This window comes from Cornus florida, unplaced genomic scaffold (assembly GCF_030987335.1).
Source record: "Cornus florida cultivar Cherokee Brave unplaced genomic scaffold, ASM3098733v1 CherokeeBrave_3.0.0_Hap2_Chr01, whole genome shotgun sequence".
In the NCBI taxonomy this organism is placed as follows: domain Eukaryota; kingdom Viridiplantae; phylum Streptophyta; class Magnoliopsida; order Cornales; family Cornaceae; genus Cornus; species Cornus florida.
This window is the reverse complement of record NW_026775571.1, coordinates 92483823-92548134: the sequence shown is the minus strand read 5'-3', so window position 1 is coordinate 92548134 and position 64312 is coordinate 92483823. Positions and strand designations below refer to the sequence as shown.

General features: G+C 34.8%; 2 protein-coding genes across 3 annotated transcripts; both read right to left on the bottom strand.

Moving 5' to 3' along the window:
• Positions 1 to 21663: 21663 nt before the first annotated feature.
• On the bottom strand, positions 21664 to 23663 carry LOC132306535 (transcription factor MYB102-like). Its single transcript, XM_059803952.1, has 3 exons — positions 23140 to 23663; positions 22872 to 23001; positions 21664 to 22617 (listed from the first exon to the last, which is right to left on the bottom strand). Exons 1-3 carry the CDS (start codon positions 23270 to 23272, stop codon positions 21813 to 21815), a joined length of 1068 nt encoding a protein of 355 aa, XP_059659935.1. The 5' UTR covers positions 23273 to 23663; the 3' UTR covers positions 21664 to 21812.
• A 1184-nt stretch (positions 23664 to 24847) lies between these two features.
• Positions 24848 to 48511, bottom strand: LOC132306520 (putative PAP-specific phosphatase, mitochondrial). Of its 2 annotated transcripts, XM_059803935.1 has the most exons (10): positions 48264 to 48511; positions 48056 to 48152; positions 47675 to 47777; positions 37970 to 38181; positions 37254 to 37313; positions 35583 to 35619; positions 34518 to 34902; positions 33489 to 33567; positions 33357 to 33407; positions 24848 to 31332 (listed from the first exon to the last, which is right to left on the bottom strand). In XM_059803935.1, exons 1-10 carry the CDS (start codon positions 48356 to 48358, stop codon positions 31183 to 31185), a joined length of 1269 nt encoding a protein of 422 aa, XP_059659918.1. In that variant the 5' UTR covers positions 48359 to 48511; the 3' UTR covers positions 24848 to 31182. The 2 variants fall into 2 exon arrangements, with proteins under 2 accessions (XP_059659918.1, XP_059659924.1); XM_059803941.1 differs by lacking the exon at positions 35583 to 35619 and having other exon boundaries at positions 34518 to 34906; positions 48264 to 48508.
• Positions 48512 to 64312: the final 15801 nt, after the last annotated feature.

Here is a 64312-nt window from a genome sequence, read left to right as displayed (position 1 = left end):
TCATGCCCATCCACCTAGCTAGGGGTCCAGGCCGGGCCGGATACCAGCTGGCCAATGTTTGCTTGCCCCTGGACCTTCACATTTGTATAGATGTTCAAATTGACAATATAATTTCTTTCCCTCAAATTTCCAAGGGAATGGTCTCATTGAAAGACCCTCACAAGGAATTCATGTGGGACAGAAGATTACATGTATTCGATGGTAAATTATGGGTACTCTAAGAAATCCAACAGTACCCTAATGTCCAAAAAAAAGAAGAAAAAGAAGTTAAATAAAATAAAATAAATAATTCCCTTAAATTGTTGTGTATTGTGATTTAAAGAAACCATTTTGCAACTTGAGAAACAGTGTGACTACATGATACATATTTTGAACTTTATGGTCGATCATCAGGTGTTAGAAAGGTCATGAGCCAAAAATGAACAAGAAAAACGTCATAAATCATAGTAAATGTTATTACTTTTTATTTAGGCTCTGTTTGTTTGGGCGTAAAATATTTTTCAGAAAATATTTTTTTTATTTTTTGATGTTTGGTTGTCGTAAAACATTTATGAAAAAAAAAAATTAAAATTTAAGAAAAATAACTTATACATCAATTTTCGGCAAGTTATTTTACATGTCCCGTCCGATGGATTCGACCTCAACCTTGACGTAGACCTTTACCAAATACTAACAAAGTAAAAATAAAAGAATATTTTACCTAAAAAAGAAAAATATTTTCCAAAAAGAATATTTTACATCGAAACAAATGGAACCTTAATTTTAAACTTTTTAAAATGATATATGATGGAATTTGAACCTTGATTTTCATTATTAATTACTCCATATATGTTATTGTCAACCAATATTACATGGTTGAAAAACCAATCTTTCCGATTGTCAACCCTACACTATGATTTTTATTTTTATTTTTTTATTTTTTTATTTTTTTGGGTAAAGCAAACAAAATCTCTTTTGTTTAGGTCCGGACTCGAACCCCACCCCTCCCCTACACTGTGGTTGACACTATTGAAGATTAATCTTTGTTATATATAAAATTTTAACAGTAGAGCTTCATTACTGAATCACCCATGGAAGATCTCAAGCCAATGGGCATAACCATATAGATAATTTTGATGGGATGACATTGAAGGAGTCAATGATTGAGAGCTGATTATTATTTTCTTTAATTCCTTTTCAATGGATTATAGCTGTAATTTGAGGCTGACCAGTAGTATAATCTTCCAAGTGGAGATCATTTTCCAAACAATAATGGCAGACTTTGTAAACTGAACCCTACCTTGTTTCAACCCACTGACGAAAATCTCACTTGTGGCATGAATTGACAGCCATATATACCGTGATGAAGTTGATGTTAAATGCTTATTCGCTGTCATGTTTATAACAAGTCGTTTATACGTATAACTATTGGTGCTGATACATGTATCTGGCTAATTTCGAAGTACAGCTGATACACCTGCTTCTATAGCCCGAGCAATGAAGTCAATTATCTAAGGATGATACTTTAGATCTCTGCCTTGATTGTAGCCCCGATCCTAAGACTCCTGAGTCTGCTATTGTAATGACCCGAACCTGTGGGTTCGAATCGTTAATCATGTCCTTACCTGAACTCAAGGTCACTTAAGTCAACACTTCAAGTTTAGTGTCAAAAACATCATCCTTAGGTCATATTTATGCTTCACAATGCTCTATGCAACTTCTCAAGTTTCTAGAGATATCAAAAAAAAAAAAAAAAAAAAAAAAAAAAAAAAAAAAAAAAAAAAGAGACAGTTCGGTCTACTGAAGTAAGCTTCGGTTGGCCGAAGTGAATCCCCCTTGTACTGGTTGACCGAAACACAAATGGGAGAAGACTTTAGTAAAATTGGAATTTAAGTGTTGAGTCGAAACTTCAAGTCTTAGTAAATTCATTTTGTTTTGGATCGAATTGATAAATGGCTATGATGATGTAAAGAAATCAGCTTTTATCAGGATTTTGAAACTTTGATGTTTTTTTTTTTTTTTTTTTTAATGGTAAAGCAAATACATACTCTTTTGTTCACGCCCGATCCCGACTTGAACCTCTCTCATCTTTTTTAAAAATAGGGAGACTATACCAATAGACTAAAGGCCCTTTAATTTTAAGCCTTAATGTTAATTCAGTACCCGATAAACTTTCTTGAAGATATTGTTTTTCTACGGAAAAAAGTCAAAAACAAATTTCAAAAATTGTCGTTGACATGTATGTTCATTGATGGGAAAAATGGCAAATACAACGCAAAGAGTGTGAGAAAAACCATGTCCTGCACACGCCTCTCACTTTCCGACTACAGTGGCAGCATTTAATAAATTTTTTGGAATCAAAACATTAAATGGTTATTCACATATGAGCTAGAGAAATTGTTCAAAACTATATAAAATATATTTAATAATAATTTACTAAAAATACACACACCTCAATAATTTAATCATTGATAGGTACCCAATAGTGAATCCTTCCCTTTTCACTTTTTTTATCGGTACCGAAAAAGTGAAATTCTCCAAAATGAGGAAATCCGAGTCAATGCGAGTAACAAAAGGGCAAATGAAAACTTCGATTAGTCTTATGATAACAAACTAGTATTAGAGAATTTGGATGCTTTCTGTGTAGACGCATGTTTAAACTTATGAACGCTGAGTGTGTAATGTAAAATCGCGTGACTTAAGTGCTGACAGGTACCCTTTTTTGCTTCCGCTTTTGGATAATCCAAATTCCAAGGGCTATCTCATAATTAATTAACTTCAATTTTTGTTCAGCAAGTGAAGTCCAATCATTTTCTAACCAAACCCTAATTATTAACACATTATTATACATTCATGCATGGGTCTTGCCTACTTTTACCTCGCCAGAACTAACAATGACGACAACAACAATCCCTTGTCAAAAAAGAAAAAAAAATAATAAATAAAAATAAAAAAGAATAATGTTTTCCAACCAAGCCGTAAATTAGTAACACTAATAATTAGGGTTACATTCATGAGTCTTACCCACTTCTTCCATTTCCACACAGTCTCAACAATGACGACAAATGATCAATAACAAACACATTTCTTGAAATGAAAGCATTAGCAAAAAGAGACCAATCATTTCATTTCTCGAAATTAAAGCATTACCAAAAAGAGGCCAATCATTTCATTTCTTGAAATCAAAGGGATTAGCAAAATTGAAATGTGAAGAGGTCCCGTTTTCCATTTTAGTTTCTTTTCTACACGACTTCTTTCTATCCAAACAAACAAACAAAACTTTTGGCAAGAAAATTGAAGTCCATAACAATGGAAAAAACACAGTGCCAAAGACGTAATCCCACTTTTGGAGATTTACTTATTCAAACACTTTGAATTGCTTTTTCTTTGGTCGGTTTGAGAGGGAGAAAGACAGAGAGACTCTTTTGGTCTGTTGATAGTCAAAAAAAAACAAGCCCTCATAAAGTTTTCGAAACCTTTTGACACGTTCTGATCGATCTCCTTTTGCTTTGACTTTTCTATAGAGTGTGTAAACACACACATATGTGTGTATAATGTGTGTGTGTGTGTGTATATATATATAGCGAGAGAGACAGAGGGATGTGTGTATATATATATATATATATATATATATATAAAGTACGTATATTTTGACGTATAAATGACGAAGGGCTTACATGCATGCATGGGTGTTTGTGCAATTGGGCTTTGACCTAAACAGTCGGTAACAGGTAGAAATAGTACCTTCGGATCGTACGAGTAGAAAGTCAAGTTGGCGATCAATATAAGACGTGTTTGATTTTAATTTTTGGAGAGTTGACTAAATGTGTCCATACTTCATGCAGTAGTTTGACTATTTTAGATCACATTTTGATTTTGATGAATTATTGTGGTGAAGGATAAGGATCTATAAGGATGTTGGTGATTTTGAGTATTAAAAGTTAATAATTTTTTTTATATTATATTATATTTTACATAATATAAGAATAAAATTATTAAAAGTATATACAATGAAATTTTTAGGCACACTCTCAAGCACTAACAGCGTCTAATAGGATGACAAAAAAAAAAAAAAAAAAAAAAAAAAAAAAAAAAAAAAAATCTAATCTAATCTACTAAATATAATTCAAATTGTTGAACCAATATTCTGCATGATCCAGAGCGACACCGTTTTTTGCAGAGAGAAGTAATAAACCTTGATGACATCGGTGTGGTGTCTGCCAAGAGCTCTTCGACGTTTAAATTAGTCACTGGAGCTCTGAAATAATAAGAAGAATTTTATATATTAATTATCTTATTGGAGATGGTAACTGTCGTTGCATATAATAATCGTTAGAGAAATTTTTGATGATTCCAGAGAGATTTTTGGGAGGAGAATTCCCGGTCGACACTTATCTCATTTCTAATTTGACTTTGAGTTGCTCGGTATCTACATTCAAACTGTCTATTATTTTTATCCTTATCACAAATAATTAAAAAGTAAATGAAAAAAAAAAAAAAAAAAAAAAACGATATCGTATGAATCTCACTTGAACATGTAAAATAGATGTATTTCATTCCATTTACACTAGGTATGTAATACACTCACCAAAAGCATGGAATATATATATTTGAATTAGATATTGAGAGTTTATTTGGTTGCTCCGGTCCGATGTCAGCTAACGTAAAGCAAGCTACGTTAGCTTCTTTTTACTAATAAATTTGATTTTTTGTTGAAACAACGATCTATGTTTATCCTCGCAAATTAACTTAATTTAGATAGTGCGCCAGTTAAAAATTTTCAAAAAAGTAAATTAAAAAAATGTATTAGAATTTGTTTAATTGACCTTTATTAAAAAATTTGGTTAAAAAATACTTTTAAAGAATAATTTTCAAACCACACCGACACTTAGGCCCCGTTTGGGAAGTGTAATGTGATGTAGTGTACTGCTCTAGCCTAGAACAGAACAAGTGTTTTATAGTGTGATGTTCTGAAATGAGAACAAAACATATTTGGTGTTCCAAGTTTGCTCTACCGAATCATGGAACAAAAACATGGTAGAACATGTTTGGTAATATATCTTGTTCTAAGAAATATGAGAACAAAACATGTTTGGTGTTCCAAAGTGTAACCAAAATTAATTTGATAAATAAAATAATTAAATATGTTTAATTAAAAATGTTTTTAAATAATATTTTCTTCAATACATTTTTTCTAACTTTATTAAGTATAAAGTTACAAAAAATGATTGTATTATGCCGGACACATTCTTACTCCTTTTATATTAATTTATTATAAAAACCATAGAAATAAATTAAAAATTCCAAATATGGAACTGAAATAAAGTTTCAAAAGATCATAGTTTTATGAATTTTAATATATTACATACATGAGTATCAAAAATTAACTCAGCATTCGCCAGCAGTCACAATAAAAGTTCATGAAATAAAATTAAAATTTCAATACAACATCATTTCTCAACAGCGACAATAATAAACAACAACAACATGAGCAAAAAAGTGAAAAATATAGTTATAGTAAGACAACAACAACATCTATAGATAATGTAGTTTTGCCGATTTTGTTGAGCTCGTATAACAGCAACTACATCCTCCAACTCTTCCTGCGACCAAATAATATTTCCCTGCCATTTTACAAACTATAAGGCACGTTTGGGAACCATGATATTTAAAATAAGTATTGCAAAATAATTAGATAAATGACATTTACCTTCTGGAGGCATTGGGAAATGCAAATCCTCATTACTAATTGTCTCGTTCAGTATCTTAGAATCATTAGCAGACCCCTCCCATCCAGCTACGACGTACGTGAACATCATATCAAAATCACAAACAGACATTACATTTTGTGTGGTATCCCCCTTCCTACCACGAAATGGTATTTGCTGGTCCACAGGCACGTTCTGTAACACCCCCACATTTCCCACGCATAAGTTGATCAGGCTTATACACGAAAAACGAGGGATATCAAAAACAATTGGCAATATACAAGCATGGAATACAAAATGATGGAAATAAAAGAATTTAGACAGGAAAGAAACATTAAATAATACAACATCCATCCATCCTTTATTTGATACAGTACTTCATTACAACTTGGAAATCCTATGTCAGGGATCCCTAAATATAACCCTGAGAGTTCAACGTCAAAAGTAAATAAAAACTGAAACTGAAATACTACATAAAACTTCTACCCTGCACTGGATCGTAGGAGTAGATGAGTTCGGATGATGGTCCCACACTGCTAACCTCAGCCTTGAAATGGATACTGACCGTATCCTGAAATAACAACAATGGTGGGTCAACCCCACGAGCAAGTCCTCTCTTCTATGACCCAAATCAGAGAATCAAATAAATTAATCATTATGAATCGGATGAGTACTATATCTGTATACATCCTATGGGAACTATCCAATGTATAACATGACCTCAACCAGAATAGACGGTGATCACTTAGACTCACACTAGGTGGTCAAGTGTCGCCTTTCCCTACCCGGGAAATCAGCTATTATACATGGTGCACGGTACAGACAACACAGACTATAACGAACTACACAGTGATAACACCTCGCAAAGTACTGATGAATATACTGAGCATATCAATTAGGCAACACATGCCAACAATATTAATAAATGTACCGACAATGTCAATTTAGGCAACACATGCCAATAATATTAATAAATATACCGAGTATGTCAATTAGGCAACACATGCCAATAATATTAAACCACATACCCCGACAGCCACACATCTGTCTATCGCAACGAATGCATAAGGTATAAATGAGTCTAAACTTATTAGTCAGCTCACATGGTTCTATATGGCAACACATCCATATAATATAAATGCGACATAATAAACAGTCCATTTATTCCCTGAAATGCACACAGCATAATAATCATGGTTTATATACGATTAACAGTATAAATATTCCATAATATATAATGGGTTATTTATATGAAGAAAACCAAGCACTAATTAATTTAACATTAATGGTTATTACAGTTTAATAAAATAATACCATTAATAGTCGTTAAATCAATTACATATGTTTACTAGCGATTCGCACTTTAACTGATACAATTAATATTTAGAAATATTAATCGGACATTTATAATAATTAACGAGAAATAAAATAATAATATAATGTCCCGTTAATTCCAAAAATGCCAACCCGAGGCCCCAAAATGTATAGTGAAGGTCCTGGTAATGACAAAACAGTCCCTAGGGGTATTCTGGACTTTTCCAGCAGCCGCAGAGGCCCTTCACGCGCCCCCACGCGCCTCCCAGAGCTCCCCACACGCGCCGCCAAGCTTTCCCACTCTCCCACGCGCGTCTGGCGTCAGCCACGCGCGCACACGCGCTCCCACGCGCGTTTGGAGAGTCCCACGCGCGCGCACGCGCTGCCACGCGCGCGTTGATGGCTTCCTGCTGACGTGGCGTTCTCCGGTTGGTTGGCTGCATCATCCTTCCTACATGCGCGCCACACCGGATCATCTCACCCTATCTTCCCTCCATCCAACGCCCACAGATCCGGGTGTACCGCGGTATCATGGACCGCGATGCACCGGATCAATCAGACTCCACTAATGGCCAGGATGCGCGCGTACACCCTCCTATGGTGCGCCGCGTTGCACCGGATCACTCCGGTTGTCTCCCCCACTGCCGGCGACCGGAAAACTCGCCGGAAGGTCGCCGGAAATTGCAGAAAATGCCCGGAAAAATCTAGAAAATTCTAGAAAAATCCCTAAAGTCTTATTTAATTATTTTTAGCCATTATTAATTTCATAGGACATTAAATAAATATATACCATCCTATATAATTAAAATTCCATTAATTTGAATAAAATAAAATTAATAATTTATTAACCTCTAAACCTTGGCTCTATGCATAAAACTAAACCAAACAATTAATTTATTAATTCAAAGGGGAAAAGTAGATAATAACTTGCCTTTTTGGATTTAAAATAAATCCGCCGGTCTGCGCGTAGTCGGGTAAAATTGCCTACACCGGTCCAAGCTTCTTTCTCTTTCTCTTTTCCTTTCACTCTTATAAAATAGCTCTCTAGAATTTATACTTTGCTTCTAACTCCCTTTTTTTTTTTTTCTAAGGCAAGCTAGTTAATTTATAGACAAAATATATAATATAAATATTACAAATATCTAATTTATAATAACTTCTCACCCATTTCTCATATTCCTACCTATATGGCTTTAATTCCAACCATAACCATTGATGCAATCCTATCCTAATCTCTAATTTCATCATGACTTTGGTTTAATACTATTATTATTATTATAAATATTATTATTATTATTACTAATATTATTATTAATAAACTTTTATAATAATTATTATTATTATTATATTATTATTATTATTATTATTATTAAACTAATATAATTATTATTATTACAAAATAATACATTATATCATCATAATACTATATCACACAAATATAATACTTTAATTAACTAATAATGATTAATATAAGCATAACCAACAAATAAAATTATTATTAATAATACATGCATAATTAAATGAATAAATTTACGATTTTAACATACACAATCACTTTACATGCACAATTAAATGAACATAATATAATAATGTAGTATGCACAAATAAATAAAATTAATTAACCTAACACAAAATTAATTTAAATACATTCTTTAAAATTACGGGGTATTACATTCTCCCCCACTAATAAAGGAATTTCGTCCCCGAAATTCACTACATACCTGTATTAAAAAGTCCTGGATACTTGGCACGGATAATATCTTCCCGTTCCCAAGTAGACTCTGTAGCATTATGATGACTCCATTGTACACGTACTAATGGAATAGTCTTCGTGCGCAGTATCTGATTCCTACGATCGAGAATACAGTAAGGTTGTTCCAAATAGGTTGCATCGGGTTGCAACTCAATCTCACCCACATCAATGTGTTGGTATCGATCTTCATCCCGTAGAAATTTTCGCAGCATAGATACATGAAAAACATTATGTACCCTATGAAGATTATCTGGTAGAGCCAGACGATAAGCTACTGCCCCAATCCGATCTGTAATCATAAAAGGACCCACAAAACGAGGCGATAACTTACCCTTTGACGCAAACCGCATTACTCCCTTCATAGGAGAAACCTTAAGCAAAACCTGATCACCAACCTTAAACTCCAAAACACGAGTTCGACGGTCAGCATAACTTTTCTGTCTGCTTTGAGCTGTACGCATCCGATCCCTAATGATAGCGATCTTTTCTGACGTGTCCTTAATAAATTCAGGACCTAGAAAGCTGTTTTCACCAACTCCAAGCCAACAGACAGGAGACCTACACGGTCTGCCGTACAAAGCCTCAAATGGTGCCATACCAATAGTTTTCTGATAACTATTGTTATAAGCAAACTCTGAAAGCGGCAAATATTCCTCCCAATTGCCCTTAAAATCAAGAACACATGCCCGCAACATGTCTTCTAAAATCTGATTAACTCGCTCAGTCTGTCCATCTGTTTGAGGATGATAAGCAGTGCTAAGATATAGTTCTGTACCCAAAGCCTGCTGAAAGCTCCTCCAAAATCCTGATACAAACTTCGGATCTCTATCTGATACGATGGACAATGGTACACCATGAAGTTTCACCATTTCTGCAATATACAGCTTAGCATACTGTTCTGACGTAAAGTTTGACCGAACAGGCAGAAAGTGAGCGGACTTGGTCAATCTATCAACAATGACCCAAATAGAGTTGTGATTATGCTGTGAAGTAGGTAATCCCTCTATGAAGTCCATGGAAATACTCTCCCATTTCCACTCTGGTATGGGAAGTGGCTGTAACGATCCTGGCGGTCTCTGATGATCAATCTTAATCATCTGACAGGTGCTACATTTAGAGACAAAGATAGCTATATCTCTTTTCATGCCGGCCCACCAAAACTGGCGTTTCATGTCCTGATACATCTTGTCTCCCCCTGGATGTACAGAGAACTGAGAAGTGTGTGTCTTTCTCATCACAACATTTCTCAAATTATCAGCTGAAGGCACAATTAAACGTCCCTTGTACCTCAATCCTCCATCAGTCCCTATAGAATAAAAAGGAACATCTCCGGAGGCTAACTCCGAAACCCGATCAATACACTGTTGATCTGAGAGTTGCGCTTGAATGACCTGATGAATGATAGAAGGAGTTACTACCACACATGCCATAAAAGCGTCTGCTAACTCATCAACAGTCTTCAAAGTATCCAACTCTGTTGTAAACAAAGCTGAAAGGCTGACATAGGGTCGGCGGCTGAGTGCGTCTGCTACAATATTCGCTTTCCCTGGATGATACTGAATAGAGAAGTGATAGTCTTTCACGAATTCCAACCATCTGCGCTGTCTCATATTCAGTTCCCTCTGTGTGAACAAATACTGTAGACTCTTATGATCGCTAAACAATCGAAAAGTCTCCCCCAAAAGATAATGTCTCCAAATACGCAAGGCAAAAACCACTGCGGCGAGCTCTAGGTCGTGAGTCGGGTAATTAAGCTCATGAGGCTTAAGCTTCCTAGACCCATAAGAAACTGGTCGCTCTTCTTGCATCAACACACAACCCAAACCCTTCAGAGAAGCGTCGGTAAATACTAAATACTCGATTCCACTCTGAGGTGTGGCTAAGACAGGTGCAGAAGTTAACTTACTCTTCAATTCAGCAAAAGCAGTCTGACAAGAATCATTCCATACAAATGGTACATTCTTCTTAGTCAGATGAGTAAGTGGACCCGCAATTTTGGAAAATCCCTGGATGAACCGGCGATAATACCCCGCTAATCCCAGAAAACTGCGAATCTCTGTCGGTGCGGTAGGCTGTCCCCACTCCATAACGGCCGCAACCTTGGCTGGATCTACTGCTAACCCTTCTTCTGACACTACATGTCCCAGAAATTTGACCTCTTTCTGCCAAAATTCACACTTCTCAAACTTCGCAAACAACTGATGTTCTCGAAGTGTCTGCAATACTGTGCGTAAATGTCTGGCATGGTCCTTCTCCGACTTAGAGTAAACCAGAATATCATCAATGAAAACAATGACAAACTGATCTAAGTATTCTCTGAATACTCTATTCATCAAGTCCATAAAGACAGCTGGAGCGTTCGTCAAACCGAAAGGCATAACACGAAACTCATAAGATCCGTACCTCGTGAGAAATGCTGTCTTTGGAACATCTTGTTCTCTGACTCGTAGCTGATGATAACCAGACCTCAAATCGATCTTTGAGAAGTAAGTAGCTCCCTTCAACTGATCAAACAGGTCATCAATTCTGGGCAACGGGTACTTGTTGCGAATAGTGACCTTGTTCAGTTCTCTGTAATCAATACAAAGACGAAGAGATCCATCCTTCTTCTTTACAAACAGTACTGGTGCTCCCCATGGTGAAGTACTCCTGCGAATAAATCCCTGGCTGAGCAACTGTTGAATTTGATCTTTCAACTCTCGCATCTCCACTGGTGCCATTCTGTACGGCACCTTAGCAATAGGCGTAGTGCCTGGAGCTAAATCAATAACGAAGTCTATCTCTCGACTCGGTGGCAAGCCTAGAATTTCCTGGAATACATCCTGGAATTCCTGTACTACCGGAATGCTGTCGAGAGATACCGCAGTCGCTTCCTGTAAGTCTTCCTCAAGAACGAATAAATAAGTGCTAGGCCCTCTATCAGGTTGTGGTACAACAAGAAGATACATCTCCTGTCCTGGTATAGAAAATACAATAGACTTTTCGTAACAGTTAACCTGAGCATGGTACTGAGATAACCAGTCCATCCCAAGTATAACATCATACGAATGCATATCTAATACTAACAAATTTGCAAGAAATCGAAGCCGGCCCATATCTATAAGGATATCACCGCTATACTCTCGTAAAATTGCGCCAACTCCCAATGGTGTATAAATATTAAGAGGTTGGTCACATAACTGAGTCGTCATACCAGATAAGATAACAAAAGATCTAGACACAAATGAATGTGATGCACCAGTGTCAAACAGTATACGAGCAGTTCTACCATGTATAGAAAACATACCCTCAATAGCCTGAGGAGCCTGCGCATTATGTGGCATGAAGTTATAAACTCTGCCATGATGCAATTGCTGTGGAGGTTGTCCCGGAGGAAATGGTGGTGCTGGAAGTGCCGAAAAATTCTGAACTTGCCCACGTGGCATCGGTGGGGCCGGTAGAGGTAACGGCTGATTAGGTCTCGGCTGCCCATACTGTCCCTGCTTAGCTTTGGGACACATCTTGGCCGGATGCCCAATCTCTCTACAGTGATAACAACGTCCCGTAAAAGGACCTGCCTGCCTTCTCTGTTGATTTCCCGACCACTGTTCCTGTCCGGTCTGAGGTATCCCACCTTGTCTACCCTGATTAGGGACTCCATCCCTCTGCACATCTAGGTTTCCTTTGTTTTTCTTCCAAGGTTGTTGTCCTTGAAATCTGCCCCGATCATTGGACCTGGTACCACTGCTGCTTCCTTTCTCCACTGTCTGGTAGTCTCGGTTAGTCCGCTTATCTCCCTTGGACTTCCGGTAATCACTCCTCATCTGGCAGTGCTGTAAGGCGGCATTAACCACCTGGATATAAGTAGTATATGCCGGACTACCTAAGATCACCACTTTAATCGGCCATATTAATCCCTTCACAAAGCGGTCTCTCTTCTTTTCTTCCGTATTGACCTCCTCTGGTGCAAATAATGACAAATTTATGAACTTCTGTTCATACTCAGCCACAGTCATCTCTTCCTGTTGCAGATCCAGAAATTCGGTCTTCATCGCTGATCTTACTGACATAGGAAAATACTTGTCGTCAAAGCGAGTCTGAAATTCAGCATACGTCAATCTGATCCTCTCATCGACAGTAGTAATAGACTCCCACCACTGCAATGCATTGCCTATCAGCATAAACGTAGCCAGCATCTGTTTCTGCACTTCGGTACAGATTACCATCCGAAGATGACGCTCGCTCTCCTGTTTCCACTGATATGCTAACAGGACATCTGTGGACCCCGCAAACGTTGGTGGATTTCCCCGGATGAACGAGTGACGAACTTTGTCCCATGACATTGGCTGTGCCACTGGTTCAGGAATAGGTACTATCGGAGGAGGTTGCTGGTTTCGTAGAGCAGATGCTACTCCTGCTGCCACCGCTCGTGCAATGATATCAGCAACTTGAGGAGAAAATTCCTGATTCTCATTTTGAGTTGGGGAAATACTGCGATGACGGTTCGCATTCCTTGTCCCACGCCGAGACATTCTTCTATTAAATTCAGAAAGAATCTAACGTCAGTACATTATCATGGACCGACTAAAAGAATACAAAGAACCCTAATACTTAGGCTCTAATTATCAGAATACACAACGCGGAAGTATAGTAATCACAGATCCCTAAGACACTCGAACCTGGAATGCTCTGATACCAACTGTAACACCCCCACATTTCCCACGCATAAGTTGATCAGGCTTATACACGAAAAACGAGGGATATCAAAAACAATTGGCAATATACAAGCATGGAATACAAAATGATGGAAATAAAAGAATTTAGACAGGAAAGAAACATTAAATAATACAACATCCATCCATCCTTTATTTGATACAGTACTTCATTACAACTTGGAAATCCTATGTCAGGGATCCCTAAATATAACCCTGAGAGTTCAACGTCAAAAGTAAATAAAAACTGAAACTGAAATACTACATAAAACTTCTACCCTGCACTGGATCGTAGGAGTAGATGAGTTCGGATGATGGTCCCACACTGCTAACCTCAGCCTTGAAATGGATACTGACCGTATCCTGAAATAACAACAATGGTGGGTCAACCCCACGAGCAAGTCCTCTCTTCTATGACCCAAATCAGAGAATCAAATAAATTAATCATTATGAATCGGATGAGTACTATATCTGTATACATCCTATGGGAACTATCCAATGTATAACATGACCTCAACCAGAATAGACGGTGATCACTTAGACTCACACTAGGTGGTCAAGTGTCGCCTTTCCCTACCCGGGAAATCAGCTATTATACATGGTGCACGGTACAGACAACACAGACTATAACGAACTACACAGTGATAACACCTCGCAAAGTACTGATGAATATACTGAGCATATCAATTAGGCAACACATGCCAACAATATTAATAAATGTACCGACAATGTCAATTTAGGCAACACATGCCAATAATATTAATAAATATACCGAGTATGTCAATTAGGCAACACATGCCAATAATATTAAACCACATACCCCGACAGCCACACATCTGTCTATCGCAACGAATGCATAAGGTATAAATGAGTCTAAACTTATTAGTCAGCTCACATGGTTCTATATGGCAACACATCCATATAATATAAATGCGACATAATAAACAGTCCATTTATTCCCTGAAATGCACACAGCATAATAATCATGGTTTATATACGATTAACAGTATAAATATTCCATAATATATAATGGGTTATTTATATGAAGAAAACCAAGCACTAATTAATTTAACATTAATGGTTATTACAGTTTAATAAAATAATACCATTAATAGTCGTTAAATCAATTACATATGTTTACTAGCGATTCGCACTTTAACTGATACAATTAATATTTAGAAATATTAATCGGACATTTATAATAATTAACGAGAAATAAAATAATAATATAATGTCCCGTTAATTCCAAAAATGCCAACCCGAGGCCCCAAAATGTATAGTGAAGGTCCTGGTAATGACAAAACAGTCCCTAGGGGTATTCTGGACTTTTCCAGCAGCCGCAGAGGCCCTTCACGCGCCCCCACGCGCCTCCCAGAGCTCCCCACACGCGCCGCCAAGCTTTCCCACTCTCCCACGCGCGTCTGGCGTCAGCCACGCGCGCACACGCGCTCCCACGCGCGTTTGGAGAGTCCCACGCGCGCGCACGCGCTGCCACGCGCGCGTTGATGGCTTCCTGCTGACGTGGCGTTCTCCGGTTGGTTGGCTGCATCATCCTTCCTACATGCGCGCCACACCGGATCATCTCACCCTATCTTCCCTCCATCCAACGCCCACAGATCCGGGTGTACCGCGGTATCATGGACCGCGATGCACCGGATCAATCAGACTCCACTAATGGCCAGGATGCGCGCGTACACCCTCCTATGGTGCGCCGCGTTGCACCGGATCACTCCGGTTGTCTCCCCCACTGCCGGCGACCGGAAAACTCGCCGGAAGGTCGCCGGAAATTGCAGAAAATGCCCGGAAAAATCTAGAAAATTCTAGAAAAATCCCTAAAGTCTTATTTAATTATTTTTAGCCATTATTAATTTCATAGGACATTAAATAAATATATACCATCCTATATAATTAAAATTCCATTAATTTGAATAAAATAAAATTAATAATTTATTAACCTCTAAACCTTGGCTCTATGCATAAAACTAAACCAAACAATTAATTTATTAATTCAAAGGGGAAAAGTAGATAATAACTTGCCTTTTTGGATTTAAAATAAATCCGCCGGTCTGCGCGTAGTCGGGTAAAATTGCCTACACCGGTCCAAGCTTCTTTCTCTTTCTCTTTTCCTTTCACTCTTATAAAATAGCTCTCTAGAATTTATACTTTGCTTCTAACTCCCTTTTTTTTTTTTTCTAAGGCAAGCTAGTTAATTTATAGACAAAATATATAATATAAATATTACAAATATCTAATTTATAATAACTTCTCACCCATTTCTCATATTCCTACCTATATGGCTTTAATTCCAACCATAACCATTGATGCAATCCTATCCTAATCTCTAATTTCATCATGACTTTGGTTTAATACTATTATTATTATTATAAATATTATTATTATTATTACTAATATTATTATTAATAAACTTTTATAATAATTATTATTATTATTATATTATTATTATTATTATTATTATTAAACTAATATAATTATTATTATTACAAAATAATACATTATATCATCATAATACTATATCACACAAATATAATACTTTAATTAACTAATAATGATTAATATAAGCATAACCAACAAATAAAATTATTATTAATAATACATGCATAATTAAATGAATAAATTTACGATTTTAACATACACAATCACTTTACATGCACAATTAAATGAACATAATATAATAATGTAGTATGCACAAATAAATAAAATTAATTAACCTAACACAAAATTAATTTAAATACATTCTTTAAAATTACGGGGTATTACACGTTCGCATGGACATGAGTTCCATCAATTGCCCTAACGCAACCCTTAAAAAAAGGGTGGTATTTTTTTGACTTCCTTATATGGTTAGGAACTTGGGTAAAATCTGGGGCGACAATAATTTGTTTCCCTAAATCACAGATTTATTGTAAAACCGCATGGAAGTATTTTGAAATTGTATACGTAGAGTGTTGAAATCTTTCTGCGACCACACGATTCCTTTCATTATGAGCTAAAGTAAGCAAGAATATGTCAACTTGTTCATAAACACTTACACCTGTTGAGTCTTTCAACCCTAATGACTTAAGCTCCCCACACAACTTCAAAAAAACAGGGGTGGACATCCTGAAATTTTCAAAACATCTATTTTCATGTCCATGCAAGATCTCCATTATATATGCTTTCCCGGTTAAAAGAGAATCCCTACAAGGTCGTTTCTCGTAATGTTTCTTATAATAGTCCAACATACATGCCGTTATGATGACACACTCATTCTCCTCATCACCATCATCATACAAGTCAATTATTGTCCTAATATCCATCTGTATAGTACAACATTTAACAAACATTATAAATTAAAATAATCTCAAGTTTTGTTAAACAAAATAAAAATTATTAGGGTAAGGCAACAACTAAAATCAAAACAAGCGAAATAGTTATATTGTCATTACACTGAAACCAAATAACATATCAACGAGTGTACTTAATATTACAATCACCCAAAGTCATAGCAAAAGATAATAACAAATAAAAGCGACGCACAGAAAGTCATAATACGTAGTAATACAGTCATCCAAATTCATAATAAAACCAACATGCCAAGTCAAATTCCATTGATCCAACCAACCCTCTTTTCATCCGAAAGGTCATTAAGAAAGAAATCCCTCCAAAGTTCATCATTACGTAACATCTGGGTGACCTTAGCATATTGTTTCATATCAACGCCCTCCAACTTATTCAGAATGTAACAACATAATTTAAAATCACCCTTTGTCTTATCCGGAGAATTTACTTCAACCTGCCCAGCTTCCTGCCCTGTTTTCATATTAGATGATGAAGAAGCGACTATGGCCCTTTCAATTCGATCTGTTTTCTCTGTACTAGCCTCACTCATTTTCTCCATGACACGATCCTTTGTGGAGGCAAAACTCTCTCTCCTTGGTTTCTTACCACGAGGGTCAGGAGAAGGACTGAGCTCATGACCGCCTAACTCAGCAAAATCATCATTAAGGTCAAATGAGGTATGTGTCCCTTCATGGTGCGCGGGGGTTTGGTTGAGAATGGGTGAACTGTAGGAAGTATGGACATGTGCACCTGTAGCGTGTGCGCCTCCAAATACAGTTGTGAGCTTATCAAAATGATTGCATGGCTTCTTTCGATACTTACCATATTGGGAATTCACCTACAAATTATTAAATTACTATTAATATTAATTTAAGTATAATTTTTTGTAAAATCAATATAAATTTATTTTAAAAACTAACCTTGATCAATTTAGTCCATCTTTCATTTTCAACTATAACCATGCCCGTCTCAGCATTGTATCCCACGTCTGTTTCTCCTAACAAACTCATAAAGGCTCTGTGGTCTACCCTCAAGTAGTTGAATTTGCTCTTAAGTTGTTTCAGTTCATAGTTCTTGCCTGTACAGATAGTCATGCCTTTCCGTATATTCTTCCAACCATTTGGATCGAGTAAAAGTTGTGTTATTCCGATTACCAGCATAGATTTCTTCCTCCATACAGATGATGAAAGCTTCAAGATGGGAATCATCCCATACTAGTTTTCCATCATCGGTATTCTCTGTAAGGTCATCTATTTCTGAGTCCACCACATTGTCAGCATTGATATCCATCTAATTATATAGTTTTAATAAAAATGTGTTAAAAGGGTCATTAACAATTGTAATCTTAGCCAATAACATCGTCTTAACTACACAATTATCATCACGCCATTAAATGCAAAAACAATTTGAGTTGTGATACTTACATAGTCCGATAATTAGACACATCCTATTATACTCACGTAAGTTGGGAATGATGTCATCGGATATACCATTTTTCTTTCATATATATCTCAACATTAAAGCAAACATATATGCCTTTTTGTCTAGGCCGAGACTCGAACCTCAAGTTATACAACTACTCCAAAAGCCCTTTAATTATTTGATCTTTCATTGTTAAAGTGTATAAGATAGAATCCCAAAACATTATACAAGGGGTTAGATCTATTATATATGTTTTTCATACTCCTTATTTCAGTTCATTCCTTATTTTTAATCAAACATTTCTTTTTCCCCAGGTCCTCTATAGTTTTGTCTTTATGACCTCGTCAAAAGTTTTACAATCATTAATCATATGTGTTATGTCCACTAATTAAGAATGGTAATTTTTTTTATTTTTGCGAGGTTGGTCCATGATAACATCTTATCTTTTATTGTTGGTCAGTAAATTCTTCTTACTAAAATAATGACACAATTGAACACACTCATTAGAATATGCCAACTTGTTTTGTTGAATGATATATAGATATATAGAGAGAGGAATATGTGTGGCTCAATTCAAGAACTGAAGAGCATGAGGTCGCCTGATTAACGTGATATAATCACTGGAAGACAACAATTTTTTATATGAAGTATTCAAGTAAATTCAAAACAGGTAACAATCTGTGCCTATATATAATTAATTATATAATATGCATTCCAAACTTAAAAACCATATCAGTCAAAGCAACCCATGACTTGTCATATAGACATGGTCCAACCAGTTTGAACGCATGATATTTATCAGTCCTATGTTTACATATTCAGTCAAAGAAAATTCTCATGGATTGAAAAACAAAAAAAATAAAATAAATAAATAGAGAAATTACATAAAACAAGACAGATATTTTTATAATCTGTTCCTTCAACAGTCCACTGTCAATTTTTTGAACATTCCACCACAAAATCGTCAACAAATCAGGCAACAAGCAAACAAAATAAAGAGATACAAGCATTAAGGTCCAGCGAAGCCACAGTACACCATAAATACAGAGATACAATTGCGCATTCCTCAACAAATCAGGCAACAAGGTCTTCATAATTAAATTTTTTTTTTCAAGCAAACAAAAAATTAACTCACTTGATGTCGATGATGAAGGTAAATAGACCGAGAATCTGAGAGTGCAGTGAGCAGCAGCCTCAGGTTGGGTTCGCCGAAAAATGCAGAGGTCACAAAGGGGAAGTAAATCTTCAGATCTGCATACACAGTGGAACACCGACAAGTCCGATCTTCATACATGTGACAAAATTTAGACAGAACACAATGACTCCATTTATGAAGAAGATGCATGTTTGGAACTCACCGGTGAGAAGAAGACGTTGCCGAGAAGCTTCGTATTTACATCAATGGTGTCGATTTCAACCCAAGATCTCGGAAAGCTTCAGTACCTCCCAAGGGTACATTGTGAATCGCCTCAGTCGTAGAGAGAACCCTAGAACAAGATGGACCGATTCTTATAAATTGTGTTCTCAGTGTTCCAAGTGTTTGGGCTGTTGTTCTCCATTCTATAGTGAAAAGTGGGCCTTGCACAATTTGGAAACACTTTGGAACATTATTTTTTTGTTCCGAAAATTGGCCCAAAAACTGAATTTGTTCTAATACTGTTAGACACAATACAGCCCATACCAAACAAATTGGTGTCCTCAATAATACCCATTTGCACTGTAAGAAAGGACATAGAACAAGATGGAACATGCCCCAAACAGGCTTTAGCTTCCTTTGGTTCTCAATTTCCTTGGATGCTTGGATTTTAGTATCCTTTTTTCTTTGCAAAACGTACAACCTAATATTTGGACACACATACCAATGGCAACGAAATGATCGGCGAGTACTACCACTCTACAGCTAGGCTCTAAATTTGGATAAGATCCATAATAAGAGTCTTTCTATTACCGGGTGAACCGGTGACCGGTCACCTCCTCCAACTCATGGAAAAAATTGGTTGGTGTATTATTGTGTCCACGTGTCGGATTTGACGACGTGACTCACATTTTGGGCTGTGTTTGGGTACGAAAAGGACAAGAGAGGCACAGGAGGCATGCCGTGATTTTCAAATAAAGCGAATCCCTTCCCAAGTGGTCCCCACCACTTTGTCCACCGCTCGTACATCGCCACGTACATCTCTTAGTCAAACTTATATTATTATATTATGTAACAATATAATTGCACACATACCAAGCTTCACTTTATTAGGGAGTTGATAGGACATTTGACTTACACCTGGCTTGTAAGACGTACACCTGTTGGTTTTCCACGCACTGGCCACCGTAGCAGGCGTCGCCGCGGATGAGTGTCTCCACTGTTTGAATAAGACTACGCTCTTCCCAGACACGTGATCAAAGCCTAATATATATATACATATATATCTATATATTTTTAGAGGAGGTATTTCCACATCTTTACTGGTGTGATTAATCTATCTGGCAACACTCTACAAATAATGTGCATTGGGCTAGTTCATGGTGCAGTTTGACTGCAACTTAACTTTTACAAATACTAATTTTATGTGCCAATTTTAATTTCAAGAAAGACAAAAAACAGAACGCAAGATTTCAACACATAATTAAATTCTTCTGCCCGTTAACGTACGGATGACTTATCCACTTACAAGTAAATAGACTAATGTGATCCAATCACAAATTTATAAATAATCAGTAATTATAAAATAGAAAAGTAATAATTAAGAAAAATTATTATTTTTGAAATAAATTTACTCACCCACTTTAATTTTCTTATTTATCACTTTCTTAGTTTTGTAATTACAAATTATTTGTGCTAATTAGACCACACAAGCAGTCAGAATGAATGATCTATTTGTCGGTGTGTAGACAAATATTGTCCTTATAATATTGATATTGATGACATCAAAATTTTACGTTACCTAACACAAATCTCCTTCTTTATTCCAACTTGAATTTAGCTGTTTAAAGAAACATGGACAAACTAAGCAACACAAGTTTTCTCCTAACTTGAATTTAGCTAGTTATAAAGAAACAAGGAAGAAGTTATATTATATAAATGGTTAATTTAGAAAAGTTAAACTCAAAACTTGACCTTATAACGTGAGATTTTACTACTCTTCTAAGAAATGACCATATATCATATAATAGTAAGTGTATCAACTTTTTTATATTGTTATTTAATTAACTTCCTATTTTTGATCGTCGCCCGTGATAAATATGGAAGTCCATGATATTGATTATTCATGTTCGTCCGTCCATGCATGTTGATTTTTTTAACATGATTATTTAATATTGTGTGACAGATCACATGAAGGTCTATGCTTTGATTAATTATGTTTCTCTATCCGTTTGATGCCATTTGAATTAAATACAAACTAGCTCCCAAATGAGGAAAACAATTTAATACAATACATCAATAATGGAAACTTCAGATGTATGATTGAATAAAAAAGAAAAAAAACACAGGACGATTTTCTTCCCGATTCATTGAGGTTATGAAAATTGCAACAAATTTTACAAGAAATTAAACAACAACAAAGCTAAAAATTAAATCACTGATCAGTTTGATTTTTTTTTTTTTTTTTTTTTTCAAATTACATGATCGAATTCATTAACATCAAAAAAATCTGGGATTTCAAACTTCATCATCATGTTGCTGCAGTAGCTAATTTCTCTCTCGTCTTCTGTGCTGCTGCTGTTGATATACGTCGTGGAAGTCGAATTCAACTGCGTCGGACTCGATGAAGGCGTCGATAAAACCGACGGGAAGCTGAAGTTATTGCTGCTGTTGGACTGAAAATTCGAGTTGTCGGATTGAGGAGGGTCCATGATGCTTTGATTGGAGTAGTCATAATAGCCATAGTTCGGTAGAGCAAAGCAGTCTTCTAATCCATTGTTTTGCCACTCATTTAATAGACAACTTTGGGAGTTAAAGTCCGAAAGAGTTGACGAAAATGGCTCAACATTTGGTTCCATGAGTTGGGACTCATTAGGAAATGGAACACATTCTTGAAATGGTTCTTGAACTTGGCTAGGTTGAACCAATGGAGGCAATTGGTTCTGGATTTGGGGATTGTAGAGCTGGTTTTCTTGACCATTTTGGAGGAGAAAGTTCGGATTTTCGCGCTGAGATTGTAGGAGAGAAGTGGCTAGCCTTAGTATCTCGGGGTTCACTAGGGGTTGGACATGACCTAAAAACCTTGAAACATTCATCTGAGATGGATTGTAGAGTGATGAGCTCAAAATTGAGGAGAGGTCAAGAAGGTCGAGACGAGGACTGTGTGTAACCGGATCAATCCCCATTCGGAGAAGCCTCTTCCTAATGTGCGTGTTCCAGTAGTTCTTGATCTCATTGTCTGTCCTTCCCGGCAAACGAGCCGCAATGGCTGACCATCTATGCTCATACAAGCAAGAAGACAATTAATACAAGGCAAAATCAAACTTTTCAAGTAGTTGACAAAAAGTCTGCCCTACTTTCAATTCATTCAGAAAAAAAAAAACTGTACAGAAATCTGTTTGATTGACAGTTCTGAGAACGATTTTCTAAAAATTCAATTAAAAAAGGATATGTTTTTCGAGTGATATATTAGTCGCGAAACTATATATGTAAAGTAGGTTATTCAAAAGAAAAAGAAAAAAAATGCTTACTTGTTTCCCAATATGCTATGGAGTTGAATTATTGTTTCTTCTTCTTCAAATGAGAATCGGCCTCTTTTGATGTCAGGCCTCAGATAATTTGTCCATCGAAGACGACAACTCTTTCCACACCTTTGCAGCCCTATAAAATTATGAAATTTAAAAAAAAAAAAAAAAAAAAAAAACCCATAATTAAAACACTTGTATAATTCAACCATGCAAACAAATATTATATAATTTAAACATTTTGAGTGAGGAGTGGTAAAATATATATATAGACCTGCATTTTTTGGAAGTGTCCTCCAATTTCCATAACCATTCTTCTGAATAAAATCAATGAGCTTCTGATCTTCTTCTGAGGTCCATGGACCTTTCTTCAGTCCATTCTTCTCACAGCAAGGTGATCTTCCCATGGTACTGTCTCTAATATTCCAGCTAACTAGTACCTTTACAACCTTTTCTAATATATATATGTAGAGAGAGAGAGAGAGAGATTGAATTGTAGAGAGAGAGATATGGGGATGATTGGGAACAGAGAAAGTTGAGACAGAAGATGTAGGGTCGATTGTGGAAAGTACTTGTTGATTGCTGTATAAATAGTGGTATATATAGATGGATAAGAGAAGTGAAAGAAAACAAGGAGGAAGTCAATGGGATTCGGTGCCGTCCTCTGTTTATCAGCAAGGCAACGTGTCCCCTGTTTGGAGAAAAATGTGTGAAACTTCATACTTCAATCTCTCTCTCTCTCTCTCTCTCTCTCTCTCTCTCTTAAATTTGATGGTAAAAACAATTAATTTAAAAACTCTAAAAAATCAAAACGTTTACCTTTTTTTTTTTTTTGACTGTCATGAATGATCATCCCTTTATTTCACAGACTATTATATCTTTCTCTCTCTATATCTCACATCACATACCATCATTTTCCGGCGGAGGTGTCTCTCCAAAACTTCTGGACACGAAATAGCTGTCATCAACTCCAGAGGGCCACGTACCCCCCTAGTGATGCTTTCTTAGATCTCGTGCATGGCTTCAACTCCAAGCCGGCTTCAACTAGCCTCCAATGATATTTATAAGAAGTTGTTAAAAAATAAACATAAAAATAAAAATAAAATAAACATCTACATATATTTTATTCTCATTCTCATTTACACTCTCCGTCCCAAAATAAGTGTCCTACTTTCCTTTTTTGACTGTCCCAAAATAAGTGTCATATTTCAAAATCCAATACATTATTTTTTAAATATTCTTAATATACCCTTTGTATTGAAATTATAAAAGTAATTAAAACTTTTAAAAAATGCTATTGTGGACCTCACAATTCAAATTTGAAAGTTCAATTCAAACAACTTTTGTACTATACTCATAAATTGATACAAGGGCATATTAGGAAATTCATCTCATAATACTATAAAAAAAATTATAAAAAATAACACTCTTAAAAAATTGTATTCCTCATGAGCGACACTCTTTGCGGGATGGAGGAAGTAATATGTATAAGAATCGAATACTATTTATTAGAAATGCACAAAAAAAAAAAAAAAAATTGAGCATTATTTATAATATTAATTACTCAATTATATGAAGACTTGTCAAATACTCATCATTTTAGCAGCTTAGTTGTTATGTGGCTGAGACAATTTTGGCCTAGAGAGACAAAAGTGGCTTCTAATATATAGTACAACCAAATACATTTGTAATAAATGCCAAAGGTGTTGAAAAGGAGCATTTAATTTTTGGCGGCAATAATAGAGTCTAGTGTTTGCCGAAATATTGGAACATTTATGTGGATATTTTGAAGAACAAAAGGTTTCTTCGTTTAATTCCCGGACAAGGTTTTATTCATATTCATTCAAATTTATTTACTGTATTATTTTGTCAAAGAAAGAAATGATGGGATTTTGAAATTTGAGCCCTTTTTTATATGGCTTATGATATCAGCATTTTAACCACTCTTTACTCACCCCTTATCATTTTTTTTTTTTAAAACCAAAAAAAAAAAAAAAATTCTCTCCATATCACTTATTTTTATTTTGTTCAACACAAAACAAGATTTGAGCCATAACCTATTTTATCCTAAGTCACATAAAGTGAAAGCGAGAGCGAATTTAAAAGGGAAGAGTGAGAACGGTAGAATTAAGTCATAAACAGTGAGAATTTGAATGAGAACAAAAATGTGCATAGAGCGTAAGAACGACATATGTTGAGAAAGATTGTGTGATTTAGATTCTACCTTTCATCTTGAAATGACCTTATAAAAGTGTAAAAAAATAGACATTAGTATACAGAGGACTTACTTTGGTAGAAAATAAACTTACAAACTAGGTTTGTCTATTGCCTTTCTATCGTTATCATTTATGTACACTAACATTTTCTGAATATGACAAGTCTCAATTAGTATCATCATTTTAATTTAGACCATATACTAAATTTAGTTTCCATTAGTATCATCATTTTAATCCTTACAATTTATAAACTAGGAACAACAAGAATTGTCAAATATTTTGAAAATTTGAGGAAGGTTTTGTCAACACGAAGGAAGAAAAAAAAAAAAAAAAATCAAAGGAAATGACATTTGATAGTTATGGATGGAAAATGCCATAATGTGCTTCAGTAAGTACCATTACTTGGTCATAAGGGCACTAGGCCTTGCTTTATGTCATAGTCCCATCCATCTCTTACCCAGGTATCGACGACCCCCCAATCTTATGCTCAACATTTTGTTTCATACAGAAAAGGTGAAGATCATTTCATATAAGGTGTGATTTTCGTATCGAACATAGACCCACATCTAGGGTGATTCGGAGATGATCCATGTTCTTGTTTGTCACCACATGTAGGGTAGGATGAAATAATTATTGTCTAGTCTTTGATCCATTGGTCCCGATCAATTATTAGATTATACGGAAATAAAAAAAATTGAATAAAACTGATATAAAGAGAACGCATTTAATTACGTGTTAATTGACCCGAGACTAACGGTCAGATCCAGCAACACAAGATGGAAAATAAGAAAAAATGAATTCAAACAAAATCCAACTAATCTCTCAATCAAAGTCCTTTCCGGTACACTTTTTACACAGTACAACTTCCTGAAATTTACTTTAACATCTATTGTAATACTGAAATTTCACAAATATAATAATAAACCCTAACCAATTTTCAGTGATAAAGTTTCACCAATTAAAATATGAAAAATTCTTCTACAGTAAAAGGCAAAGATTTAAATCCTTCGAAATTTTTTCCTTACCCGGAAGGGGGAAAAACAAAAATACAAAAAACATCAAAATTTTAGTTCAAAGTGAGTTTAATTACCTCCCAGAAAAGAGGACCAAAATTGATCGGCTGAAAGCCGAATGCCACTAGCTCACTAACTGCGTTAAACAGGACACCAACTCGATGGTACATCATTGAACATTTTCGTCAACTTATCATCATATAATACAATATAATATATATATATATATATATATATATATATATATATATATGTGATACATATCTGGTTGCTTAATATAATAAACTATTTTGTTGCATGAGCCGATGGATCCCACTCCGCATAAATTTTGTGGACATAAATACACATTAAATTGTTGTACTGTTGTTTAATTTATTTGATATTAACAGCAACTTTACGTTGTACGTGTCAAAAGACAATAGCTCCCTATTACTAGGACCACCATCATAGAAAATCAACCAATTATCAGCCTATCAAAATTATGCCACGTTGCAACTTGCTGTCAATTTTCCAACATTTAAATCCGTACAATTTTTTATGTGAGTCTCTTAAATCAAACGTTAATTATTACTAGTATTACTTTATTTATTCCTTAGTATTTTAACGGCACAAATAAAATTTTAACACAGTAATATCATATCCTAAAAATAATATGGTAAAATCCAATTTACACTAAAATCTCTTTCCAACACTAATATTTATAGTTTTAGAAATTAAATTTAATTGTGTTAGAAATTTTTTACAGCACCGGTGTAACAACGAACGGCAGGAGATTCTTACTCGTGTGGTAAATTCTGTTTACATAAAATATCATTTTGCTTAATGGTAAACTACGTACTTGTATTTGAGTGCCATCTGTCAGTTTTTATGAGGACACTTGGGTAATTTAAATATCTGAAAATTGAAGAATTCTGAACAGGTGTCCTCACAGTACCCAATATGTTGCTTTTGTTTACATCACAGTCAGGCGCCTACTATTTTTGTTTATATATATATATATTTTTTTGTGGAAAAGTAAAAAATATACAACTTTTTTGAATCCTTGTTCATTGGTCAGTGAATCATGTGCACATGTGACTAATTCGCGTCCACGTACCTTCACATACTACAATTTAAAGGGCATGGTCAATTATTATTTTATTCATCTACTTAGATTTGTCCTAACTTCTTTTATCTAGTAACTTTTTATAATTGACCCAAACCCATCACCATGTTTATCCCCCCTTTCTTATAGTTATATTACAAGGGTAGTTTATACTACCCTCGATTTGAACAAATTATATACAAATTGTTTAACGTTTATTATTTTAATTTAATTTTTTTTTAAATTTGGTGTATATGTTCAATAACATTTTTAGTATTTTCTTTGCTATAAACCTATCAACCAAATTATATAAAATGACAATTTTGCCCTTTTCATATAAAAAAAAAGACAACAATAAACTCATGTGTTGTAATATAAAATATTATTATAATATAAGGCCATTATTGACTTTTCACATTTAAAAATACTTTCCAGCATTCGACGAACAGGTTTAGGGAAGGGCAAAGTAAGGTCTACAATTATATAATTTGTTCAAACCTTAGGGAAATTCGATGTATTTTTACCCTAATTATAAATCCACACATATTAACAAAGTGATTGAACCATACGCTAACATTTCTTATTATAAATCTTGACTACAAGAATAAGAGGATAAGCATGATCGACTTCAATTAAACATATCCTAAATATTAGGCTAATGTCCCCGTGTCTGGGGTCTTACAGGCACCAATATCATATAATTAACCAGAATAGATGTCATACAGATTATTCATACTGTTTGTACTTAAATTAAGGAATTCATGACTAAATTTTATACCGAATCAGGTAATTACTTGTCCAAAATCTAGGATGTTCTTGTGCAGTGTTACCGGAATAAGTTGCCTACGTCTTAAAGTTGACCAGCAGAGATATAAATGTGTATGCGTTTGTGTATGTGTGTGTGATAGATATATATAAATATGTATTAGGTAGATGATTTAAATGTTGTTAGTTTCTGTTGTGAGCTGTTAGATTGCTCCAACAAACGTTGAATATTAAGCAGACGTGTTATTGTCTCAGGCTCATTTATTTAACACACTGTTTTCACATAGTTTAGAGCTATTTCTGGGATACGAGATCCAAAGCTTGTGTGGATGGTGTGCCAACGTTACTATTATAAGCAACCCCATGCAAATTATATATGCTTTGTGGATGTTATGCTAAGGTCACATTATTATAAGCAATCTCATGCATATTTGTTTATAAACTATGTAGTCTATACTGAGTCCACAATAGTTAATACTCTAATGGAAATGATGATCAAAGCAAGGCTAGAGAAGAATACGACCTGGCACTTATTTGGCGTCGAGAATTTTCCCGGAAAATCTGGTCCTCACGTTGCTTTTGCATCCAACGTAAGCGATTTGGGACACGTGGACAGTTGAATTCTCTGGAATGGCGATCAATTGAGCCAGGTTCACGAGCTCCAACCTGAAAAAGGACAATCTACTTGTTTTTTTTCATACTTGGTGCCTCCACACATGGATTGGTTATGGTGAGCTTGAGTTGAATGCAAGCAACAGTACACTATGTTCAAACAAATTTACTAAGATTCACATGTAAGAAGGGACAACTGGTTGATATTCATATAAACATAGAATCTAATTGGCCAATGACCACATCATCAACGATGACCGATAAATTGAGGATCTACAACATCATCATTGTTTAACTGCAAGTAACTCAAAATTTTTAGAGAAACATGTTTCGATCCAGAACTTCGAAAACGCATATTGGGCTGATGGGATTCAATTTTGACAACCATGGAACAAATGCATGTAGAAGCTACTAAAGTAAATCGGTTTCTATAATTTTGCAACTCAAGCATCCAAGTAAACTCATTTATGCCTTTCGGGTGAAGTTCAGAAGGGACCCTATATGCTCCTCCCATGCACACAAAAAATTATAACAATAAAATAAATAAATTACTCCGTCTCCCTTGAAATATGTGCATTTCGGTTAATTTGGTTAGGGACTATTACCTCTCTGCTCTATAACCATCTAATATATTCAATTTTGATTTCGTCTAAAACCATCTAAAACTTAATAATGAAGACCATTTCTCATATGTTCCTGGCACCTGCTGATGTAAATATCGTTTGTAGTAACTCTTTTATTCTGTTTAATACATCAATAGAATGGTAAATTTAATTCTACAAAGATTATCATATATAGGTAAGAATACTGCCCAAACAAAATTTACCTTTCTAATCATCATGACAATCAAGAGATAATTTAATATTTCAGCACATTACTAATAGGGGGAAAAAACAACTACCTGGAAATCATAAAAGCATTAAAAACCATAATATTAATGTTATCCTTGGAGCTGTAACAAGACATATAACTTCATGTACATAACCAAGCTTAAACTTATCCAACAACTGATGGAAAAGCCAGATATTTTATTAACTCTGCTTACTACTTTCTAAAATTGAAGTTACATCAACCAACTTGATGTAATCAACCATGTGAGGTCTTTGAAAGCAAGTTCATTATTAGACAATAATACACCACATGGGAAAGAAATGTACCTTGAGTATCAGCCCAGTAACTTTGCTTCCGGCAAAAAATGAAGACCTATCTCTGAAAAGGAATAATAAGATCGAAGCCATGAAGATTGAAAAACCTTCCTTCTATGAAGTCACATGTATGTTGATATGATATACCTCCCAATGGATAAAATCACCTTGTGCACAGACAAAACTATGGCCTCCACATATTAACGTATCAGGTTGTAAATAACAACTTAATATAAGCCCTTTTGGTCCATTGTTCCCAATTAATATAATTCTCAAACCAATATTTTTTTTTCCAACCATATGACAAAGGGTGATCCACGGAAGTCCTATTATTCAATCTAGTTTGAAGAAAACCAACAATTAAAATCATTGGAGCAGTTAATGCCTCAATAGATCAATAAAATTAGGGCGGTAAATGAACCACTACAAACCCTATATCCAAAGTTGCCACAAATTCAGACTGAGCACATGTTGCCTCCACACGACTGCTTGACAATATGCTAACATCAAATTTAGGTGATATGCCAGCACTAATAAAGCCATAAAACCAGCCAGGTTCTTGATGTCCAACATTTGGTGGTTTGTGATTACCATACTCACAGAACTGGACAAGGCATAAAGTCTGGGACTGCAAGAATTATTACTCATCAGTTTGTCTTCACCAAGGAGTAATTTCTCATGAAATATCCAAGATTCTGACTTTTATAAAAGATATAAAATCAGTTCAAGAAAGAAAACATGGTGCTTCTGATGAGGAATTCACATTTCATGCACTAACGTCCCTTGCAAGTTTGAGAATGAAGGGGGCTCAGGTTATTCCAAGCAACCGAAACCAATTCCAGGACTTCGTCTTCAGAGGGTTAGATATTCAGAAGAGACAGGACTTTGAAGTTTTGGCCAATAACACAATACAATGTCTAATGATGGTCCTAACAACTAATTATGAGTTCAAAGTTATTTTCATTAATAGTTTTGGACCTTAACGTGCATTAATGTTTTGACATCTTTACAGCTCATTGCCTTGTTTTCTCTCTCTGCTAAAAGTTTTCAACATTCTTAGCTGTTTATTTTATTTTTGTCATGTAAAACCCTTTCGAAAATCACATTAGGCAGCTAAGATTGCATATGGTGCTCAGTGCATCACAAGAAAGTTCGCAATGTGGACTACACTTCAGCTGTGCCACTAATTAGCCATAACCAGCCATAACTAACTAATAATATTTCTTCCTCTATGATGTTGTGGGGTAACCTTTTGTTAGTTTCCCTAGTTCATCCAAGAAACCACGTCTGGAATTTGTAACAGTTTCAACTGTGCATATTATTACTGGTTAACAACAGTACACATGAACAATTTTGACTACATTTCTCGAATTTGAGGATTTGAAATGAATGGAACTAATAAAAAAATTTGGAATGAAGAATCACATCTTAATTTGAAAATGGTGATGGCAAACATACAGCAGGTGTTAGTGCCGAATACCATCAAACGACTAATGAACTAGAAGAGATCATCTCTTCTATCTTACTATGTAAGCTGCCATTTGTCACAAGGATGCCACCTGAAGGATATATGACCCTCCGCTCCGTCTGATCTGCTGCAAGATCAAGTTTACTCCCTCTCCAGTCAGTCACCTAATAACAGGTTAATTTCTTAAATTCAATTCAAAGAAAGAACAATCTTTTGGAAAATTTATTCCAATGATCATACATATAGGGCTATAATCAAATACAGACATGGGAGTTCTCAATAAGAAGATATCACGAATGAATAGAAAAAACTGAAATTCTCAATGTTTGTTAAAGCATACAATTGGACTTCTCAATAAGAAGATATCACGAATGAATAGAAAAAACTGAAATTCTCAATGTTGGTTAAAGCATACAGTCAGGGAGGTAAAATTACGAGATATGTAATCACTCATTAAGTAAAGTCACTAATGTGTGTCAATTTTCATGAAAAGCAATATAAAACTTGTCTGTGACCAGTCTACTTTTTGTCTTGGTGGCTTTGGGTGTCAACTCCCAAGCCCCAATCAAGGTTTCAAGAGCGGTAAAAAAAAATTGGTTGTCTGTGATATGTGTCTTGTGTGCCTTCTGTTTCTAAAGGAAACAATATATAATGACTTTGGTGCATTCACAGCATTGGCATGATCCCCGAGCCCCCTGTTTGTGTGTGACCATGCTGGTTTTCATGGAAACTAAAACATAATTCCTTCCCCCCGCGCTTTCCCCATTTGTGTATGTGTATGTGTGTGTGTGTGTGTGACATTGTTTTCTCCTTTGTGAAATTGCTCTCATTTTGCGCCACTGCGAAAGGCTTCTATACAAATATTAATACCCCAAAGGCGTTCAATTTGTTCTCTTCCTTTATCGGAGAACAATCTAGTCGCAACTGCTTTTGATAATTCAAATACTAAAACTTTCAACAGAAATTGTGGTTCATCTTTTCATTATTATATTACAATATATGAAATTGAATAGTCAATCCCAAATAGTCAGGACAATGCTTTCTTAAGTTGACTGTATATGAAACAGAACAGAATCATACCTGTTAGTTGTTTTTCTATAATTTAAATCCTCATTGAATTGTTTCAAGTTTCATGTATCTTGCTTGCCTCTCCTATCTTCTGTTTGTGAGTGTGTCTGCTCACAGATGTGCCCAATCCCACTAGGTATGTTCCGTAAAGGCAGAGAAGGATCTCATTTCGCGCAATTTAAGCTTGAAGTTTTTACATGGCCAACCTAATCCATGAATTGAAAATTTAATGTGTAGAAGTTTCTAGATATCTGACACCAAAATGTTTACAATACAGTCATCTAGAAGTGGATATGTTGGTCTAGCAAATAGAAGAAAAACTGTTTAGTTCAGAATTTCAGATTGGCACAGGCAGACCATGTGGTGTTCCAATATAAACAATAAAATAGGGGTTAATTGTTCAAATTAGCCATGTTGGATAAAGGTCATATAGAGAATTTTCATCCCCAAATACAGCGTTCAATGGAATCTAAACCACATTGAAGTTTGACTTACACAGCTTACTGATTTACAGTGTTGATTTGTATGCAGCAATTTTGCTTGTAATAGATCCTAATGGTTGCATGTTAGATGCTAGAATAAATTCTATAATAGAAAGGGGGTGAAAGGCTAGCATGTGCAAGTTAACATTAAATAATGAGGGACAAAAAGCATCTGTAGTTCAAAGGATTACTAAACATCCTCAACATTCTTCTATTTCACTTTGTCAACACCCACCATGGAAGACAAATCTTCCTACTCTTAATTTTACACTATCGATCTTATTAGTATATTTAAATTGATGTGACAATGGTGCTTTTGTATCTTGTCCATCATAAGGAGCACATCTGATTTCATTTTTTAGATTCAATAAAATAGAAATCTTCACAAAGCATTTCAAGCTTGCTAACAGGTGTCAATATTGGTGCTATCCCATTGCTTTTCCCTTCCATATACAACAGGCCTGCAGAACATTTAGACCATTTTACAGTGCATTTCTGTTGTGTTTTCCATACAATACATCCTCATTTACTGACCTAGTGGTAATTTGAACAAGAGAGAAGAAAATTTGGCATATAACCAATCCAAGAATAATGAAACATTCAGAACAGAATGCCAGTGGAGAGACGCAGATGCATACCTTTCCCCCTGCTTCATGCACGCATATTATTCCAACAGCATGATCCCAAGACTATATCATAAGTGAGATGAAGTATCAAGTCATGCTGCTGCAATTTCAATACCAATAAATGAGTAAATATAAATATAATACCTGGATAACATTTTGAAGCCTTGCAGGATGAATATAAACAGATGCCCTACCAATGGCCACCATCAAATACTTCGTCAAACTACATACAAGAAAATGGATAATTGTATCATATACTATATATAGAAATTGTTAAAAATGAGAGCAAATGGAGGGCATAATGAGATGGGAGAGTATGTTCTAAGAACGGATGCTTGATAATCTAGAAAACAGACACGGAAAATTCCAAAAAAATCCAAGGATAGAAGGAAATAGGTAATAGCTTTATATCACAGTTGAGAACAATTGGACTGGTACAAAAAAAAAAAAAATAAAAAGTGGAATGCAGAACATGAAAGATATGGGTGCAAGACAGAAGTTCTTAATTGTGGAAAGAACATCAACAACGAAAACCACAAGAAGCAAACTGAACTTTGCGCGCGCGCGCCGTGGGGGGGGGGGGGGGGGGGGGGGGGGGGGGGGGGGGTGTTTGGGGTTGGGGTATGCCAGAGTGTTCTCATTCATTTCGAGTAGAGTCTGTAGAGATTAATCCCTATGAAAGCACACAGTCATCCACAAATGAGTGTTGCAGCTTATGAGTATTTTGGACTTTACTAGCATGATCAAACATCAGAGCTTTTAACAAATTTTCTTCATATTCACTCCTAATATAAAGTCTGGTGCCTAACAAGCAAAATGAACTCTAGATGTGAAAACTAGCTACTCTGCGTGCAAATTACAGTATTCATCTTTAAATTATGTAATTGATAATCACCAAGAAGAATTCTGGCTACCAGTGAACAATATCTCTGTGATTTGTAGCATTTATGGGATCAAGTATATAAAATTAAGAAAGGGAATGTACTTCAACTATTAATAGATCTACGTAAAAGCTTTACAACATGCATCACAAAAGAAGAATTAGTTCATCTTATTCTGGAAGAAATCTGACAGCCAATGAAAGCTAGTTCACAGCATATGAACAATCAAAACTATAAGTAAATCCATTAAAAGTGGGGATGAACTTCTACTGTTAATGGAGTAAAAAGTAACCTTCCACAGCATATAGGCAGAAGAAGAATTTGATTATTCTCAATAGTCTCAGCATTGGTTGTTGCGCTAAATACAGCCGATAGTGGCCAAGTCTCCCATGTTTGATTATCCGAAATACAAATGCGTGCTTCAGGAACTAAGCAAAGCCCATCCACAGAGCATCTAGTCCAACTATCGGACATCTTGGCCATGCCACTCAGAGCATCTGACAACCTCTTTGTCCATGTTCCACAGCCAACATGGGCAAACATAATGATGCCTGATCCAGTTAGAATCTTTTCATATTCTGGCACTTCAATGGTGGACTTGTTGGAATAAACTTCCTGCCAGTTAGGGCAGCCCATGACTCCTACTACAATCTCTCCTTCGACTACAAGAGCCAAACCTACCTAGAAAAATGTGCCTTAGCTAAATGAGGATAACAAGAAATACACACTGATATAATAAAAAAATGTTCAAAAAAAAAAAAAAAAAGGTGAGAGGAAAAATTCTATGCAAAATATATATATATATATATATATAGCAACCAAAGAAGACAAGAAACAGAGATGGAGGAATCTAATTTAAAACTTTTGGGTCATAAGAATTGTAAAATATAGATGGCATTCAGTTTGTTTCTTCTGAAACTTGTGGCTCCATTACTTCCTCCTATAACATACACACACAGATACACTCACAGACACATTTTCCAGGGCTGCTTTTGTAATAATGTAGTGAATAGCTGGTAAATTCTCTGTAATGAGAGATCGCATCAGACCGACACAGGAAGTAATGATTCTAGGATGGTTCCCAGCCAAGCGAAGAAAACCACCAAGGCTGATGAAAGGTAGAAAAGCTTTTATCACAACTGACAGAATTCCCAAGATAAGAGAACCATTTTCTGGTGATTTAGTCCTGTAAGTAAAAACACCTTCATATTAGGACTTAAGACCCTCTTTTTCTCCTTATGCACTGTTTGCTAAGCTGAAAGCTTTTCCCTCACAAATTTATTTTTGAGGAATATATTTTTGGGTAAAATTTATCTTTGTTCCTAGATTTCCAGTAGTTTGGAACTTGGAAGAGAACCTTCTTCTAAAATTAGCATAAGATCACCATGGCAACCCTGCACCATCGCCAATAATTAGAGAAAGGTTTGAATTAGTAACAAAACTCTAAAACCAAAAAATGAAGTTCAATTAAAATAAATAACAGAAAGGAAAGGAAAGTTAAGCATCCGCTGAGAGCTGAGGACTGATCACTGGTACTTCTGTTAAAACCCAAAAGGGTTTACAGAAACAATATACTAAGAGAGAGAAAAGATGAGCTAGGAATCAACAATTCAGGACTACTCAAAGAGTTAATAGAATTGGAAAAGAATCTGACAAGCTTATGTCCAGTAAAAGAGAGATGTTGGGGGGGGGGGGGGGGGTGGGGGCGGGGAGGACTGTGGTGAGGGGTAAAGAATCAATACGGAAATAGTCTTTTCTGTTGTGAAGCATGGATACGAGATACAAGGATGCGGAAACAACATGGCATGGATAAAGGTACGCAAAGGATATGGCAAAAAAATAAGACACAGGTACGCCAACGATACGGAAAAAATAATATGTTATATTTTTATATATAAAAATTTGATTAGTTTTCCATAATATTATAAATCTAAATGTAAATCAACAATATGTTCTAAATAGTCAATTAGACAATACGCAAAGACAGATGAAGAAAACACAACCCTGGAACTCGAATACCCAAAATAGTATGTATCTGGTTAGTAGATGCCGGTCATCGAGTCTCTTCCCTTAGTAGACACTAGATTGACAGATATATATATATATGGAAAGAAAATAAAGTAATTCAGAATTTTTAAGATTGAGCTAAAAGTATTGAACTTGTATCATTGAGATCCTACCATCTCTGTCTCCCAAGTATCCAAAATAATGTCTACAGAAAACATTGGCTCAAAACTCTACCTCTTGTAAATGGTGGAGGCGGGGAGGTTAGAAGCCGCTACAGCCCCTCAATAATTTAAAACACATAGTTACTTTTGTTGTTATATCAGAGCATGGACCAAAATTCAGTAGCTCTCCTTCCCCTCACTTCCAAGAAAAATTTCAGCAGATTAATCATTGGCCCCCCATTCCCCCTCTTCCAAGAAAAGGTCCAGAACATTAATTATTGGCCCCCACTAATCCTTTCCTTTGTTGACTAGCTTGAGAATTATGTTGTACACCCAAGAATTTGAAATACCTAGTTAATTTTTCTAATTTATCAAAGCATGGACACAAAATTCAGTAACTTCTCCCATCACAACCCCACCCATCAGAAGGAGGGGTATCCAGTCAATTGTTCACTACCTCTGAAAAAAGGTATGCAACTCCTTATACCCAGACACAAGTGTCGAGGTTCTGTATTTGCTATGGTACATTTGATTGGGAAAGTGAGATTATTTGTCTCCATAGCAACTCAGTCAAGATTCCTACTTCAGAGCAAGTCAGCTGTAGTTATACACATTACATTCTTTTTGCAAAATCTCATTCAATTCACTAGGGAATTTACAACCAAAAAAAAAAAAAAAATAGTACTTCAAAAAACAAATGAATCAATTTTTGATAAATGTTTGAAGGGAAAATTTATCAAAAAAGAAATTAATAAACACTCAAAATGCAAGTTGGTCAGGTTAACACTAAAGCAACCATTCTTAATTGAAGAAAAAATAAATAAATAAAAACACTACAATAAGCAACAAATAGAACATACCACATATAAGGCCTCACCACCTTTCACAAAACCTTTTGTCCCATCAATAGGATCCAGTACCTGTATCAAGTTTACTATCTTAATAAATCAACATCATCGATGGCTTAATCTGAATTATCTTAATAAATACAAAGAAAAAACTCTAGAGACAAAGACTAATACAAATTAAGAAAAATAAACAGTCTTTTCTTTCTAGTAGGAAAATGAACACGTCGTGTATATTACTTTTTCCATCTTTTTTCTATTTTAAATCAGAAGGAAGCCAGTGCCCAAACTTAAGAAACATGTCATGTTGGAAGAAACTTAAAGGGGCACTGCAGAGGGTAACCTTACTCACATTCACAAGAGCACACAACAGTAGGATCCACAAATACACATCAGCTAACAAATGCATGTGATAATGGCATTGCATGCACAAAATTCAGGTTTTTCTCTAGCAACAGGGAAGGAGAACGAGCAGGAGCAAAGACCATAAATTAGTTTTGTTACTACATGAAATTTATTTGTATTTTGAAGTTCACATTTTGAAATTTATTTGCAAAGACCATAATTTTTGTTGGATACCATGTGCCTCATCTTTTATCAACAAAATGTTATTTGTCATTAAAATAACAAAAATGAACAAACGCCAAATTCTGAACAATTTTAGAAAAATTTTGACGTTTTCAACTGCATCAGATTCAATGGGAAATCTTCAAAAGCTCAGATAAACTCACCCAATAAGTGGCAGGCTTAGGTCCAAATGTAAAGGCATCCTTGCCCCCTCTGTCAATTGCTTCCAATACATCAGCTTGTGTCAATTGTTTATCTCTGAAGCTTGTTTTATCAGTAACCACATTTAAAACAGAATTTTCCAGATTATTTGAACGTACAAATGCTGAGTCCTCTTCAGCCACCAAGGGAATGGAAGGAAACAATTTACCCAGCTCTGTTACGACATGAAATTTTTTTTTTGATAAATTGAAGGTGTTTGTTGCCAAAAAAAAGAAGTAGATGAGGGTATTTTGCAACTTTTTGATAATATAAGGTGGTTTAGTGCAATTTGGCCAAGTAAGATATACCAAAGCATAATGTAATGTATAACAAATTAGTACATTAGGGTGTAAGAAAAAGTACTATATCAGGGTAGAGTCAGTAGACCACTAACAAAAAAAAAAGTATATTGGGGTAGAGTAGAACTAATTGCTAAATGAGAAATTAGTAATTATTAATTAAGGAATGTGATCTTTTTTTTTTTTTTTTTTTGGAATGTGATGTTCACACTCCACAAAAAGGAACTAACACTTCACTTGGGCTTCGTTTCGATAAACAGAAGACAATAGAAAAGAAAGGATAACATTTGCTATGAGAGAAAAGAAAAGAAAAGAAAGGATAAACCTGTATTCATGTTTGGATTAATTATGAAGGAAAGGAAAGGAAATGATAGTATTCTTGTTTGGATAAGGTAAAGGAGAGAAAAGAAAATATACTCTTTTAACCAATTTACTAGCATAACTTTTGTATTTTCATTATAAGTTAAAAATAAGTTGATGTGGTATCTTATACAAAAGTACTTCTCTTTTTTTCAATGCTACAAAATAAATAAATAAATAAAATGGAATGATTCAAAGTTTGTTATAGAATTGAAATTTTCTGTACACTGAAAAGAAAAAATTAACCACAATTTTTTTAAAGAAATATTATTACTACAAAAAAAAAAAAAAAAAAAAAAAAAAAAAAAATTGTTATTGTTACAAATTTATACCATGTTTCTAAAAAAATTCAAATGATATTGGCTTTCGAATAGTTGTATAACAAGAAAATGTTTTGGCAATGGAAAGAACTTGTATGACACAGTTTTTGAATTAAAATGGTAACCCAATATAATTTACATGTCAAGAGAGACATGACCCAAGCAGTGACAAGATGATGAAATCCAAAGAACTAAGTAGAAATAAATAAATAAATTAAAGGCTTAGTTTACATTGTGACTGATGGCAAAATAAGCTGTGTAGTGAACTGGTGATATAAAATTACTCATACGAACATTTATCCACCAATTAAATCCTGACATTTATTGTGTGTGGGACGATTTCGGTCCAAGGAGCAAAGGCTCTTTTAAATAAAAAAACCAACCATTAAATCCAAACCGGAAGATTTTATAATATGGGACTCAAATGTCATATAAATTTTTTCTTTAAAATGTTGAAGGCATTTTAGGTATCATGAAAGTTTTACTTAACTTGCTATCCTTTCTCTCCAAATCTTCTCACTTTTGAAAGGATAGAAAAGGAGAAACTTGGAGGGATAAGCTATCCTTCCTAATCTCTCTGAATCATTTCTTTTCTCTCCTTAATGGCAAACCAAATATAAAAATCACTATCCCTACCTTTTCCCTTTTTTTTTTTTTTTTTTTTTTTTTTTTTTTTTTTTTTTTTTTTTTTTTTGAATCCATCAACCCAAATGAAGCCTTAATTTTTTTTTTTTTTTTAATAAAAGGAGGACACAATTATCCCTCAAAAGTGGAGTGTAAGGCTACATTTTGGAACAATTGTTGGAGCATAAGTGCTTTTAAGGGGACAAAACTGTCAGTTAACCGAAAACAAAGAAGCAAGTGGAGTGCTATTATATTTTTATGGAGTACCAATATCATTTCCCTTATGGATTGAATGAGGCTATGGCCTTAAATAGAACGGAATGGAAACCTGGGATTCATGTAGCCTGATGAGCACTGAAAAGTGCGTATTTAAACCCCTTAAGCTTAGGCATTCTAGTACCTTTATCTATCTTACTTTACCGTTTTAGATTGATTTCGTATTATTTCCATTTTCAGGCACTTATCCCGAAAATAAGCTAACTCAGCCAAATAAAGCTTAATTGAAGCAATTCTGAGATTAAATAAAGAAAGGAGCAAAGTGGAGAAAGAAAGAAGCAAAATGAAGCAAAGCAGCAAGTTCGATCGATCCAAGTTCAAGGTTCGATCGATCGAACAATGATCGATCTCAGCACTTCAAGATAGATCCAAGCCTTGACCCAAAGCACTTAAGTCCAAAAGTTCGATCGATCCAACATCTTTCTTCGATCGATCGAACACCTTTGTCCTTATCCAAATGATTGATCCTATCCACAGCTGTACCATCCACTAACCACTTTTGTCCTTTTCCCATAAATATTTCCCATAAATATCTCGGATTTGTCTCTTTCCAAAAAGCTCAGCCAGTTGGATCGATCCAGCCTAAGTTCGATCGATCTCACTTACTTTCGATCGATCGAACTTCCTCTAGTGCGAAAAAGTTGAAATTCCATCTCATTGAAAGTTATCCTTTATCCAATCATTAGGGAATATTGTGTGCACGACCCCAGCTCATTTTGGGTGTCATTTTGACCTACCTATATAAGGATAATGATTGCTTTTTCAAGGGGAGCCAACATTATTTTCATATCATCTCTTGGAGAGGAAGCTTAGAGGAGGAGGAGGCTAGAGACACCATTGGAGACTCTTCATCAACAAGGAGCAGACTTCAACCATGGAGTTAGCCCTTGAGGGTTGGAGCATCCTCACCATGAGTGGCTAGACATCCTCTTGGGGCTAGAGTTAGCCCCAAGCATGCTTTCTATATCTTAATCTTGTGTATTATTGAGGGATTAGTGTTGTAATTAATGTTTTGACACTTTGATATATATAGATCTTGTTTAATCAATGATTTATGTGGTTTAATGCTTCTAATTGATCATTTCATTCTATCCATATGTCTATGTATGTTAGAATAGATGTTCATATGCTTATTTCTAGATTTTGTGTTGTTGATGCATGTCTATGTGTATTGATGCCATAAATTTAGAGGTTGTCAAAACATAGTGCTTAAAGGAATGTTCCTGTGATTCTCTAGATGGTTCATGCTCATATTTTGATGGATTGTGTCTCCTTCTTAGCTAAATTAGTTTAATTTCAATGGCTTAATTGTAGTTTAGTGATAGTATAATATTAGATGGGAAGACAATCCATGCTAGTTGTTTGATGCTCCATACTTTTGAATGCAAGTAGCATATGTCTCTAATTTTGTGTTATGCATGGTTGTGAGTTCAATGAAAAGGATCAATGATTTGCTAGATATGTTGTGCTTTTCACATGCTATTTAGACAATATATACTTAACTGCTAGATATATTGTGTTTTTCACATGTTGGTTAGACAATGTATGCTTAATTAGTCATCCTTACTTGTTGAATCAACCAAATACACACACACCAATATTGCAACACCCTAATTGCCCTCATTAATCACTTGTCAATAATATAGAAATGCATTGCTTGGTGGTGATCTCTAAACCCCAAGACTCTTCTCTCTCTCTTACTTACTCTCCATTGCATTCAATTACTTAGTTTAATTTAGTTGCTCTCTAATCTAATCAACCAACCAATCAATTGTTTGATCACTCGACCTACTAACCCTAATAGCGATTCCACAATTAACTCCGACTCCAATCCCTTGGGACGATCCCTACTCGCCCTAGCTATATTTATAGTGAAAGGTAGTAGTGGCTTTTACAAATGTAAAACTTGGCCCTCGCCTAAATTGCACGCTTCTCCAAGCTTGTGGTCACCGCGACTTATAATATAAGGACCAACAAGTTTTTGGCGCCGTTGCCGGGGATTAGGCAACGTCGTAGTTGTGGAATCAATTAGGAATTAGTACTCTTTTGATTATGTCTTTACTTGTTTCATTTTTCTTTTGGTTACTTATTGTGTTTGTTCATATTTGACAAGGAGCATTGAGTAAGAAGGCAAACAAAGGAACATCCAAGTAAAGAAGCTAAGCAAAGAAAGGAAAAATGCTAAGAACTTAAAAATTGCCAAGCTAAGCTTTAAATTTGGAGTTGAAGTGCTAAAGGACCTTTGTAAGACTTTCTTTACTCAATCTCTTAGTTAAATCGTCGGCCCGCGTGGAGGCAAGTTGTTAAATTCTTAGATAGATCGTGAGTCCGCGTGGAGGCAATTTACTTTTCTTTGCATGTTATTCAAGCATGGGAGTGTGGGTACAATGTATGTGGAGGAAGTTTGTTGATGGTTGATTTGTTGCAAAGGGGGAGTGCTTGCTTGTTTTGTGGTGATTTGTGTGTCATTTGTAGTCTTGTGTAAACCTCGCCATACCATTCATGCTAGGCATTCACATGGAAAATCTAGAGGGTCATCGTGGCTACTTAGACCCACGTTTCATGCAAAACCCACCACTTAATCAACATGGCCCCGGAGTCCAAGCTCCAATTCCTCCAATGGTCCTTCGTGATCATTATAATCTTCATGCATACCATACACCTACTTGCATCGTGTTGCCTAATTTTGAGGCTAATCAATATGAAATCAAGCCCGAGACCATTCAAATGTGTCCACTCTTTTATGGCTTAGATAAAGAGGAACCATATAGGCATCTTAATGAATTTCTTGAACTATGTTCCACCGTGAGGTACATTAATGTCCCGGAGGAAGTTCTTAAACTACTCCTCTTCCCTTTCACACTTAAAAAACAAAGCAAAGCATTGGTTCAATACTTTAAGGGTAAATTCAATCACATCTTGGGCGCAAATGCAAAATGAGTTTTTAAAAAAATTTTACCCCGTAAGTTTGACCAATGTGATGTGTGCTTCAATTAGAGAATTTTCTCAAAGGGAAGGAGAGTTGTTGCATGAGGCTTGGGAGAGATTGAATGACTTGCTAAGAAAATGTCCACATCATAGCATTCCAAAATGGCAAGTGATCCAATACTTCTATGAAAGCCTATCCGATATGCAAAAGGATATTGTTGATACCTCATGTGGAGGCTAATATTTTGGGAAACATGAAGACGACATTTGGCACCTCTTTGAGAAAATGAGCGAGAATTCTTTGCACAAACATTACATTTCTCGGTTCGATCATCATTCTAAGGAGTAAAGTGAAAAAGTTTGTCAAATTGAAAGTTCAAGGGAAATTGTAGCCGAAGTTAAAACTCTTTCTCAAAAACTTGATCAATTCTTGTTAAGTTAAAGACCGGCTACCAATTCATTCCCTCTTCATCATTTTTCTCAATCTTGTGAGCCTTGCATGACATGTTCAAGTGTTCTACATACTACTTCCAATTGTCCCCATGGACATGTGTTTAATGAACATTTTGAACAAGTCAATGCTACATTTGCTCGACCTTATTCAAGTGCATATGTTCCAAAGTGGAATGAGAGTCCCAGTCCTTACCCAATCAAAAATTTTCAAAGCAAATACATCCCACCTCATAAAAGGAATGGAGGGTCCCAAGGAATTGTTTCTTGTTCTCAGCACCAAAGAATGAACCACTTTTCACATCCTCAAATGTATGACTCCCAAATTGACACTCATTATCCTCATGCATTCTCTAGCAATTCAACATTTGAAGATACGGTTTTGGTAGCTTTGGATAGCTTAGAAATGAATACCAACTTGTTGCATTCCCATTCTTAATCAATTTCAAAGCTTGAATCCCAAATCGGGACCATAGCTAATGCATTGAATGCAAGAGAGGTTGGGAAATTACCTAGTCAACTCGAGAGGAATCCAAAGGCCCAATTTTGTGTGGAAGCAAACCCTACATCGGGGTGTTCTTCCCAAGCTCAAGCGCAAGCCATCACCACTTTGAGAAGTGGCAAGTAAGTGGATAATAGGGTTGAACTACTGAAGGAAGATAGTGAATCGGTGCAACTTAAAGTTGTCACCCATCCAATTCCCAATCTCACTCCTACTTCCTTGGATGAAACTGTTCCTAACCGGAATTCTCAATCTTCTCCATCATCCTTTCAAATTACAAAGTCTTGTGAGCCAAAAGCTCCATTCCCTTATGCTTTAAAAGAAACTTCACCTTTAGGGAGGCAAGAAGGGAAAACACATGACATGATGGAAGTTTTTAAGCAAGTCAACATCAATCTTCCTCTTTTGGATGCCATTAAGCAAATCCCACCTTATGCAAAATTCTTGAAGGATCTTTGCACACAAAAGAGGAAGAGCAAGGGTCCACGCCCTAAAAAAGTGTTCCTCACGGAGCAAGTGAGCTCCATTCTTCAACAAAACACTCCACTTAAGTTCAAAGATCCCGTTGCTCCGACTATTTCTTGTGTAATTGGAATACATGAAATTCGTAGAGCTCTTCTTGACTTAGGTGCAAGTGTCAACTTGATTCCTTACTCCGTATATGTCCAATTAGGGTTGAATGATTTGAAGCCAACCTCGGTGGTACTTCAAATGGCCGATAGATCCGTCAAAACACCTAGGGGCATGGCAGAGGACATCCTTGTAAAAGTGGATAAATTCTACTTTCCAATTGATTTTGTAGTTCTTGATACCGAGCCGGTTGCCAATCCTTCCACCCACATCCTAATCATCTTGGGAAGACCATTCTTTGCCACCGCAAATACAACAATTAATTGTAGATCCGGGATCATGGATCTTTCTTTTGGCAATATGATGGTCAAACTCAATGTTTTCCATGCAAGTCGACATCCCACAGATGAAGAATAGTGTTGTCTTGTTGATGTGTTAGATGAGGTTGTTGCGGAGTCAATTCCAACAATGATTACGAAGCAACCAATTGAGGATAGTCTTTCATCTCTTTTATCCGATAATCCTCTTGCTTCTTGTCTTCTTGAAATGTATGGAAATTGTGGATTTGATGATGAAAAATCAATGAATGAATTAAGCAATCTCATGGAATCGGTTGCAAGCTTAGATTGTCCATCTTGGAGAACTCCAATAAAACCCCTTCCTCCACTCTCTAGCACTCCACCGGTCTCATCTTTAATCTCTCCACCAACTCTTGAGCTTAAAACTCTACCTTCCAATCTCAAGTATGCCTTCTTAGGTCCAAAAGAGACTTTTCCGGTTATCATTTCTTCAAGTCTTGAAAAAGATCAAGAAGAGGCACTCTTAAGTGTGCTTAAAGAAAATAAGGAAGCCATAGGATGGAGTGTGGCGGATCTTAAGGGAATTGACCCTTCTATTTGCATGCATCGCATACTTATGGAAGATGAGACAAAACCCTTTAGGGACGCCCAAAGGAGATTTAATCCAAACATGAAGGAGGTAGTCAAGAAGGAAGTAGTCAAACTCTTAGATGCCGGAATCATTTATCCAATCTCCGATAGCAAGTGGGTGAGTCCAACTCAAGTAGTTCCCAAAAAATCGGGGATTACGGTGGTTGAAAATGCAAAGGGTGAGGAAATCTCTAAGCGTACCGCCAATTCATGGCGTGTATGCATTGATTACCGTAAATTGAATGCCGCCACTAGAAAGGATCACTTTCCTTTGCCATTCATTGATCAAATTCTAGAAAGATTGGCCGAGCAACAATATTATTGCTTCCTTGATGGCTATTCGGGATACAATCAAGTAGCCCTTGACCCATTAGACCAGGAGAAAACCACATTTACATGTCCATTCGGCACATTTGCTTATAGACGGATGCCTTTTGGTTTGTGTAATGCACCTGCCACATTCCAAAGGTGTATGATGTCAATTTTTTCGGACATGGTGGAAGAGTATCTAGAGGTCTTCATGGATGATTTTTCTGTTTTTGGGTCCTCATTTGATGCATGCCTTAAAAATCTAGATTTGGTGCTTAAAAGATGTTGAGAGACAAACCTTATTCTTAGTTGGGAAAAGAGTCATTTCATGGTTCAAGAAGGCATTGTTTTAGGTCATGTCATCTCTAAGAGGGGGATTGAGGTAGATAAGGCGGAAGTTGAGCTCATTTCTGAATTACCTCCACCTTCAACGGTGAGAGAAGTTCACTTCTTTCTAGGTCATGCCGGCTTCTATCGCCGTTTCATAGCTGACCCCTAAGTAATTAAGAAAAAGCTTTGTTGTTGTTGTACCAATATCATTTTCCTTAATTAACCACTATATATTAAATAATAATTACTAATATATTACCCAAATTGAGTAATCTTTTAAATCTAACAAAATTCACTAGATAATCATTCGAGAATTAACACTATAAAATTCTAGAAGTAAAACGTATGTATTGGTATGAGTGTTATCAAAGGCCTAAGGCGCTAGAGGTCCTTTGGAGGCTTGGCGCAAGGCGTGGCACTCATTTGAGTGAAGCACGACGCACCGTTAAAATATTAAATTACTATTAAAGCATTCATATTCCATATTAAAGGTGCAAGTGTTGTCAAAGGCGCGCCTAGGCACACAACAAGTGCAAGTGTTGTCAAAGGCGCGCCTAGGCACACAACAAGCGCAAGTGTTGCGCTTGTATAACCTGGAGCCTAGGCGCGCGCCCAGGCGAGCCTTTGACAACACTGATTGGTGGTCCTATGAAGCACGGACATGGACACAATATACGAACACGACGCGATGCAGAAACGGTGGTACGAAAATTTCTTATAGAATAGAATACAAATACGGCAATGATATGTCAATATAATGATATACTGTATTAATGCAGATATATATAAAAATAAATAAATAAATAAATAAAAATATATATAGATATATATATATATATATATATATATATATTTCAATGTATAAAGTAGTATAATAACTATTTGTCATGCTATATATATTGTTACTAACATTCTTTTATAAAATAAAAATAAAAATTATGACAAACAAGCTAAGAGTTGAGAGTTCGATTGCACGCAAGGATAAATTTTAGACTTAATTAGTCATGATATATCTCTCAATACTTCTTTCAAAAAAAAAAAAAATTTGTTGTTTTAAACAATATTACTATGATATAAACTTGGAAAAAATAGTTTAATATTCAAGACTTGTTAAATATGTGTCTCGAAGTATCAGAGAAGTATTCATGAATACGAAGACAAAATATAGAGAAGTATCAGATACGTATTATATATATATAAGATTATTTTCAAAATTTTAAAACTTCTAGGATGTATCGGGCACATATCCTCTCAAGTGTGAGGAGTGTCAGTATTCGGCATGGACATGATACACGTACGTCTCCCTTATAGAAGTATCCGGCTAACTCTTAGATGATCACAGTTACTCTAAAACCGTAATTGAAACAGAAATTATTACTTCCAACAATAGTTAAATAAAAAGTTATATTTCTTTACATAGGGTTTATTGACAAGCCAAAGCAAAGAATAGATAGGAGTGTTTAATTGCCCAACCATATAGGTTAGCAAGGAGGCCTAATTATTAGGAATTGTATTGTATGTCAGAATATTCCGTTTTCAAAACCAATATATAAAGTCATAATTTTGCTCAAGTTTTTTTGGTTGGATGGTTCAAGTGTCAAGAGTAGTTTGATCATTGAAGGCATTATGCAGAGATACACCAATATATGAACACATTAGGTCAGGTATGAGTGTGCCAAGTACACTTGATATTTACAAATTAAGTCAAATTGATATACATACAACTTAACTAAATAATCAATCTAAAAGAAAAGAGAATGAAATAAATTACCCAAGCTAATTAATGCCTGAACCCCAAAATCCGCCACTGTGACCGGAGTTAGATCAGTCTTTTCAACGACCCGTCCATCAGTAGAGAACAGAGACTTATGCACCTGCCAATTATCAACATACATAAAATATAAATTAAATTAAAAAAAAAAAAATACTAGAAAAAGAAGATAAATTAGAGGCAGATCTTCGTTGTTTTCAGCTGTTTCGATATCTAACAAATTAAAGCTCAAGAATGCTAATACTCTCCTATACCAAAATAAGTGAAGAATTTAAGATTCAGAATGTTAAAGTTTTTGTTTTCACTTTGCAACATTTTCTCAGAAACCAAACAGGGGATAATGGAAAAAAAAAAAAAAAAAAAATTAGTGTGAGAAATTACGTCCACACAGAGACGACAAGCTCTCTCGACAGCATCGACAGAGGCTCGGAGCTCTCTGTGGTACTTGGCTTTCTGCTCCGGAAATGGAAGGCTCGACCTGAAAATTCACCACAAGATTGAATCAAAGAACATCGCAAATAGACCTAGATTGCTGGGAAAGGAACGAAGGGGTGGTTGGATTGGGGAAGAAAATGGAGTGCAAAAAGACCTGAGGATGAATCGTCGAGAGAGGTTGCGAAGAGGTGTGAATGGACGGTGAGGGCGAGTCGGATAGAATCGAGAAGCTGAGTGTAGGACATCCATGGCGGGAAAGATGGAGAAGTGGACTCTAATTGGTTAGCTGTTTTTTTCGAAGCTCGAGGGGAAAAAGGAAAGAGGAGAGACAACGTTTTTGGTCATGGGAAATAAAGAAAAGAAAGCAAAATATAGGAACCTCTCTTCTCTTCGCGTTTGGATATATATATATTTGTTTTGTGGGTGAAAATGGCTGAACAAAATCCCAAGAAGTTTTCCAGGCTAAAGTATAATCTCAAACATCTAGTATTCGGTGTTTGCAAATCATTTCGAGTATTTGATAATAAAAATAAAATAAAATAAAATAAAAAGATTGTTTAAGAAGTTTCAGTGATTTTTTTTTTTAAAAAAAATAATAAAAAACAATATTTTTTCTTTAATTTTTTTTTTTTTTTGGACGGATAAATTATATTTATCTCTTCTTTAGTTAGGGTTTATTACAATTATTTCTAATGTGTTTTAAATAATTAGATTACTTCTCTTCTAACTATACATGTGTAACAAACTATCCCCTGCTTTTAGTTTCATTGATTGTGTCAAAATTTTTAAGTTTCATATGCCAAATGTGTCCTCCAAATTATTGTGGAGACACTTTTGTTCAATACCTTATTTGTAAAAAGACAATTAAATTTTTTTTTTTCTTAGTTGGAACTCACACACACTGCCTCCACTGAGGTTTAAACTTCTGACCTCCTTTTGGTAGGTAGGAGCCTTGTACTGCTAGGCCATAGGCCTGTTGGTCAAAAAAAAAAAAAAAAAAGACAATTATTGTAATACCCTTATATTTTAAAAGATTTAATTATTTAAATTAATTACTTTTAATTTAATTTAAATGATGTATTTGATTTTAATTAAATGTTTAAATTATTAATTTGTCTTATTTTTATTTAATTTGTGTGGCATTATTATTATTAATGATTTGGCATGTTCACATTATTTAATTTGAATGCAATGATTTGATTGTTTGTATGACTAGCTTTTATGTATGTTTATGTGTATTTGTGAATTATGTATTGGTTTTAATTATATAATTTGTTTTGGTTTTAATTTGTTTTATTTAAATTTTGCTTTGGGTTGGACTTGGTTATATTTGGGCCAAAGGACCTGGTATTGGGCTAAGGAGAATGACCTTAATGGGCTAAATGGACTTTAGGCCCAATGAGGTGATGGGTATATGTATATATGTATGTTACATATAATTATAATTAGGGTAAGTACAGTAACGCTCCTTGAGGTTTGTCAAAAGGACACTCAGATGAAAGTTTGTCTATTTTGAGACAATGACACCCCCTGAAGTTTGATACATCTACCAGAGACACCTCTAGGGATGTTGTATATCCTTAGAGACTTGTTTTCTATTTTCGCTTCCGCATTTTGGATCCATTATCAGGTCAAATTATGGTTCATCATAGGATGCACTGTCTTAAAAAACCAGGGTCGTCACACCCATAATTGTTACAAACATTTTGGTCGTTACGTGTTAATTATATATTTTATCCAAAAATTATTATAACCAATTTTGGACAATGTTGATTTGGTTACGTGTTGATTAGATCAGGTTGTATATTATATACGTGTAACGTGTTAGTGATTTGTTGAATTCTGGAATTGATTATTACCACTTTATACAAATATTGGTAGTGGTTGGTTGGTTTTACGGGAATTGAATATAGTGTTATTGGCTAAATGTGTAACGTACCTGATATATACTACCACAAGGCATTAATAAATAAATCAACTAATAAGTTATTCATTATTATTTATCATGTTTCTATATGCTATGATGTGGATGGGAATCTTAGTAGGTTGACTTGCATAATTCATTCATGCTTATAGTTTGCATGTGTGCATATTTTATGATTTATTGTGAATTAATTTATGATGGTGGTCATGAATTATGGAACCACGTGAGCTGATCGACTAATAAACATAGTTTCACTTGTACCTCGACTTGGTTGAGTGGTCTTGATACCTGGTTAATTGGAGGCATGGTTTAGATGTCAAGGTATGAAAAGAATGCATATTCAGTTGAATGAACAAAATACATAAATTGGAAGCATAAACAATTTCCTAATATATAGTATGAACAAAAATATACTCTTGGAGGCATGGATGAGATGTCATTATAGTTAAATTTGTAAAAAGGAGAATATACATTGTGTGAATAATGTGAGTGGGATACATAGATGGCAGCAAAAAGAAGGAAAAAAAAATATATAGGTCGGTCAAATTTATGAGTATAACTTATGTTTTGTAATTTTTTAAGTTTAAAAGAGGTGTCAATCTTTTATTGGGACTCGTTAATGTGTATGACACAATCTGTCTTGATGGGGCAAGACTGATGTATTATCCTTTAATATTTTTCTTTAATTAGGGTAATAATTGAGCTTTTCATCCTTCTTGCTTCTTTTCTGGTCAATCCAATGAGTTCTTTCCACTAACTATGGTGATCTCTTAATTTTCTATATATATAATCGTGCTTATATATTTTTTTAAATAAAAATTAAAAGAAAAACTATTTAAATGTGTATGTACGACCATCAAAGTATAGTCTTAAAACTTTGGGTTTAATGTATAATGATGTACCATCCAATGGTATTTTTTTATCTTACAAAGTAGGAGATGATTCAAGTTTCAGGTCGATAATATAAGTATTGAATATATATATATATATATATATATATATATATATATATATATATAGTGAAATTGATTTTTTATTGAAGAAAAAATAATAAAGTGAGACGAAATATTAGAGATGGAAGAAGAAAAAAAAGTATGACAAAATTATTTGAATGATCTGAAAGTATTATATATTTATAATTCAAGACATTTCGATCGGTGTCTCCTGCATGTCCGAATGAAAGGAGAGAATTGCGAGTGTGTTTTATTTAGATTACTTCTTTTAGCATGCTATAACTTTGACATATAAAAGGACAACATGACTGCAATTGAGCATGCACGCACTCTCTCACTCGCACACATATACCGTACCCAGAGGATCTTTTCAGTAAGAAATTATCATAATGAAATACAATTGTCACAGAGCAAGAACAACAATGGCTATTCATGGATCGACCTAATAGTCAGTCACAGAAAGAACCCTACATTGAATACAATCAAAGTGTATCTCCTTATTCATGCATGCATTCATTTCCCGTACTTGTGAAGAATGGTTTCTCAACTCAATTCACTGTGCCATCAATGCAAAGCCATTGTCCCTCAAAAAGCGCGTCGCAGTTGAGATTGGGGTTGATCGAATCAAAGAATTCAGTGGTCAAGTTGAAGCCGTGAGCAATATCAAAGCAAGTGTCTCCACTTCTCACACCAAACACTGAATCACAAACTGGTGTTGATTCTGCCTTTTTAACCACAACTGACTCATTTCAAGATCAAAAGCACATTATGTTAGTCATGACATTTATATATATTTTTTCCAACATGCATATAAAATCATACAGATTCACAAATAATAAAGTGTAGCACCATAACACTAGACCTATGAATGACAATATATGCGTCAAGTGAATTAACCAATGCTATGTTTGGAAGTATGAATCTAACACTTTTAATTAACGTTGGAAAAGTTTTAATTTACAGCTTAGATTAAATTTTCTCCCATTGTAATTTCAGAGCTCCGATTCGGTGCTCCTAAACGACTATAAGTAAAGACTTACCACCAAGAAGTGACCTGCTTTCGGTCATGTTGATGATGAGAAGCAAAGAAAGTACGAAAACCATGTTTAGAAACATGGTGATTTTGTTGTTGTATGCCATAGCCGTGTGTTATATATATATATATTTTCTCTCTACTTTAAAATTAAGTATGAACTCCTTTTCACTTCTGGGCTATAGCTTCACTAGTCTCCTCCTATTTATAGTAAAAGTGTTATGAAATAGGCCAACAAATAAGCCAGAAATAAGCCATTGTTAACGGAGATTCAGATTGAGGCCGGCTTTCAAAACTTAATTCATTGTTAGTTTAATCAAAATTAAGTTACATAGCTCAAGATAATCATATATCTTAGTCCTTCGGCTTCACCAAGGCACATTTGCAATAAAAGTGAATAATGAGAGGAATAATTTGAAGGGGCGTGATATCTAATACTATTATGCTTTTAGTTTATTCAATCAGAAATATTCCACAGCTAGAAATATTCCACGGTTAAAATATTGAATAATTTTAAGGGGCGTGATAACCCACAGCTAGAAATATTCCACGGTTTAAATGTTGGTGGTTTACCGTAACAAAAGATCACCTGCAAGATATCTAATACTACTATGCTTTTAGTTTATTCAGTCAGACTCCATGTACTGACTAATGACACAATATGCATCTTGTAAAACCACAATCTTATAGGGCTGCAAATGTGACTCAGCTTGTTAGACACTTGGACCGTGAATTTGTGCTTATGAATGGAGACATTAAGGTTGTGTTTGGGGAGGCTTCTTGATGCAAAAAGTCCTTTCATTATAAAGGGCTTACAAGAATGACTTTGCAAAAACAAATTTAAGAGTAAAAAGTTGTTTGGTTAACATCATGTCGAAAAGTGCTTTTGTCTGGAAAAGCGATTTTATTCACATGATGTATGTTTGGTAACAATGTGTGGAAAAGTCCTTCTACTATTAAATAATTACCATTTTACAATAATAACCTTACACAATATTTACTTATCTTACATCAAACACAATTATTGAATCATATTAGCACCAGTGTTTTGTCATCCCAAAAACCACATGGAGTATTGCCATTAATATTTTCCAACATATTCTAACAATGTGCTGAGATAATAAAGATATGCATGATAAACAAGCAATTATTCCCAAAAACGAAATTCATCTTCAAACAAATAGAAACAAAAAAACTTTCGTAAATTATATACCACTTCATTTCACATATTCAGATAGAAAAAAATAATTACTTGACTTTTGGTCTGGAATTAAGGGTGACTTGGTGAGTAAACTAGTTGTTCTCCTCCCTTTTTATTTGATGAGCATCATAAGTGGTGAAGAACACAATGATCATCAATCATACATCCATAACAAAACCAGGAATCTTTACATCCATAACAAGTCCAAGAATCCTTACATCCATATGGACTTGCTGTGCAAATTGCTCTGTACTTGGATATATTTCCAATTAAATCAAAAGAGAGGAGAAACTCTATTCACTTTTCTTTATCAATTTGAATTCATATTACATGCTCTTACATTCAAGTAAGAAAGAAGAAGAAGAGAAACGAAAATTGTTATTTAAGCAATGTAGCTAAGTCAGAGAATTTCCAAGTGTCTTCGCATGCATTGAGTTATATTGACAAGGAGCTAAAAAGATTAAAATCATTTGCTCTTTAATTTTAATTTACATGTTCTTATTTTGCTCGAATCATCTAAATTGCATGAAAACAGCGAAGAGTACATCCAGGCATAAAGAGTAGGAATTGCAAAGCCCATCAATAAAACAAGAAAATTGATAAATACAATGCCAACTTCCATATAACCTCAAAAAAAATATCATATGCCTAACCTAAGTCCTGACAGAAAAAGAAAAAAAAATAATAAATAAAATAAATAAATAAAAATTTAAGTGAGCTGTGACAAGTGGAGAGATTTCTTGCTTTACTTTGCAAGTTAAATTGAGTGAGAAAAACAGGAATATATATAAAGGTTTTATTTTAGAGAATTAGAAACTAAAGAAACACACAAACCTTCCAAAAAAAAAAAAAAGAAAAAAAAGAAAAAAGAAAGGAATACAGAAAACAATAATACAAACATATCATACATCCATATAAAGAGCCTAAATGGACTTCGTGAAAAGTATAGAGAATTTGCAGGTGTTGGAAATTAATATAGGTCTTGAAAGATTAATTGAGTGATGGAAAATGAAATATATATAGAGAGAGAGAATTAGATTATTAGAGTCTCTCTAAAATTGTAATTGCTAGAGAATTTTGTTGAATTTGTAATTGCTAGACTTTTGGTGAATTTTTACACAAAAATCTTCATTGGCCCACAGAAATCTAAAGAGAGGGAGCCACATATCTAAAACATTGATTCAGACTTGAACTATATGGTAGAGGCAAACAAACCGACAAACGTTGGAATCAGATTAAGAAGATTAAGTATGATATATACCATGAATAGGAGTGTAGCAGTACTCAATTTCATTCTCTTAAACTAAAATCCATATTAATATATGGAATTGAAGGATAACACATGAGTGTATTTTTTGTGTGCTTCTCCCCCAATTTCACAAATAAATATGTTGATCGGTCTTCAAAACCCTAACTTTGCATAAATTTAGCACTAAGCACTCGCAGACTCGTAAGAATTGTTTCAAGATAGGAATTTGAAGGGGATCTGCAACTCTTTCGCTTTCCTGTGTAGCATCGTTATTCTTGCGTATCTAGCGTAGACTAGTTTTTGGAAATAAAAGGGGGTAAAATCGTCTATGCAATTATTTACTTAAAATGAGGTATTGGCTTCCTGAAACGTGAGTTTAGAAAGCAAGTTTTATAGGCTTCGTTGGAACGGACTTTTAATGACTTCCGATTTCATTGGAAGTCCATTTCAAATATTTTGCCAAACATTTAAAATTTTCATAAACGGGCTTTTTGGGCTTGGAAGCCCATTTGAAGCCTTCAGAAAGCTCAGCCAAACAGGCTCTAAGACTCGTTAACTTACTAGGGCTCATAGGAACTTATAACTGATTTCTTGTCCTTTTATCAGTTTTAAACTTAAATTTGAATTTGAGCATGATTCCAGGATCAGAACCAACATTTTAAAAAGTGCAAAAGGGACGTGTATGAGCTTTACTGGGGGTTGCAAGTTCAAATGGTTAACCATTCAAAAGTTACCTTACTTAACCTAATAAAGCTAGGAACAAAAAAGTTAGATTTAGTTGATAACACAAGCAATTAAAATAATGACATTTTGGAATGTAGAGAATTTATAAATAAACCCAATAAATTACATAAATAGCCAAATTAAATAGAATAAAGAGGCCCAATAAAATTAAAATAAATAGGGCACTAACATAAAAATAAATAGGCCCAATAGAAAACTTATGCAATAAAGAATTTTTAAGAACTAGTTAAAGGTGGAACATTATATATACCCTTCTTAGAACATATGGGAGATGTATAATTCATTGAAATCTAGTAGCTATCAAGATCATAATTCAATACATAAAGAGTAGATGGAGGGAGGAAAATTAAGGCAGTTGTAGTAGTGTTTGTTTTGGTGTTGTTTGTAGGGCAGTGTACTGCCTCTATTGGGAAATTCCCGAAATGCCATGGTAAATGTTTTGCTTCCTGTATATTTCATATTCCCCCTCAGTTAAAGACATGTGCAGCTATATGCTTGGCTTAATGCATCTTTACAAAGGTTCCTCCTCAAAACTTAAGTCAATCCACTACTCATCACTTTTGCAAGCTTGGCTGTGCTTATTCATTATGCACCAATATTAGCACATTACAAGACGCAGGTAATTAATCTCTTTATATAAATTTATATAATATATATATACATATCTCATTTATTTATTGTCAGGAGAAGAAAAAGTTGAGACCTGCGTGGATTCCTGCTCAGAAATTTATTTATTTATTGTTTGCACTTCCATTTTAATGCTATCTTGTGTTACAGATTCCAAAAGAACTATATATATATATATATATATATATATATATATATATATATATAATTTTTTTATAGTTGGTACTCATACACATATGCCTCCATGGATGCTTGAACCCTGTCCCCCCTTTGGGAAGTAGGAACCTAATACCAGCAGGCCACTGACCCGTTGATTCCAAAAGAACTATAGTGTGGGCTTGATTCAATAAAATTAACAATGCTGAAAAATAAAACTTTTGGGATGATGACAACATTCTCAATGCGGGTGTAATAGGAGGGAGGATAAGGATTATCCATACACATGAATTTTCAAGTCCCCCAAGTCACAAATCTTATATATTCAATGACTAGTTGGAACACGCCAGCTATGTTCCTAAAAAATATTGATACCACAACCTTCTACTTTGGAAGGTAATAAAAATGGAGGAAGTTCTACTAAGCTATAATCTGTAGTGGTTGTTGACTAGATCTCATGGAATATTTGTGGAATAAATTTGGTAATGAAAAAGTTTAACGTAAAATGTATTTTTCATATTGTTTGTGATAGATAAAATATTATTTTTAATTTTTTTTTTCATATATTTGTTGACAAATTTAAAAGAAAACAAATTCAAAAGGCAAAGAAATAAAAATCATACATATTTTTTAAAAATAAAAAAAATAAAAGAAACAAAATCATACATTTTTTCTTACAATAAAAAAAAAAATACATAAAAGGAAAAAGTGAAGGAAAGACACTAAAATCATGCAATTTGTGTTTTTTTTTTCAAAGACTGTAATTTGTTTTTTTTGGTAATTAAAAGAGCCGTTGTACATAAAAAATAACATGTCGGACCCAAAAAGGTTGGCCAAAGTACTACTACCTATGGAGATGGTTGTAACCAACATTTGTGTGGGGCCCACAATTAGCTAGCCCGACACGACTTCTTTTTCAGGCCAAACTATTTGCTCCAATTGCTTCCCATCCTGGGTAGCCTAATCTACAATGGGTATGGCCTAAATACCTACGAAACCTTGTCTCAACCGACATCACTAACATCCCCTTCCCAAATCTTAATACTAATGACATATCTTATGAACCAAGAGGGGGTGAATAGGTTTTGTTTAAAATTCTTCTTTAACACTTACTCAAATTTTTAATGCAATTTAAGGCTCACACATTCAACCATAGGTGCTCAGTTTATTTACAAGAAAAATCTCTCTCAACTAAAGATAAAAAATCTTGGTTCCTGGCCTTGTGTAAGCTCCACTAGTTGTAATGTAAGTAGATACACACTTAGCTATCTTTCACTCTGCACATATCCTAGCTCACAACAAATGCACTCAGCACTCCCCGTATCCTAAACAACCTTGCTTAAACCCTACAAGCTCTCACAACTCACCAAAAACATTATAAAAGATGTATAACAACAATAATTAAGTTATTACAAAGGATAAGATTGATTAAAAAACTTAAGTAACAAACAACAACTATAGGGCTTCATTCTGCAGAAACTGTGGTCTGAGGGTAATTCTGGAATTTTGTATTAGCACAGACTGGCAAATAGTTCTCACAGCCTTATATCTTCAGTACATATATGCTCAACTGATAATCACTATGATAGAAGCATGGTATACCAATAATAGCTCACAACCAAGCCTTATAAAACTAGTGTTTGACCTTTCCATGTGCAAATATCAACTTCAACAAAACCTTGATTCAGTTATATGAACTTGCTCAGATGATAATAGTGTAACTCACAGCAAGATATTAAGTCTATCAACTTATATCAAAAAGCTAAATTAGTAAAAACAAGCACAGATGGAGGTTTGAGACATCAAACTCAACTACAACAATAATATGTATATGAACACAGGTTCTGCAGTTATGAAATGGTAAAATAAACTTGCCACAACCTCAGGACACATCTGTAATGGACTCAAGCATGGATTGAACCTTTAAACTAGCACTCAGCAACAGCAAACCAGCAAATTCACAGCCTTGAACATCATCTTCAAATGTATATACACACCATATGTATCACTGAGTTGAATTAGCTAACAAATTTTTCTCAAAACTTAGATTATACTTATTGTTCTTGGTGTCTCGAGTGTATGCCACAATGTAGGGCTTGGAGGCACATGCATTTGTTATAACAACATATATATAGGGTACATAAATTTGTAGTGGTCCTACCCTAAAGAGGAAATACACATGGCATAATCCACCAATCATTGGCCAGAGAATATTCTAACATTCCCTGAGCAAAAAGACTATAAAGCCCCTGCTACCTTTGCAAATTTGTCCGTTAGTACACATGTAAATTGACAGCTTGTATATATATGTATATCAACAATATATATCAATCTTGGTCATTAAAAAAAGCGTAACATACCTCATTTCCTCACATTAGGACCACATGACACGTGTCACACAAGTGTTCATCATTTGCAAAGACCAAAATATCCTTATGAAGGACACTTGTCACTATATATAGAAATCTGTAGCTGCAGCTGTGTATACTTGATCAAATTGAATTTCTATGCAATCCAATAAATGCAATAATCCAAGCAAGTGTAAAATGACTAAATGTATATGTGAAAAGACATATTTTCCCCTGAAAGTTTCTATATCGAAATGTTACATATTAAACCAGAAATATAACGCACATTTTCGTGTAAATGGACTGTCAATACAATGTACCATCCTCAAGCAATTTTAAATGACTTCTCATTAATATAAAATGACCATACTACCTTTGTATGTCAGTGCATGTGATGCACTAAGCACACCATAATCAAGGATAATTCGTTGAAATGGACCTAAGACCACTTTTTGACATTTAAAAGGGTAAACCTAATTCAAAGGTGTGACCAACAATATCCAATAGATGCCTTTACCCACTAAATCATATTCACTCAAACACACCCTTAGATCCATCTCCCAACCTTACCCAAATCACATTAACACAAATTGGTGTGGTTTAGCCAATTGATACTCAAACACTCATTCTATTTATGGCTTGCCATAAAAGACAAGTTACATACTCAATACACGCCTACCCTTAACTTCATGATGCAACCAAATGCGTGTGCATTGTGCCTCAATAATAGAAAGTAATGAGCTTATTTTTCATCAGTGTTCCTACTCTAGAATCTAGAAGATAAGTGTGGCCGGGTTTTTATATAAAGCTATAAATGAACCAAACGTTCGACGAAAAGTTCGGGCTTGGCTTGTTAAGAACTCGGTTCGTGTTCGTTTATTTAATAAACGAGCCAATCTCAAACACAATTTCCATGCTCGATTATTAAATGAGCCAATCATAAACAACCCCTAGCTCAGCTCGTTAGTTCATGAACGCGTTCATGAACAAGCTTGATAATCTACTCGTTTAAAGCTCAAATATATAAATATAAATATATATATATGTATATATATATGGGAGACGATATTCACACTCCACTTTTCTCCAATTACACTCCATTTACCTTTTTCTTTTAAAAGAAATGACAAAAAGGTCATTGAATTTATTAATGTACCATCACTTAATTTATAATGTTATAACCTTTATATAAATTTAACTTCTTTTTTTTTTTTTTTTTTTTTTTTTTACCTTCTTTACTTTTTTTTTTTTTTTTTTTCATAGTTGATATTCATACACACATACCTTCACTGAGGCTTAAACCATTGACTTCCTTTTGGGAAGTAAGGGCCTGAAATCGCTAGGCCACCGATTTGTTGGTTTACCACCTTCTTTACTATTTATTTTTTCCTTTCTATTAGTTTTTCCGAAGGTCCTCTCAAAAGAAAATAATTTATTCCATACTAATAATTTTATTTTTGGCAGTCAAAAGAGATAATTTATTCCACAATGACTTCTTTTTTTTTTTTTTTTTTTTTTTTTTTTTTTTTTTTTTTTTTTGTACACTTAAAGGGATATGTATTCAGCAAAGTTAACTTTTTTTTCAGTCCTATCAAAAGAGGAAACTTTTTTTTTTTGGGGTAATTTTTTATGGTCCTGTCAAAATAAATAATTTATTCGATAAAAATAACTTCTTCTTCTTCCTTTTTTTTTTGTCTTATCAAAAGAGATAATTTATTCAATAGAGATAATTTTTTTTTTCGTACTTTTTTTTTTTTTGGGATCTTGACAAAAAAAATAATTTCTCCAATAAATATATTTTTTTGGGCTTTTTTTCATATTAAAAGAAATAATAAAAAAAATTCAGTAAATAAAAGAGATAATTTTTTTAATGGTTACTTTTTTCTTTTTTTTTGTTCCGGTCAAAAGAGGCAATTTATCCAACAATTTTTTTTTTTTTTTTGGTCCCTTAAAAAATATATATATATATTTATTCAAATCTTTTATTTTTTTTATTTTTGTCTTGTCAAAAGATTCATTAAAAATTAGAAATAAGGAGAGTAAATCTAAAAGGGCAGCTGTGTCATTTAAAAAGTAATAATTATTTATTTGTAAAGTTAGGATTAAAATAGCATTTTATTTAAGATTATAGTGCAAATATTGAAAAGTGGAGTGCAAATATCGCCTCTCTATATATATTTATATTTAGGGTAAAGTACAACAACACTCTCTAAGGTTTGGTAAAAGGACACACAGATAAAACTTACTCAATTTTTGGACAATGACACCCCCTTGTTAAATTTGATAGCCAAACAGATCCTAAAAAAGTGTGAAAAGTCTAATTTGCCCTACATCATTTGATTAATTTTAATAGTAAAATATCAAAATAATTAAATGACCTAATTGCCCTTTTCCTTTCTGTCTCTATACACCGATATATACATAAATCCATCTGTGCAAATATATATATATATTACTCCTTCATGTAATTGCCCTTCTCCTTTCTCTCTCTATATACTTTGGCTGTGAAATCGTCTATAAAGATCTGACCGGCGAAGGGAACTGCAGAATGGACCGGCGAGGATTTACGGCAGAGAGCTCGGCTTTAGATGATGGCGGCTCACACTCACAGAATGATGGTGCAGATGTTGATGGTGATCTAATTCCAGCGAGTTGCATATCAGCGACGAACAGTGTTGGTTCTGGGTGTGAGTCGTACGCAGCGGAATGTTTAAAAAGATTTGAATATTTTAAAATAGATCTGTGTCTTTACCCACTTTCTTTATTTTAGCAACTTACAAATCAGTACCATGCATGATAACAATAGATCTAGCGAGGATTTTAGTGAGGAAACCCTAGTTGATAAAATACGTCAACTGTTTGTATGGGAAAAACCTCGTGAACTGTGTAGTCTAAAGTAAACTGATCCATTATACTTGAAAAAAAGTATATTGAACTTTGACTCTGGCTCACACCCTATCATTCTACCAAACACCAACTGCTGACAATCCTCTAACTTTGCGACTCCTCGTCTAACAACACGTTAACCTCAGGCTTATGCTTGATATTTGTAGAAGAGTAGTAGGTAGATTAGACAACACTCCACGAATGTTCTAACCCTTTCAAAGTATGATCACTTTTATTTCTATTCTTCAATCGTCTGAATTCGATGGAGAAGTAAATCTGCCTTCATCTGATCGATGTAGATGCAACTGTATAGTCATGATCAGCATTCGGACACCACAACTCTAAACTCTCTATGTGTTTATGTGTATGTGTTCTAGAAAGATGAACAGAAAATTCTCTAAGAATTTCTGAGACAAAATCTTCCTAAGGCTTTTTAAGAATAACAAACTAATAATGTAAAAGCTGTGAATAAACCAATGTATATGACATGATTTTGATAAATGTTTGTAAAGTTCTATTCCTTCTGAAAATAAAGGAAAATTCATGCATAGGACTTGAAAGGAAAATTGGATCAAAAAGGAATTAAACAGAACAAGGAAACTATAAACCTTTTGTAATTAAGACTCCTGGAACCGGTTCCTAATCTTGATACCAGTTCTCAAAGGACAGAATAGAGTTTCTCGAATTGCAGTTTCTGGAACCGGTTCCCAAATCTTGGTACCAGTTCCCACTTGACAGAATCCAATATGAACATGGATTTTCTGTTGTTGGAAACTCTGGAAAAATATACTATGTAGGTTATTGTGTCCTAAGTGGGAAACAATGTCCTAATGTGTTGTTCTTTCCTTTTCAATGATCAATAGTACTTTATTCTTCTTAACAACCTTCTTATGCTGTAATCGATGTCGATATGGCAACTGAAATTACAACTCGACTAGGACTTGTTTTGTTACCGAAATATGCCAATTAAAAAAATATATCTCTATGGCAATTTTGTGACAAAACCCTATAAAACAATTCATAATCTACCCAAAACAGAAAAGTAAATTACAACTGTTTAAGGAAACACGGAATTTTTTATCTCTGTTCTCTTCTACTCTTGGACAAAATTTCACCTAAATTCCTGCACATGGATCAAGCAAAACTACCAGTAAAAACTCCCCCTGAATAAATTATCCAAAAATTTTACATATTTCTCCCCTTTAATGTAACCTTGTTCTCCCCCTTTTTGGAATAAAATTGACAAAGCAATTGAAACAGGTCATTAAGAGTAGAGATTTTATGAAACAGAGAAAATAGTAACCAGTTTATTACATATTAGCAGTTAAAAGATAATATCTAAAAATATCAAGTCATGATAATGTAAAAACTGAACAAAAAGTGATGCAAGTATGATATGAACATAGAATCAAGCATCAAGATCATCTCCAATGAATGGAACTGTAGAAGTCGGAATGTGCTCATCACCATCATCAGTATCACTCCCACTGCCATCCTCATCATCCTCTGCATCAGCATCTGTCTCATCATCCTCACTTCTCTCATCCTCAGCAACAATTGACGGATCTGGAGAGGCTGGTCTGTAGACATCCTCTGATGTACTACCCGTCCTTTGTTCTTTAAGTAATCTGACATCTTCCTATAAATGAAGGACATCATCCATTATGGCCTTCTGATTATGAAGAATTAAGGAGTATAGCAGATTAACATCCAGAGTAGTGAAATTTCGTTTAGTCAGAAAAAGCTAAGTAATCTCAGGAAGAGATGACAAAGCAGCTGAACCCCTGCTAGCTTACCTAGATGAAGCTCTTATGGATTTAGACTTGTTAAAAGCCCTAATATCCATCTCAGACATAATCTTAATATGATGAGCACAGGGTGGTAGTGGAATCTCAAACTGCCAATACAATTTTATGATGATCATAGGGAATGGAGATGACTTCTTCTTTGTATTGTTCTTGTAGTGTGCAATCATCAGTCGATAGACAGAAGAATCAAGATGTATCAGCTCATCAATAGATAGTAAATATAATACATCTACACGATCTGAAGAGATAACATCTTCTTCCCAAAATAACCGAGATTGGAAATGACAAACAAATTCAGAAACGCCGCCTCATCTATAAGATAACACGATGGAATGTGATCAGGGTACCTTGGCGAGTCTAGAATACACAACTCATTACAGATATTTGCCTACTTCAGTCTGGACTTGTTAAGTGGAAGACGATAGCCACTACTTGTAAAACTCTTGTATATGCCAAGAATTTTTCCAATCACATCTGTATCAACCACGTAGTCCTTCCCAAATAAAGAGACTTCAAAATATCCATAAATATAAACTTTTTGGATATTTGAATAGAAATAATGAACCATATCTGGACTATAGGTACTCTCCATCTTGGTAAGGAAAAACCAATTGTGCTTTTCAATATAGTCAATAAGCTTTTCCCCAGATTGTCTCGAAGCTTCTTCAAGGTCATATTACGTTCCGAGTTTAACGGACCGTCCTTGTACACTTTAGTGTACACCTTCCATGCATGCTCATTGTAAAAGTGTTCTTGAGTAAACTCAACCTTCCCTATGTCAGAAACTGAAGGATACCCAGATGATATTTTAGTAGGAGGCGAGAAAGAATGCACAAGAGAAGTTGGTTTGTCCCTTGGAGCATGTGAACCCTCTTGTGGTTCTCGGATAGAAATTGTAGTTTGGGCTTTCTTTGGAGGTGGAAGAGAAGCAATTCCTTTTCCTTTGGCTTTCCGAGACAATTTTGGAGGCATCTTGTGTTCGGAAAATTTTAGTTTGAAGCTTCGAAGCTTACTCAGTAATTTTGTCGAACACTTGGCGTGCACTTCAATACTTGTTCTTGAACAAACAAGTTTGAATCTTCAAAACCCCCAAAGACCAATAATAAATCAAGCACAAATGAGCACAATCAAACCCAAGGTCTTCAATTTTTAACTCCAAAGATCTAGAACAAACTCAACCAAATCCTCTAAGTTTTCTTTCTCATAAATCCCAAACTCCTTTTCAATCTTCAATCCCCAACTTCAATCTTCAAATCTCAAGTTCAAGAATATGA

Bases quoted from the DNA above. Each gene is read 5' to 3' on its own strand.
- LOC132306535 (XM_059803952.1), bottom strand. From the start codon at position 23,272: ATGGGAAGATCACCTTGCTGTGAGAAGAATGGACTGAAGAAAGGTCCA. The intron at 23,002-23,139 runs GTCTATATATAT...ATAATTTTATAG, and splicing joins GACACTTCCAAAAAATGCAG to GGCTGCAAAGGTGTGGAAAG. The intron at 22,618-22,871 runs GTAAGCATTTTT...GTATGAGCATAG, and splicing joins CATAGCATATTGGGAAACAA to ATGGTCAGCCATTGCGGCTC.
- LOC132306520 (XM_059803935.1), bottom strand. From the start codon at position 48,358: ATGGATGTCCTACACTCAGCTTCTCGATTCTATCCGACTCGCCCTCAC. The intron at 35,620-37,253 runs GTATGTTCTATT...GCGATGGTGCAG, and splicing joins GTGGTGAGGCCTTATATGTG to GGTTGCCATGGTGATCTTAT. The intron at 33,408-33,488 runs GTATTATATTTA...CTTATGATATAG, and splicing joins GGCTTCAAAATGTTATCCAG to TCTTGGGATCATGCTGTTGG.